The sequence below is a fragment of the Schistocerca gregaria genome, chromosome 3, assembly GCF_023897955.1.
Source record: "Schistocerca gregaria isolate iqSchGreg1 chromosome 3, iqSchGreg1.2, whole genome shotgun sequence".
Lineage (NCBI taxonomy): Eukaryota > Metazoa > Arthropoda > Insecta > Orthoptera > Acrididae > Schistocerca > Schistocerca gregaria.
The window spans coordinates 519,288,243-519,360,331 of NC_064922.1; positions in this window are offsets into that span (position 1 = coordinate 519,288,243).

The window sequence follows — 72,089 nt, forward strand, 5'->3', positions numbered from 1 at the left end:
TGGCAGCCGTACATCTTAGCATGGGGCATGCACAGGTGTACTAAATCATGTCATGGCTCCCATAGCAGAAGAGACAACCCGCAGCAGTGGAGTCTGCCCATAGCAGCAGAAGTGGCCAGCAGGCAGCGCAGTCACTTTTTTGATGATTGAAAGTGGCTTTAGGTCTTCACGCTCATACTTTTTGGCTTCAAGAGACTTACTGATCGAAAGATGCTAAGTTCCCAACATCTGATTCGGCACAAACGCACGTGCTGTGACTAACGGCGACCAAGACCAAAGGGTGGGACTTGAAATTCCATAGCTATATGAGCAGACAGCACATTGACATAGACTCCTCCTTCTATCTGGATATCAGTAGACTGAGCACTTCTGAGAACACCTGTGATCAACTGAGAATGAGGATATACAGTAGTTTGGGGGTTATTTATGCGAGTCTGCGTGCTAGTAAATCTCCAACAGCAGTACCCCCGCCCTGGAAATGGCAACAGGATGTAGTAGCCGAGTGATGCCATTGATTAAGAAGACTTCATTAATTTTGTTCTGCTCTTCTTGATTAGTCAGCTAAAGAAAGGGACCTAGCAGGATCTGTAATATTGCCCTACTTCGTTTCTAAGAAGCGCTGAATCAGTCTTCTTACTTCATAGTGCATGGTAATCACAATGACAGTGAGAGTAGGCACATCACTCTATCACTAACAACATTTTCAATCAGATTAATGTTCATATTTTATGTCATGTTCTCAGTGTTACACAGTACTACATTTGGTATGTATGGCTTGTGACTTGTTTACATGGGGAAATTGTGGGCAGAATATTTTACCTAGGCCAGGCAGCAGTCTGTCACAAAGGCGGTCAGTTAGTGTAAAGTGGGTGGAGGCTGCCATTTAAGAGAGATTGCTGTAAACCGAGCTGTTATGTAAATGGCGGGAAGGTCATAAACAGTTTAACAACTTTCTTTCAGAAACTGGAAATGGTCAGCCTGGAAGGGATAGATCTTTCCGTAAATGATGGTCTGTGGTCCGGTCTAGGTAGTTTTTTGCCAAAACATGACCGTGCTTACTGTGAGAAAGACGCCTACATATTCTAAATTCTTTTATTTCAGACAAGACACATTTGGAGTCGATGATTGGCTCCTTTCGGGATTTGCAAAGCAGACACTTGCTTCTCCAATGTGACAACAGTGGTGCTGCGTCTGGATTGGCTACCAGGCCAACAGAACAATCCAGAGGCGAGATAAATGAGTACACGATAGATCGATTGATTTTGTGTAATGTGGAGGTAGTTTCATTTTTACTAATTCGGCTCCCATACCAAGGCTGGGTGGAAATTTCTTGTTATTCTTAGCCTTCTTCATCTTCTGGTCCTTCCCTGGTAGAGAACTTATGGTATTCCCCTAGTGAATCAGACTTGTAGTCTGTATCTTGTGGTGGACTAAGAGCCAGTGGCAGTTTCCTGTACTGAAAGTGGAACTGCGTATCATCTCAGACATATCGTGCGTCACGGCGGTGAACGCACACTCCTGGAAATGGAAAAAAGAACACATTGACACCGGTTTGTCAGACCCACCATACTTGCTCCGGACACTGCGAGAGGGCTGTACAAGCAATGATCACACGCACGGCACAGCGGACACACCAGGAACCGCGGTGTTGGCCGTCGAATGGCGCTAGCTGCGCAGCATTTGTGCACCGCCACCGTCAGTGTCAGCCAGTTTGCCGTGGCATACGGAGCTCCATCGCAGTCTTTAACACCGGTAGCATGCCGCGACAGCGTGGATGTGAACCGTATGTGTAGTTGACGGAATTTGAGCGAGGGCGTATAGTGGGCATGCGGCAGGCCGGGTGGACGTACCGCCGAATTGCTCAACACGTGGGGCGTGAGGTCTCCACAGTACATCGATGTTGTCGCCAGTGGTCGGCGGAAGGTGCACGTGCCCGTCGACCTGGGACCGGACCGCAGCGACGCAAGGATGCACGCCAAGACCGAAGGATCCTACGCAGTGCCGTAGGGGAGCGCACCGCCACTTCCCAGCAAATTAGGGACACTGTTGCTCCTGGGGTATCGGCGAGGACCCATGAAGCTGGGGTACGGTCCCGCACACCGTTAGGCCGTCTTCCGCTCACGTCCCAACATCTTGCAGCCCGCCTCCAATGGTGTCGCGACAGGCGTGAATGGAGGGACGAATGGAGACGTGTCGTCTTCAGCGATGAGAGTCGCTTCTGCCTTGGTGCCAATGATGGTCGTATGCGTGTTTGGCGCCGTGCAGGTGAGCGCCACAATCAGGACTGCATACGAACGAGGCACACAGGGCCAACACCCGGCATCATGGTGTGGGGAGCGATCTCCTACACTGGCCGTACACCTCTGGTGATCGTCGAGGGGACACTGAACAGTGCACGGTACATCCAAACCGTCATCGAACCCATCGTTCTACCATTCCTAGACCGGCAAGGGAACTTACTGTTCCAACAGGACAATGCACGTCCGCATGTATCCCGTGCCACCCAACGTGCTCTAGAAGGTGTACGTCAACTACCCTGGCCAGCAAGATCTCCGGATCTGTCACCTATTGAGCATGTTTGGGACTGGATGAAGCGTCGTCTCACGCGGTCTGCACGTCCAGCACGAACGCTGGTCCAACTGAGGCGCCAGGTGGAAATGGCATGGCAAGCCGTTCCACAGGACTACATCCAGGATCTCTACGATCGTCTCCATGGGAGAATAGCAGCCTGCATTGCTGCGAAAGGTGGATATACACTGTACTAGTGCCGACATTGTGCATGCTCTGTTGCCTGTGTCTATGTGCCTGTGGTTCTGTCAGTGTGATCATGTGATGTATCTGACCCCAGGAATGTGTCAATAAAGTTTCGCCTTCCTGGGACAATGAATTCACGGTGTTCTTATTTCAATTTCCAGGAGTGTATTTGTCCTGAGTCAGCTGTCTAATGTTTGACAATTCCAGCACACTCCGTAGTGCCTGTGAGTCAAATTGATTAGGCAAGAACAGCAAATGGGTGCACTTTCTACTTAAATCTGCTGGAATTTCATATCTCTCATAGGGAAGTTTTCCCACATTCTGATAATCAGGATGCCAGACTGCATATCCGGCGGCTGTGGCCGGGCGGTTCTAGGCGCTTCAGTCCGGAATCGCGCTGCTGCTACGATCTGAGGTTCGAATCCTGCCTCGGGCATGGATGTGTGTGATGTCCATAGGATTGTTAGGTTTAAGTAGTTCTAAGTCTAGGGGACTGAAGAAATCAAATGTTAAGTCCCATAGTGCTCAGAGCCATTTGAACCAGACTGCATAGTTGGCAAATTATTGTGGACGCATCAGAACATTACTGCTGCCACAGCACACCAATCCTCGCCCACAGCGCATCGTTTTCTGCTGCTGCCCCAATCAGACTGAAGGAGTAAAACGCTTCTGGGCCACTGTAGGGTTGTTAAATGATATTCACAGCGCCCTATTCTCAAGTGAACCGTAGTTTGCGGCATACTTGGTCGTAGTTGATTTCACTTGAAAAGAGTGGGTTTTCATAGATGATTCATGTAAACAAAGTCAGATTGCATTGTATAAAGGGTAATGCAGGGGAGAATTTTTATAGCTACCACCCCAATGTAAGCTTTGCCAATCAAACACCATTTCTTTTCTGATTTGTGCTTATTAACTTTGTGTAAGATTTGTCAGCAAATTGTAGTTACCAAAGGATTAATAAAACTTGTCATTATTGTGTACTCTTAAACATGCCACTGTTCTCATTCATATTCCCTTAACTGTTTTATTGTGGTGGCGTATTGGTACATCAGCAACTTAATGTTCATTCTTATTTCATTAACTAATTTCATTATTAATTTGACCAAAAGTATAGGCAACAAAAGTTCCATGAATAAATTTATTAAATTAAAATTAAATGTGTAGCTCAAGATTTGAAGGCTATTGAAAAGATAATACTTTCCTTCATGTAAAAATAATTACATTTAGCATCACTCAGAGATTTGCTTATGGTTAAAGTAAGTGACAGCTTGGAACGGCACCTATCTCCCTAGGACGTCATTTTGCTGCACTGCCTCCAGACAGTTCGGTGTCCCAGAGAAGGCATTTGCTCAGCACACTTCCTTTCCATGACCTATCATGTGACAGGAGAAGGAATTTTAATTTTTTCCTGACTATGCCAAGTACATTATTCTCTGGTGCAACACATGTACCTTCAAATCCACAACACCCATATGTACTCACTGCCTCCAAAAGGATTAATTCATCCAGAAGGTGGTCAGGAAATGAAATGAAACTCCTCAGGTTGAGAGGGTATGAGATGTTAGTTCAGGCGCTATGAGCCGATTTATCTGTATGACGTTGCACCCCCTCTGGCCTGGGTGCATGCACTAAATCACTTCAGAAAGGTGTTACTGAGGCCATTGTATCCTTTCCCGAAGAAATTGGCCCAAAATTGCTGTAACTGGTAATTGATGTCTTGCACACTAGGATTTGGGGCAGAGTACATATCCAAATAATGTCACAAATCTTCAATGAGGGACCTCTCCGGCCACAGTTAATACCTCAACATCACGCTGACAGTTCATACAGATATTTGTCATTTATGGATGAGCATTGTTCAGTTGAATAATGAGACCACGATAGTGTCGCGTATGACGACACAGGATGTCCGTGATGTACCAGTGTTGTTATGACCAGATGAAACTACAATTGTCCATCCATAACTGTGTGTTCTTTGTTTGCTCTGGAATATGGCTCGTCCAACTACAATATATGACATGTTAGTTCATTTTATTACACGAATGACAAAAATATTTACTTAACTTGGTACAATCCTTTACCACAGAAGTGCCTGATAATTGTTTACTGAAGCATCATCTGATGCACTAGCTAAAAATCTTTTGTTTTAAAGTACAATTTTCAGCATTTACAAATATACATTTTCATCAGAGATTTGAATAACTCTTTAGCCCTGCTCACTTATATTGCCCGCCTCAACTAAGGGTATGAACTGGATAGAGCAGTTCCATACTCCGCTCTATATTGACCACTGTGATAGGGTGCTGCTCTGCTGAGAGAGAGGGCGTGTCTCCTTTTGCTTCTCCCGTTCGTCGTTGCAGATTGTAGATAGACATCGCTTATGTCTGTGTTATCGACGCGCTTTCCTGACAGTGGTGTGGCACCGCGATATTTGGACGATACCACAGTTGTGGCGTCTGAGTTCCCTGAGTCATTCCCGGCCTTGGCCTGTAGACATCACTTATGGCTCCGCACATCATGACGCTAGGCACAAAACATCACTGCCTCTCCAAAACATTAGAAGAATTGGACCTTCCCCTCCCCCCTTTCCTTGTTGCTCCCATACTCATCAACGATGGACATCCAGGGGACAGGGCAGAATCACGATACATCTTTCGGCACATTATGGCATTCCTCATCGGCAGTTCACACTCCTCGGTCATGACACCACTCCAAAAGTAGCCGTTTATGTTGTGGTGTTAACGGGAGAATAATCCTCTAATCTTGCTGCTGCTAGTCTCCAATATATGGTGCGTGAGAATCCGGATTGTTGCAGGGGTACTACTGCTTGTTTTCGAATCACAGACGCAGATGTGAGGGCTTTACGATGTGCTGGTGCCCAGTATGACGATGCTCCTCTGTGGTGAACACAAGTGGTCGATTGAAACCTTGAGCCGCGCCGGATTAGCCGAGCGGTCTCAGGCGCTGCAGTCATGGACTGTGCGGCTTGTCCCGGCGGAAGTTCGAATCCTCCCTCGAACATGGGTGTGTGTGTTTGTCCTTAGGATAATTTAGGTTAAGTAATGTGTAAGCTTAGGGACTGATGACCTTAGCAGTTACGTCCCATAATATTTCACACACATTTGAACGTTTTTGAAACCTTGACGACAAGTATCTCTGCCTTCACGTTCCCGTGCAGCCCAACATTAGGCCATTGTCACATCCAAATGGTCCATAAATCTAGATATTGCACGATTCTGCCATCTAGCCAAATGGAAACCCTCAGTGAGGCCCCTTTCAAACTCTGCCAGGTGCAGATGATATTGTCACATAGGAGTACGCGGCATCTCCGTGTCCTTCGTAGTGATTGCTCAACATCTGAAGCTGTTCATTACCCTTTAGAAGGTAACATAACTATACACTAACAGCACTACTGCTCTCTACCTGCCACAGATATTTGCAACTACAATCAGTTACTTATACATACTGCCGATTGTGTGTATGTATCTGAAATTACACTGACAGCGTACCATGTCTTTTGGGTGTCTGACTTCTTTTATCAGGTAGCATATATCAAAAGATTGTAATTTACTCACAGAGTACTAACGTGAATCCTGATTTCAGCACAGCAGTTTCTACAGTTATCTATGCATTTGTATCGATTTACTGATTAATTAAGATTAATTAAAACATCATCTCCTACTTGAAGCAATCTACCTCTACTGAAGTATTTCGACCACATCTATATGATATTTCATTTGCTTCAGAATATTTTGAAAGCGACTGTTCAAGAACAAGCTGAGTAATGCTCCCGTATCAGGCTTTGCGGGAATAGTTGATGGAAGTTATCCCCCTCAAAACCTACCATGTTACTGCGAGTAAGAGGTGGCTACTACAGCCAAAAAAAGTTAGAAAGATTACGGATAACTTCTGAAATGGATAACAAATGTATAACAAAAGTATGAAAAATATAAGTACACAGGTGGACATGAAAAGACACGATTCCTTTCAGCAGTTATATGCTGTAGCCTAAACTGTCAGTTAAGTTGCGTCAGAAACAACTTTATTATATCCAGAATTTCTGAGCGTTCTCAGCCGATCTTGGATTTACGAGAAGATTGGATAATTCAGTAGAATTATATCACATTATCTCATCTGAGCTAAATGGGACTAATATCCGGGAGATATGTCTTTCATTCCCTTTAACACAAACAAGACAAAACACGAAGGAATTATACGAATGCAACGGAAATCGATAGATGTGATGTGCCTGTTCAGACAAACAAACGATTACAATTTCAGAAAAACTGGATGATTTATTCGAAAGAAAGAGCTCTAAAATTGAGCAAGTCAATAAGGCGTTGGTCCACCTCTGCGCTTAAGCAAGTAGTTATTCGGCTTGGCATTGATTGAAGCACTTTTTTGATGTCCTCCTGAGTGATATATAGCCAAATTCTGTCAAATTGGAGGGTCAGATCCTGAAAATGCCGAGCTGGTAGGAGCGCCCTCCCCGTACTGCTCCAAACGTTCTCAATTGGGAAGAGATCCGACGACCTTGTTAGCCAAGGTGTGGTGTGGCAAACACGGCGACAAGCAGTAGAAATTCAAGCTGTATGCCGAGGGGATTATCTTGCTGAAATATAATCCCACGATGGCTTGCCATGAAGGGCAATAAACCGGCGTGTAGAATATCGTTGACGTACCACTGTGTTGAATTGGTGCCGCGGATGACGACCAAAGGAGTCTTGCTATGAAAGCAAATGGTACCCGTGAACATCACTCACAGCTATCACGTCATATGGGGGGTGACAGTCATGTTATTATCCAACCACTTTCTGAGGCGTCGCCGGACACGTAGATTTGTCTTCAGTAATGAGTGCTGCTTTGAACTGAGCACCGATGACTAGCGAAGACGTGTCTGGAGTCACCCTGGACAGTGCCGGAATAGGGCCTCTTTGGTTTTCATCTGCGGCACCCTTACGTCACAAAGGTACGTACACGATATTATACAACCCGCTTTGTTGCCTTCCATAGCAAGCCGTATAGGGATCACATTTCACACATTTCAGCGGCATAACGCCCGCCCTCGAGCACCGAGAGTTTCTACTGCTTGTATACGTGCTGGCCAAAAAAAAAAAAAAAACTAACCTAAGGACATCACACACATCCATGGCCGAGGCAGGATTCGAACGTGCGACCGTATCGGTCGCTCGGTTCAAGACTGTAGCGCCTAGAACCGCACGGCCACTTCGACCGGCGTGACTGCCAAACACTGTCTTGGCGAGGCCTATGAGATCGACACACCACACCTCAACTGAGAACGTTTGACCTTCATGGACACGGTCTTCCAACCAGCTCGCGATTTTGATCATCTAGCACGCCAGTTGGACAGAATTTGCCACGATCTCCCTCAGTGGGACATTCAACAACTCTATCAATCAACACCGAGCCCTAAAACTGCTTATAAAAGGGTAAACCAACGCGTTATGATGTACTCTGTTTTTGATGCTCTTTCTCGTCAATAAACCATACAGTTTTTCTCAAATTATAACCATTTGTTTGTCTGAATGTGTACTTGACATCTCCAGAATGAGATTTTCACCCTGCAGCGGAGTGTGCGTTGATATGAAACTTCCTGACAGATTAAAACTGTGTGCCGGACCGAGACTCGAACTCGGGGACTTTGCATTTCGCGGGCAAGTGCTCACTTGCCGCTAAAGGCAAAGGTATAGAGTTCGAGTCTCTGTCCGGCACACAGTTTTAATCTGTCAGGAAGTTTTACTTCACATCTACCGATTTCCGCTCCCTTCGGATACTTCCTTCGTGGTGAGTGGTTCTTTATTTTTTATTTTGTTTACTTTTCTTAGTGTGTATTAAGTCTCAAAACGGGACAACTATACTTGGTATGTGTAAACAGGATTTATAATTTAATTGATATTTTCCCATGTTTGTTGTTATACGAAATGTCTAGTTCGGGAGGGGGTCCCTGATTATCTGTGGCTCAGTGAGCGTCGGAAGTCACAGCTTAGAGAACTGACTGGCACCGTGCATCGCTCCAGTTCATGGGTGCCGTAACCCTCTATAAGTGTTCACTCTTGAAGTGACCGATAAGTTGTCCACATTTTACTGAACACGTTATGTACAATCGTCTTCACGACGACGTCTTAGATCGTGTCTACGGTCGCCATTTGCAAAGAAAACTTTTGCACACTCTTGGTTTAACATGCATGATTGCTCTTTGAACAATAGTTCCAACATGTTGGTATTCAGTAATCTGCATTACTAATTACCTGCCTGTATTGTGTCAACATGACGCAACAGGCGTTAATTGGAACTTGGAACGCAGTCCGCAGGTAAAGAAAAACTGATCTACTGTGCACCTATCAACGTCAACTCGTCTTCGTGCCGCTTAGAATCTCCTTTCCGCATAGTATCACAAATAAGAAATGCAGAATTCCTCTGCTATTTAGACTGTTTTGAAAGCTTCTGAATATCAGAATATATAGCAGTGATTTGAAGGTATTAGACTGTATCATCAATCATTCAGTGTTTTATTCATAAACTATAAGTAGTTCATGGCGATTGCTTATAGAACAGGTGATGCATTAATCGCTGCAAGTATTTACTAATCATCAATGACTTTACTTCGCCGTATTGCATTCAGGCGTTAGAATCGCCTTGACGGTGTGTTATCCAGTATCTGGAACTTAAAAACAAGCAATAGCGGTCTTGAGTGGCATGCTGATGTAATCACCGCGGCATCATTTAATCACGTTTTTAAAAATATGGTATAAACACCTTACGCAAAGGGCGCCGCTCTAAAAACTGTTTTGGTGCAGTTAAATCGTCACTATTTAGTGATTGATAACTGTCATTACTGAAGAATCACTCAATCGTAAATATGCGTCCCAGAAAGCTGTGTCGCAAGTTATTTAATTGATTGTTCAGAGGGAAAGTGACAATTGAATTTGTAACAATACACTCTTCAAGATACTGAACCAGATAATTTCATAAATAAACTGTGCGTTGCATGTTACATGTACAAGGTTGGTAACTAATTTCCTGAAGACTAAAATTTCATTGACTCATCACATAAATTTTCATAATATTTCAATCTAAATACGAATTGGAAATACTTTATATATTTATGACAACATAACATCTCGTTCGCTGTTTTTGAACCGTTTAATATCAGACGCATCAAATACGTTTGCAGTTGCGAATATTTGTAACTGATTCCAGTACGCACTTTTGAGTTCACGCTACATTCCTTCTGACAGGAAGATTGGGCTGCACGTTATAAACAGTGATATAATCAGGCTTTGTGCGGGATTATTTGATTTATCTGCTTCCATGGGGCCTGATGTGTTTGTAATTTGAATAAATCATTTTGAATGTGTCAGAGAAATTATATTATTGTGGACATTGTAGCTTGTTATAAAACCTCGGTCAAAGCAATCAAACGTTAGCAAAGGGTTATATCTGACTAACATTTCCTTAGTTAAAGACATCCTATGAAAGCATGAATAGTTTGTTGCACATTTGTTGCAAGCTTCTGCAGCACTAATGCTGCCGTGTGTCTCAGTAGAACCATGAGTTTCTTACGTCGACAAAAGAAGTCTCTCTCAATCTGGGACTTCATTCTGTTACTCCCATCTGTCTGAATTATGTATAGCGTTTGATTACGTTGTTTGATTGCGTTGTTTGATTACGCTGTTCAGAGTGTAACTTTGCTAAATTATGACCGAGCACGTCGATTGTTGTGACAACATCGAAAACGTGTTTTGTACACAGGGTGTCAGTTGTACCGTATAGTTCCGAGATAATACATGTATGTACAGCTAAGTGCACGCAACTTCACTTAGAATGTATGAATAAGAATAAGAAGGAGGAGGAGGAGAAAAAAGAGAAAGGAAAAATCTTTGACGTCAAAGGCCCTAGATCCTACAACCGAACTACGGGAATACAGAAGCGTAGTCAGAAGAATGTATGAATAAGAATAAGAAGGAGGAGGAGAAGAAAAAAGAGAAAGGAAAAATCTTTGACGTCAAAGGCCCTAGATCCTACAACCGAACTACGGGAATACAGAAGCGTAGTCAGTCAAATCCCAGACGTGTTGGTTCATGCACAAGGACATTAGCTAGAATTCACATTAAACTGAATGATTAAAAGTCACGACAACGTGCAACGCTACTAGCTATGGCAACAACAGTCTGTGGCGTAGGAGACACACAATTGCACGCTACTGGTCGCATGCAAAATGTTATTAACCTGTCCTCGAGATGAATCAATTGCTACGAAACCAGCTAAGGGTGAGATCATTAAGCTTCAGAGTGGCTCGCTTAATCGAAGGGGGTCGGTAATTCGCTGTTACTCAAGCGCACATCGAAGTAAGTCCATTCACTAGCACAGACATTAGCAATCATGAAAATAAATAAATAAGTATTTTGGACAAGTCAGGAAAACTGCTGGTGAATCCTGTTGATGCCGTGGGCAGATGGAGGGAATGTTTTGAAGAGTTGCTCAATGTAGGTGAAAATACGATCAGTAATGTTTCAGATTTCGATGTACAATGTGATAGGAATGATGATGGTAATAGGATCACATTTGAGGAAGTGGAGAAAATGGTCAATATATTGCAGTGCAATAAAGCGGATGGGGTGGATGAAATTAAGTGGGAACTCATCAAATACAGTGGAATGTCAGGCCTTAAATGGCTACACAGGATAATTGAAATAGCGTGGGAGTCAGGACAGGTTCCATCAGACTGGATTAAAGCAGTAATCACACCAATCTTTAAACATGGAAACAGAAAAGATTGTAACAACTACAGAGGTATCACTTTAATCAGATGTGGGTAAAATCTTCTCAGGTATTGTTGAAAGGGAAGTGCGAGTATTAGTTGAGGACAAACTGGATGAAAATCAGTGTGGGTTTAGGCCTCTTAGAGGTTTTCAGGACCAGATCTTTAGCTTACGACAAATAATGGAGAAGTGTTACGAGTGGAACAGGGAATTGTAACTATGCTTTATAGATCTAAAAAAGGCATATGACCGGGTTCCTAGGAGGAAATTATTGTCTGTTCTACAAGATTATGGAATAGGAGGCAAACTTTTGCAAGCAATTAAAGGTCTTTATATAGATAGTCAGGCAGCAGTTAGAGTTGACGGTAAATTGAGTTCATGGTTCAGAGTAGTTTCAGGGGTAAGACAAGGCTGCAACCTGTCTCCACTGTTGTTCATATTATTTATGGATCATATGTTGAAAACAATAAACTGGCTCGGTGAGATCAAGATATGTGAACACAAAATAAGCAGTCTCGCATATGCAGATGACTTAGTTGTGATGGCAGATTCGATTGAAAGTTTGCAAAGTAATATTTCAGAGCTAGATCAGAAATGTAAGGACTATGGTATGAAGATTAGCATCTCCAAAACGAAAGTAATGTCAGTGCAAAAGAGATATAAACGGATTGAGTGCCAAATAGGAGGAACAAAGTTAGAACAGGTGGACAGTTTCAAATACTTAGGATGCATATTCTCACAGGATGGAAACATAGTGAAAGAACTGGAAGCGAGGTGTAGTAAAGCTAATGCAGTTAGCGCTCTCTTCTGCAAGAAGGAAGTCAGTACCAAGACTAAGTTATCTGTGCACCGTTCAATCTTTCGACCAACTTTGTTGTATGGGAGCGAAAGCTGGGTGGATACTGGTTACCCTATCAGTAAGGTTGAGGTTACGGATATCAAAGTAGCTAGGATGATTGCAGGTACTAGTCGATGGGAACAATGGCAGGAGAGTGTCCACAATGAGAAAATCAAAGAAAAACTGGGAATGAACTGTATGGACGTAGCAGTCAGGGCGAACAGGCTGAGATGGTGGTGTCATGTTACACGCATGGGAGGAGCAAGGTTACCCAAGAGACTCATGGGTTCAACAGTAGAGGGTAGGAGGAGTCGGGGTAGACCAAGGAGAAGGTACCTGGTTTCGGTTAAGAATGACTTTGAAGTAATAGGCTTAACATCAGAAGAGGCATCAATGTCAGCACTGAATAGGGGATCATGGAGGAATTTTATAAGGGGGATTATGCTCCAGACTGAACGCTGAAAGGCATAATCAGTCGTAAATGATGATGATGATGATGAAGTAAACAATAACTGAATAATTAAAGCTGGAGTGTAAGCGGTATGAGAAAATCCTGTGTGATAATAATGTAGACTAGAATAGATGGTTTAAACTTTTTATCAAATTCTTATTCAAATAAGCACAAAAACAAATACGAATGGTGGCCTCACATCGATTGATAATTTAACGCAACCGTGATTCAATATAGCAAAGAATATATAGTTTCGTAGAGCAAACAGAGCATTCACACGCAGTGTAAGGGTGGAGTACGTTCTTGGAATCATGCAACAAAAATCACTAAACCCTACAGCCAAAGTCTCAAAATTCAACAGTGCACAGCCTCTTATTATTCGCAGCGAAATCCTATGTTCACTAACACTGTTATCGCGATCAAAACCATTCCATTTCACTAATGAAATTACCATTCCACTTGACTATTGAAATTACACAATACAGCAGATTACACTAAAGCGCCAAAGAAACTGGTATAGGCATGCATATTCAAATACAGAGATACGTAAACAGACAGAATACGGCGTTGCGTTCGGCAACGCCTATATAAGACAATAAGTGTCTGGTGCAGTTGTTAGATCGGTTACAGCTGCTACAATGGCAGGTTATCAAGGCTGAAATGAAGTCGAACGTGGTGTTATAGTCGGTGCACGACCAATGGGACCCAGGATCTCCGACGTAGCGATGAAGTGGGGATTTTCCCGTACGACCATTTCACGGGTGTACCGTGAATAGCAGGAATCCGGTAAATCATCGAACCTCTGACGTCGCTGCGGCCGGAAAAGATCCTTGAAACCTTTCCCCAAGTTGCTGTAGATTTCAATGCTGGGCCATCAACAAGTGTCACCATGCGAACAACTCAACGGAACATCATCGATGTGGGCTTTTCGAGCCGAGGTGCCAACTCGTGTACCCTTGGTGACTGGGCGACACAAAGCTTTACGCCTCGTCTGGTCCTGTCAGCACCGACATTGGACTGTTGACGACTGGAAATATGTTGCCTGGTCGGACGAGTCTCGTTTCAGGCTTTACTGAGCGGACGGATGTGTACGGGTATGGAAACAACCTCATGAGCGCATGGACCTTGCATGTCAGCAGGGTACTGTTGAAGCTGGTGGAGCCTTTGTAATGGTGTGGGGCGCGTGCAGTTGGAGTGAAGTGGAAGCTCTGATATGTCTAGATACGACTCTGACAGGTGACAAGTATATAAGCATCCTCTCTGACTACCTGCATCCATTCATGTTCACTGTCCATTCCGACGGACTTGGGCAATTACAGCAGCACAATGCGACACCCCACACGTCCTGAATGGCTGCAGAGTGGCTCTAGCAACACATCTCTCAGTTTAAACACTTCCTCTTGCTACCAAACTCGCCAGACATGAACATTATTGAGCACATCTGGGATGCCTTGCGACGTGCTGTTCAGAAGAAATCTCTACCTACTAGTACTCTTACGGATTTATTGACGGCCCTGCAAGATTCATGCTGATAATTCCCTCCAGCACCACTTCAGACATTAGTCAAGTCTCTGCCACGTCGCATTGAAGCAGTTCTGGGTGCTCGCTGGGCCGTACACGATATTAGGCAGGTGTACCAGTTTCTTTGGCTCTTCAGTGTAGCTATAGTCACAGCTGCCTACAATTATTTAAACAGCAAAAAATATCGTGCGGTTGTGAAATTTTCAATCGCGGAAACCTGTATTGATATTCTAACATTATTACTAAAATATTGTTAGTTCCGAAGTAACATACTGAAGTCCAAGGGATGCTCTAGCCGTACATACATTCAAACATCTTACCAAACCCAACACAATGGCCAAAGAGCTCAGGTTCTGTTTTCCCTGCTTTTTTCCAAACCTTGGTCACTTGTCTACATGTTAGTCAACATAGTGTTTTCCACTCTGACCACCACTCGTGAAAATTGGCCCTAATTTTATATTTACACGTTTCAAAACATACATTAAATACTCTTGCTTAATTTGCGATTTAGTACTAAAATATTCACGCAAAATTTATGAACAACTATTGACTTGATCCAAAGCCACAGTTATAGTCGTCAAAACAACGCCCTTTCACATCATGGCGATTTTACTTACATTAAAATGTCGAATTATTTCTAAATAAACACAGAAATTAATAGAATCATTGGCTGGGATTATCATGTTGGGGTTAATCAGTGGCGCTCATGTAATGAAATCATTGTTTAGGCTCCTTTCTTTATTCTAGAATGGGTTTATAATTATTTTCCCATTTTTTTTAACGGTAACAGGAACTTGTTCTCTTCTTTGGTGGTATCAAGACCTTTAAAACATTTTCTGCCTGCATTATTAGCTATACACTTTATAAACAACAATTTTAAGTGTTAATATCTTTGATAATAATAATTTTATAAGCATGATATAAAGTTTAATAATCTGGTCTCCCTACAGCGAATCCGAAGCTCTGTTTAGACCCTCTATAGCTTGTCTGTAAGAAGTTTAGGTATTTTCAGTGAATATATCAGGTTTTTATTTAATACACACAGTCACGAGGCCTTTTCAACTAGCTCACGTGGCACGCCACCTAAGTCCCTAAGCTACTGGGATTTCAAGCCACTGACTTGCAGCTACCTGTCGCCTAGCGCTTGGCCTGCGCTAGCTCTGGACCCTATCGCATGACCGCTCTACCCAGCGTCAAGAATGACTTATTGATCTCAGCCACTTCACACGAACTTGCCAACTACAAGCCGCCCAACCAAATACCTAACACTCTTAGAAAGTTAGGCACTTATAATGTCACAACGGGATGTTCCATTTGAAGATGTGTCATTTCTGCCACTCAAATGTTGTGTCAAGATGCAGTACATGGTGCAAGTATAAAAATATCTGAGTAACCTGTTACAAAAAAAATGGTTCTGAGCACTATGCCACTTAACTTCTGAGGTCATCAGTCGCCTAGAACTTAGAACTAATTAAACTTAACTAACCTAAGGACTTCACACACAGGATTCGAACCTGCGAACGTAGTGGTCGCTCGGCTCCAGATTGAAGCGCCTAGAAGCGCACGGCCACTAGGCGGCCTAACCTGTTACAAACTGAACATGGAGGCACCTTGCGAATTAACTAACTATAAATATGGGATGGTAATTGGTACAAGATACGTAGATCATAGATTATAAGACATTAATTAAGATTCCGATCTCTAAGGTCAACAATACATAGAAAGAAAATTCATATTGCAGAGTAATTTTTCCACATGTGTAACCTGCCAGACAGAATGCCCACAAGTTTTTGAGACCTGGATGTCATGAAATATATAAAGCATTGTCTATTTAGTCTTACAGTACGAAAAAATTCGTCATAGGCATATCTATGGACAGATTCACGCTTGTGGGGTGTACATTTGGATAAGCAATGAAATGATGTATCCACGAAGAACACCGTGATGCCTCTCTATGTGCGCTCCATGACTCTCTATATTATGTACCATACACGTTGTGACATTATTGGCTTGATGTGCCAAACGAACACATATGTCGCAGTTAAAGGGTGCCGAAAGAGTTGCATTGATACACTGTGTACCACCCTTTGGCGCATAAAAACGATCACAAAAGTGCCGAATGGCATCGTGCAATAGATTGCCCCATGCTTGTTGCACCTATTGTTGCAGTTCCACAATGGCTCTTCCAGGCGCTGGAGGACCAGTAAGTTCCAGCTACCATTTGTCCCATATGTCGTCGACAGGACAAGTCTGGCAGTCTCGCTATCCAGGGCAATTGTTGTACACAACGCAGAGCATATTGAGTCGCGGCTGCCGTATGTGAAAGTGCATTGTCCTGCTGGAAAAGCACATCACCTTCCTGTCGACGAAATGGCGGTGGCGCGGGGATTACAACCTTAGGCCTGGGATGCAACCGCTCTTTCATGACACCAGAGTAGCCATGTCTGGCGGTGTCGTGATATCGGTGGTAACCTAGCCAGAGGCATCCAAGCTCATAAACCTGCTGCAAATAGATTGTTGCCAATTGTCACCTACGACACAGCAGGTGCAACACGATTTCGTTCCTGAATTATGTTCAATTGGCCTCCAATTGTCGCAAAAAGCGTCGATCTTGAAGTGGTTCTATACTACTCAAAACTTCCAGTACCTGGTCTCCAGGTGTGGGAATGTTCCATGGACCACTTTTGAAAGCAGCAACACACCACGTGAAAAATTGGGCGCATGTGCACCAGCCTGTCGATACACCCATCCAGCTTGCCATAGGTCCACTGTACGATCCTGTTCAAATGATTGAAGCTATTTACCAGGAATACTTGTGGTGAACGGGGTTGATCTGCTATTCTGTTATTCTGTGCAACGGATAAATCTGAGATGTACCCTTTACCCTGTGGCTCCAGCAAGATGCAATTTCCACCCCTACACTACTACAGAAGTCAGACAGACGCTCCTAACGTTCTAAACAGAAATGCCTGATAAACTTTCAGCAATAAATATCCTCTGGAGTCGTCCGCTGTAAGGAAATGACACAAAAATTCACAAAATTTCTTACGTAACTAGTGGGATACTTGGGTGCTGGAATAGAGCTAGTTAGTGTAAGAAAAACATGAGACTAACGAAAATTGTCATTTATTTTGAAAAAATTCTGAGAAATCACAATGGCACTTTTAGTTATGAATTGAACAAGTTATATCCTGGTTCTTTTCGGAATGTGAAGTTACCTGTCAAGGATAGGATTTGCTAATGAAATTTCTCTACAAAGTTTATTATCCTTTAGAATGTTGCTAGGTACGGTTGAGGCTGTCGCGTGTGAAATGCAGTGACGTGTACTGTTGTGGAGGAAATATGGGGCTCGCAATAGCTGTAGCGCACAATACCGTAAGCTGCGATGACTGCTGCTTGCGCCACTCTCGTTCTATCTGGATTGACCTTCGTCAATCAAACTCTCCGTACGCCTTGATGAAGTCAAAGATTCCTATTCGCCCCTATTAGCGTGGTACACCGGTCAGATAACAAGTTCACCGCGATGCCACTCAAAAATTCGCTCGCAGGAGTTTAATTTTAACTCAGTCTGTTCACACCTCACAATAAGTATGTCGGCTAACACAATGAACAACGCTTAACCGCAAGGACTCAATATAGAGTCGCACTTTGATTCGCTCTCGACAGAGGTGCTCTGCCAGTGATGTACTGAGGAGAGACTTGTTCCTTGCTCCAAGAGCGACAACGGAATGGCGCCTCTCCACGCCAGACATGAAGGGGTATATTCGAGAAACATCGTTAATTTTACTTTATGGGCTAGGCGGATGACAGAGATAGCTAAAGCAGATAGAATAAAAGTTGAGGAAAGCGATAGAAAAGTCTAGGAAGACAGGTAACAAGCAGAAACACGCAGGACTGGTGCTGTAGCAGGTAGAACAAAAGCGTGGGTGAGAGATACAAAGGCCAAAGCAGACAGGAGATTAGCTGAGGCGTATACCATACAAGCCGAGAAAGACAGAAGACAATTTAGCCAAGAGATAGCAACGTTACATGGGAATTCGGTGGTCGTATTAAATTGCGAGACGAAAAATGGTTGTCTTTTTAAGATAATCGAAAGCTACGTTACCAAGCTGGTAAATGCTGATTCTAATCTCAAAGTGTGCTGGCTCTAGAGGAGCAAACAGATTTTGAGATCAGAGAACCGGTGCGATTCTCCGAAACTGAGGAATTTTTCTCATTTAAACAGAATCTTGAGAGCTTAAGAAAGAGACTGAGCGGCTGCAAGTGGCGGAGCCATTACGGCCCTGGCAAAGGTAAGGATAAGAAATAATGAGTGGTGTGTTTATGATAATTCTGCGTCTAGTGCGGTGTCTTCAGCAATGCAACATAGGGTCACTGTGAGGGAAATATGTCTTTCACCGAGGTCCCTGCCAGTCAGTAGGCAGGACTTTAATGATAAACAGTTCTTTTCGCAAAGAAAATTTCTCACTATAATGAAAGTGGAGAGCCATATACAGGGTGGTACAAAAAGGTACGGCCAAACTTTTAGCAAACATTCCTCACAAACAAATAAAGAAAAGATGTTATGTGGACATGTGTCCGGAAACGCTTAATTTCCATGTTAGAGCTCATTTTAGTTTCGTCAGTATGCACTGTACCTCTTCGATTCATACGGGATACTCTACCTGTGCTGCTAGAACATGTGCCTTTATAAGTACGACACAACATGTGGTTCATGCACGATGCAGCTCCTGCACATTTCAGTCGAAGTGTTCGTACGCTTCTCAACAACAGATTCGGTGACCGATGGATTGGTAGAGGTGGACCAATTCCATGGCCTCCACGGTCTCCTGACCTCAACCATCTTGACTTTCATTTATGGGGGCTTTTGAAAGCTCTTGTCTACGCAACCCGGATACCAAATGTAGAGATTCTTCGTGCTCGTATTGTGGACGGCTGTGGTACACTACCTCATTCTCCAGAGGTGCATCAGCGCATCAGGGATTTCATGCGACGGAAGGTAGATGCATGTATCCTCGCTAGCGGAGGACATTTTGAACATTTCCTGTAACAAAGTGTTTGAAGTCACGCTGGTACGTTCTGTTGCTGCGTTTCCATTCCATGATTAATGTGATTTGAAGAGAAGTAATAAAATGAGCTCTAACATGGAAAGTAAGCGTTTCCGGACACATGTCCACATAACATATTTTCTTGCTTTGTGTGTGAGGAATGTTTCCTGAAAGTTTGGCCGTACCTTTTTATAACACCCTGTATTAAGACATGGATAGGGCACTTTAAGGACAGTCTGCTGAGCTCCTGGTCAATCCAAACAAATGAATTTTATCCATATTGTATGCTGTCTAACTCCGTGACTGTTCCTCTATAGGGTGTAGAAAAATATCCGCTACCAGTCACAAAAAATGTTCTTTACTTGTCACACGACCGGTTTCGGGCTTGTGCCCATCCTCAGGTGTTTATACATTCATGTGCATATTTATACTGCTAGAGATCATTGTATAAATACAAAAAAATTATTTGCTGGTGACTCAACAGATACAAGTGGAACGATTGTAAGTGGCAAGGCAGCATTTGACGAAAATATATATGTACTTACACAAAGGTGAAGCATCGTTATTATAGTTACTCTGTGGTGACAGTTTTGCCACTTAGTTACACACTTATTATCGTTTTCAGGTCCATATTTCAGTTTTATAAAGTTTAGCTGCATATTTCATTATAACGATGTACACTTGTGAAATAAACTATGTTTACATACAAACTGTGGGCTGTGCTCAATGAACTTAGATGTAGCAGATGTAAAGATGTTGCTTATACAGAAACATGTAGGTTATGGTCAAAGAACTTAGTCACAGGATGTGCAAGGGTGTTGCACATATAGAAACTTATAAAGCTATTATAAACAGCGAAGTTTTTTGATATACATCATGAAATGTTTTGATTCACATTTTTGTCAGAGAACTTATATCTAGGAAGCACAATGACGTTACATATATGAAACTACTAAAAGGTATTACAAATTAAAAAATGACAGCTAGAATTGTGTTGAGCCACACTGCTGTCAGAGAACATAGATCTAGGAAGTAAAATGATGTTTTGTGTAACTAAGTGGCAAAACTGTCACCACAGCATAAGTATATTAATGATGCTTGATATGTATTTAAGTACAGATATATTTTTGTCAAATTCTGCCTTGCCACTTAAAATTGTGGCTCTGAGCACTATGGGACTTAACATCTTAGGTCATCAGTCCCCTAGAACTTAGAACTACTTAAACCTAACTAACCTAAGGACATCACACACATCCATGCCTGAGGCAGGATTCGAACCTGCGACCGTAGCAGTCGCGCGGTTCCGGACTGAGCACCTTAACCGCGAGACCACCGCGGCCGGCACTTAAAATTGTCCCACTTGTATCTGTTTAGTCACCAGCAAATAATTTTTTTTTATTTATACAGTGATCTCCTGCAGTATAAACATGTACATGAATCTATAAATACCTGAGGATGGGCGCAAACACGAAACCGGTCGTGTGACAAATAAATAACCTTTTATTGTGACTGGCAGCGGATATTTTTCTACTCCCTATAATGCAAACAAAGATAAAATATATGGGTAGTGTTGTGAGTGGAGACGGCATCACAAATGTCAGTGATCAAACACTGTACAACCTTTTCGGAATTCGAATCCGAGATCACGAAGTTGTACTGATCGGCTGCAAAACAAAACAGAGTACGATTAAATATCATAAAAGCCCCTTCGCTGGCAGAAACACACTCCCAATCTTGTTTACCGTATCTTGAGTAGAATTTAAAATGTTATCATCATCTCGACCATCAATGGATATTGATGAGTACATACGTAAGTCAATAGAATGAGCTCCGCAACAGAGCTAAATCCATATAGAAACTTATGATACACTGAGTGGATGAATGGTAATGTCGGACGAAACAGCAACAGCAGCCGGCCTCAAAATCAGAGGAATAATAGACGCAAGGCTTTATGAGGAGAGACCATGTTCAGCAAACGTACTGCAAGGATCACCGAGGTAATAGGAAAACGGTAGATTCTAAGTAACTGTAATAAGGAACCAGCTCCAGAATGTTCTCCAAAAGACTGAACAACTACTTAACCGGCATTTGAAGATGACTACTGAACTATTCTACTGCCAACAACATACATTACGAGAAATTAGGGCTAATACGGAGGCATAGAGATAGTCGTTTTTCCTCGTTTCATTTGCGAGTGGGACGGGAAAGGAAATGACTGATAGAGCTAGAGGGTACCCTCCGCCACACACGGTATGGTGGCTTGCGGAGTATCTATGTAGATGTAGATGCAGAACAGGAATTGGCTTAGTTTTAGTTTACGAGATGTAATTTGTGCTTTCATTGAAGTTATTTTGAAATGCTCCTTACCCATAAGTTTTTGTTACTGATTATTAGTAAGGCTTTCGTGTAATTTGTTTTGTGATCTGATTAGTGGGTATTATATTCTGTACATGTGCATGTGGCCTCTAGAGGCACGTAAAGAATAAACAGATGCGTAGGGCACCAGGTATTGACGCACCTCGCAAGATTATTTTTATTTTAAATATGTGTGTAGAGCCATGGTTGACTGTCGCAAAATAGCATAGTGCAGTAATTTCTTATTGTACAAGCCTAATGCCTTTCTCACAGAGTTTCAGACTGAAGTGTTGTCAACATCAGCGAGAATGATTGATGGATCCTGACAATATTATTGTTGTTTTGTTTCAGAGGCATTGGAAGACAGAGTACCAAAGTACACTAACATTCCTATAAACATTTTTTCTTGTAGTGCCTCTCCTCATTATTTTGTATCTTACGTCTTATCCACATGTTTTGTCACATAAGTCTTCTGGTGAGAGAGTGGGTTTCCTTGGGGGGGAACCAATTAGTTTCAACCCCTATTCGTAGAATTTTGAAGGGTGTAGTGGACAACAGTGCGTCGCAAGAGGTGACTTTGTGTGTGGCGTGAGGAAGACTAATGAATTTCTTGTTCTTCGTAGTCATAGGATGCACTTTATATTTCATTGTGAGTTTTTCGGTCTACCGACAGCTACCCTACTGTATTTGCAGAGTTGATTTTAGGATTACTCGGATGCCAGTTTTTGCCAACAATGGTATGAGATATCTCGACCATGTTTTCTTAGCTATCATGTAGCTCTCTAGGAATATTTTTCTTTCACTGGATTGAGAAGCTAGCAATTGTTGTTAATATGAATTTGCACCAGCTCTTGAACACACATCTCACTTTCATTATCAATGGACAGACTTACAGTTCAGCGCCACAATACTAATAAGTTGACAAAACATAAACTTGCGACAGAAACAAAGCTTATCTTTATAATACAATTACACACACCACAGACTCGCCACGGCTTTTCAATTCAGTTACAATTATAATACAATCAAACCACACCTTATCCTTGCCATACCTTTTCAATTCACATGCAACTATGTAAGTTCAGGTCTACCAATACGGGTACAACACAACCCCTCTGTGTCAAATCCTTGACACACATTCATGCCAGCACACATGCAGTAAGGGAAACACCCAAAGGCACAAATCACTCTTATTCCCCATTTCAGAGTCGTTGCAGCAGGCTCTCAGTTGCTCTACTTTCTAGAGGTACGGAGGAAACACTGTCAGCTGCCCCAGACAAATGATGTCCATGTGACAGAAGTCCACACCCCATACAGACGACTGCAGTCCTACTGCTTCGCTGCCTCCACTGACCTCTCTGACTCCACGGCACTGTACTGCTTCTCCATAGTCCGTCTCGTTTCGATGACATAAACCAACTGCTGATTCCACTGCAGCACCCTCAGCTAGCAACTGCGGTCAGCCCCTTCGGTCATCAACGCCAGTAAAAAAGACAAACACGGCCGACGAACCATGCCATGTCTGGCATCGAACCAAGGTCTGTCCGCCGTGGCGACCGTGGCCTCAATACTTGCTCAGGTACCTGCGGCCACTTCCGCTCCGTACTGCCGCTTGCTTGCAGCCAACTTCCTGCTGTCTGCCCAGGCTCCACTACTTGGCGACTAACTCTCAGAGACAGGACATAATCGGGACTCAGTGGCTGCTGTGGATGGCTTGCTACTGCACGCAAGATCTTGTCCTCTGGTGCTGACCGTGGGACCCCAGACCTGACCTCGGGTTGTTGCTGGTTTCAAGTCAAATCGCCGGACTCATAACCGCTGTGACGCACCGCTACAGTAAGGTTCGGCGAGACTTGAGCCCCTGAACCATACATTACAATTTCAGAGCACTAACTCTACTAACAGTTGTTAAACTATTACTGAACACAAACTATTTACACCTAATTTCAAAGGTCTTGTTTCTTTAGGATATATTCCAACCGCAGATCGTGTTGCCGTATTACTTGTCAATTTATTGATAGTAAATTACCTAGCACGGTTAACAGATTAAAAATTGGGCGAGCAGTAAATCAAAAATACAGATATTTACTCAAAATTCATATACACACATCAAAAAAAAGTTTTGCATCACCCCAGTTCCCAGAACTCCCGAATATAGACGTTGACTGTGGATATTGTATCACAGACAAAGTCCCTTTCACTTTTCAAGGATGCTCTAAACCCGCCCAAAGGCGTAAATAACCAAACATGAGGAGCGCCTATTAGACGGAGGGGGTGCGACAGCTGATCAGTTCCAGTCATTCCACAAGGAAGGAGATACATGGCTCATGTTCTCTGTAGTTCAACCATGCGTAGATGATCAATACCGTTGTTCGATCGCATCCGCATAGTTACTTTGTGCCAGGAAGGGTTCTCAACAAGGGAAGTGTCCAGGCGTCTCGAAGTGAACCAAAGTGTTGGTGTTCGGACATGGAGGAGATACACAGAGTCAGGAACTGTCGATGACATTCCTCGCTCAGGCCGCCCAAGGGCTACTAATGCAGTGTATGACCGCTACCTACGGATTATGGATTGGAGGAACCCTGACAACAACGCCACCATGTTGAATAATACTTTTCGTACAGCCACAGGACGTCGTGTTACGACTCAAACTATTTGCAGTAGGCTGCATGATGCGCAACGTCATTCCCAACGTCCATGACGAGGTCCATCTTTACAACCAGGACGCCATGCAGCGCGGTACAGATGGGCCCAACAACATGCCGAATGGACCGCTCAGGACTGGTATCACGTTCTCTTCACCGATGAATGCCGCATATGCCTTCAACCAAACAATCGTCGGAGACGTGTTTGGAGACAACCCAGTCACGGTGAATGCCTTAGACACACTGTCCAGCGAGTGCAGTAAGGTGGAGGTTCGCTACTGTTTTGGGGTGGCACTATGTGGGGTCGACGTACGCTGCTGGTGTTCATGGAAGATACAGTAACGGTTGTACGATACGTGAATGCCATCCTCCGACCGGTAGTGCAACCATATCGGCAGCATATTGGGAATGCATTAGTCTTCATGGACGACAGTTCACACTCCCGTAGTGCACATCTTGTGAATGACATCGCTCGACTAGAGTGGCCAGCATGTTCTCCAGACATGAACCCTATCGTACACGCCTGGGATAGACTGAAAAGGGCTGTTTATGAATGACGCGACCAACCTACCACTCTGAGGGATCTACGCCGAATCGCCGTTGAGGAGTGGGACAATCTGGACCAACAGTGCCGTGATGAACTTTTCGATAGTATGCCACGACGAATAGAGGCATGCGTTAATGCAAGAAGATGTACTACTGGATATTAGAGGTACCGGTGTGTACAATAATCTGGACCACCACCTCTGAAGATCTCGCTGTATGGTGGCACAACATGCAGTGTGTGGTTTTCATGAGCAATAAAAATGGCGGATATGATATTTATGTTGATCTCTATTCCAATTTTATGTTCAGGTTGAAATGGCTCTAAGCTCTATGGGACTCAACTGCTGTGGTCATTAGTCCCCTAGAACTTAGAACTACTTAAACCTAACTAATCTAAGGACATCATACACATCCATGCCCGAGGCAGGATTCGAACCTGCGACCGTAGCAGTTGCACCGTTCCGGACTGCACGCTTCTGTTCAGGTTCCGGAGCTCTCGGATCCAAGGTGATGCAAAACTTTTACTGATGTCTGTAGTGTCTTAGTCTACAAATGAAGGAGTGAACCCATACTATGTATCTTTAACTGCGTCATTTCTGAGACTAATCTCAACTCGAAACTGCTGCGGCATGTCCTCACAACAGGCAGCTGCCTAGAGCAAGTGATTATTATTCTCCGAACTCTGGCCCGCACTTGATGGGGCATGCACATATTTCATCTCAACACTCACATTGGATCGACAGTTGGGACAGTATCAACATACGAGACACACAAGCACGACGAAATTCATATTTAACAGTTGTTAAATTAGTGCAAGACAAATGTGATCTATGAAATTGTAACTCCAAACATTATTAACTTATCCCAGGCACTAATAAAAATGCAGTGGTTTAAGTTTAATACTGGTGTACTAAACTTAAAGACGAAAGTAGCTTTTGCATGAAGTGTCGATACTAAGTAACACAGCTGTATGAATACAATACAAAAGGAAGCTGAAAGAAATATTCAATGAGACGAACAGGAATGACAATTTTATTGAAAGACAATAGTTACACTGTATCCACCACGATACATGACGCTGCCCTCGTCATTACTGAAGGTGAGGCAGTGTTCTTTACAGAGTGTAGACAGCAATGCTCGCTCTGCCAGTGCTCCCATGCTGGCCACAAGACTGGTAAGCAGTTCTTGCAGTACGGCAAACCATTCCTCCAACATCGAGGTTGACGTCTGCTGGATAGTCGCTGGATCATGTGGATGTGCTGCAGTACGTATCCCCAACTCGTCCTACACATGCGAGATGGGATTTATGTCGGGGCATTGGGCAGGCCACTCCACTCGCTGAATATCGACTTGTCCCAAGAGGTCCTCAACCTACGCAGTTCGATGTGGTCGCGCATTGTCTTCCATAAAAATGAAGTCAGGCCCAATGTACCCCTGAAAAGACGCACAAGCGAAAGGAGTACATTATCACAATAACGCTGACCAGTCGGTGTACCGTGATAAAAGAATTAGAGTTCAGTACGCCCATGTAACAGTATAGCTCTCCGCACCATGCACTGGACCACTGAAACGACCTGGTTAAAAGACGTTGTACCTGACGCAGCAAGAGTAAAAACGAAGTGGGGGGGGAGGGGGAAAGAGCCGCGGGAGGACGAGGCTCCAAAGGGGGGGGGGGGGATGGACAGACGCGACAGGGAGTGGGGGAAAGGCAGAGGATGGGAACGCAAAAGGACTCGGGGAGGGTGGAGAACGGAGGCAGAGAGGGGTTAGGTGGGGAGAAAATAGGATGGAAGGGGAGGGGGGGAGTGGGAGCATGGGGAAAGGACAGAGGAAAGAAGGGAGAGATGAGGATCAGAGTTGACAAGAGGGATAAATGGAGGGAGAGAGGGCATCATCTGGGAGGAATACATCTACGTGACTGAAGATAGAAACACAGGGGAATTTCAACTAATGCATCGAAAATAAAGGTTTACCTGGGGCCAGTTGTGACGCTCGTTTGTTGCCCAGTAGAGGTGGCAAAAAATAACTGATAGAAATAAGCGGTTACTGTGAAGTAGCAGTTACTGTGATAACCGCCCATCTGCTACTAGTAAAATTATTATTTTAATAACTGCCAATAGCTCGTGCCGCCGTCTGCTTACCGAAGTGCGCACTACGTTTTCGCGTCATCTGAGATCTGACCACGAATTAACGAACAGTGCAGAGGAACGAGCTATGTGGAAGGTACCCTATAGCTCGTAGATAGAGCTGCGAGGCAGCGCGCCATCTGTTTATCGAAATGTGCACTATGCTTTAGTGCCATCTAACTACATAGGTTTACCATAAGGGATTAACCGTCAGTAGATGAGTATTTTCTGTGGAAGTTACACTATTCGTCCACAGTTTTTGTTTTCCGGGGTTTACGAGCTGCCATTGCGTTAACGTGGAAGTGAAGAACTGTGTCCATGCCTCCCATTGGTTGTAGCAGACGATGATATTTCCAGAGAGTGAAAGAAAGATTTTCGTATCGCTAATATCCTTTCACCATCAATTTTAATTCCACTCCTGAAACTTTATTTTATTCCCATCATTGCTTCTTCGATGAACATATTAAACAGTAGGGGCGAAAGCCTACATTCCTGTCTTACACCCTTTTTGAATCCGAGCACTTCGTTCTTGGTCGTCCATTCTCATTATTCCACAATTTTCTTTTCCATTCTTCTGTATATTATTCTTGTTAATAACTTGGATGCATGAGCTGTTCAGCTGATTGTGTGATAATTCTCGCACTTGTCAGCACTTTCAATCTTCGGAAATGTGTAGATGATATTTTTCCGAAAGTCAGATGGTACGTCGCAAAATTCATACATTCTACACTACAACGTGAATAGTCGTTTGATGCTACTGCCCCCAATGATTTTAGAAGTTCTGATAGAATGTTGTCTGTCCCTTCTGCCTTATTTGACCCAAAGTCCTCCAAAGCTCTTTAAAATTCCGGTTCTAATACTGGACCCACTACCTCTTCTAAATCGACTCCTGATCTTCTATCACATTAGACAAATCTTCCCCCTCATGCAGGCTTTCAATGTATTCTTTCCACCTATCCGCTCTCTCCTCTGCATTAAACAGTGGAATTTCCGTTACACACTTAATGTTACCACCCTTGGTTTTAATGTCACCGAAGGTTGTTCTGACTTTCCTGTATGCTGGGTCTGTCCTTCCTATAACCATTTCTTTTTCGATTTTTTCACATTCTTCATGCAGCCAATTCGTCTTTGTTTCCATGCATATCCTGTTTATTTTATTCCTCAGCGACTTGTATTTATGTATTAGCGAGTGTCCCTGAACATTTTTGTACTTCCTCCTTTCATCGATGTACTGAAGTATTTCTTCTGTTACCCATGTTTTCTTTGCAGTTACCTTCTTTCTACCTATGTTTTTCTTTTCAACACCTGGGATGGCTCTTTTTATAAATGTCCATTCCTCTTCCACTGCACTGTCTATTGAGCTATTCCTTATTGGTGTATCTGTAGCCTTCAAGAACTTCAAGCATATATCGTCATTCCTTAGCACTTCCGCATTCCACTTCTTTGCGCATTGTGTCTTCCTGACTAATGTCTTAAACATCAGCGTACTCTTCATCCCTACTGTATTGTTATCTGTGTCTATATCTGCTCCTGGGTACGCCTTAAAATCCAGTATCTGATTTCGGAATCTCTGCCTGACCATGATGTAATCTAACCGAAATCTTCCCATATCACCCGGCCGTTTCCAAGTATACCTCCTCCTCTTGTGATTCATGAACAAAGTACTCGCTATTACTAGCTGAAACTTATTACAGAACTCAATTAGTCTTTCTCCTCTCTCATTCCTTATCCCGAGCCCATAGTCCCCTGTAATCTTTTCTTCTACTCCTCCCCCTACAACTGCATTCCAGTGCCCTTTCAATATCCTCATATACTTTCTCTGTCTCTTCATCTTCAGCTTTAAACGTCGACTTGTATACGTGAACTATCGTTGTTGGTGTTGGTTGGCTGTTATTTCTGATAAGAACAACCCTATCGCTGAACTGTTCACAGTAACGCACTCTATACCCTACTTTCCTATTAATAACGAATCCTACTCCCGTTATACCATTTCCTGCTGTTGCCATGTTACCCTGTACTCAATGACCAGAAATCCTTGTCTTCTTTCCATTTCACTTCACTGATCCCTACTACATCTAGTTTCAGCCTCTGCATTTCTTCTTCACTAAAGCAGAACCGAATTATGTTCGTAGGATTCGCCGATCATTAACTGGTGTTGTGAGAGTCGTATTTCTCTCACTTCAAAGTAAGGTAAGAAAACAACCCAAAATACAATGTCGTGCAGAAAGCATTTGTTAATGGCTGTCTCGTATTTGCTTATGAGGAAGGCTGTCTGGTAAACAAGTAAGTACGAGCTAACCAGTGCTGGTATCTTACACAACCACAGTTCAAAGTACCCCCTCATCTAAAGACGCCACCATGAAGAATCTGCGCTGCGAAGGAGTTAGCTGATAATTAGCCCTTCATGATGGCGACAGTTCAAAGTACCCCCTCATCTAAAGCTGCCACGTTGAACGATCTTCGCTGCGAAGGAGTTAGCTGATACTAGCCCTTCATGGTGGCGATAACCAACATTTTGAAGAGCTTTACGAATTCATTCTAGGAGTTTACTAGATCTGGAATGGAAGAAAACAATTTACAAAATTCCATGCGTGTTTCAAATGTTTACCATGACCCAGGAAGTTAATCAAAACCCGGAAACGCCTTTAAGAACCAAGCTGAATTTATTGTACACAAAGGAATGACTAATGAGAAGAATTTGTGGCCCTAGCTGTAGATCCTAAAGTAGATGGTTCAAATGGCTCTGAGCACTATGGGACTTAACTTCTGGGGTCATCAGTCCCCTAGAACTTAGAACTACTTAAACCTAACTAACCTAAGGACATCACACATATCCATGCCCGAGACAGGATTCGAACCTGCGAGCGCAGCGGTCGCGCGGTTCCAGACTGTAACGCCTACAACCAACTGCTCGGCCACCCCGGCCGGCAAAGTAGTAAAACTTGAGACTTATGTACAACATAGTGCTTGATGTTCTATGCAATTATTGTTTGAAAATGCTCATCGACATAAATTTTATAAGGGTTTGAATTTTTAATATGCATCTGACAATAAAAAAACTTGGACTGATATTACAAAATGTGTCCCTAGGTGAATTACACCAAGCAAACCTTCTGAGTTTCAACGCTACTTGAAGGTAAATGAGGATGTCCTCTTCAGGCTCAGGTGATGTTCTAAAATTGCTCACGAGCTTTTATTCCAATGACTGACATTTAGATTGAGGAATACATGAATCTACTAAAGCAATGCTGGAGTTGAGACTGGTAACTGCAACGACCTAAGTAAATGTGGACCAATGCTTGTCGCCGGCCTCGGTGGCCGAGCGGTTCTAGGCGCTACAGTCTCGAACCGCTTGACCGCTACGGTCTCAGGTTCGAATCCTGCCAAGGGCATGGATGTGTGTGATGTCCTTAGGTGAGTTAGGTTTAAGTAGTTCTAAGTCCTAGGGGACTGATGACCTCAGAAGTTAAGCCCCATAGTGCTCAGAGCCATTTGAACCAACGCTTGCCACTGTAAATGATCGTCATTGTAAATCGTCAACATGAGACATGCAGAAAAATGCCATCATTCCCGTGTCCTGCGGCACAGGGCGAGGATCAACCTTCCACCAGCTCAAACTCTTAACCCCAAACGTCTTGTAAGACACACATCGGCTCGATGCGCACTTCTGTCGCACAACCCATTCTCTATATTCTAGCTGAACCGTACAGCCTGCCCTTTTCTTCCCACCAAATAAGATATGACCGACAATCACTGAATAAGAACACTCAGTCGGCCATTGGTGCGATTACTTGTTGTACAATAGTCTAACCAAGAAAGCGTTTGATCTTAAAGCGCCAATGAGTTTTCCATCTCACCCTTCTTTCTCAAAAAAGATACTGTTTCTGCTCCATCTTCATGATACCGCAAACATTTTTACCAATCGCATGTGTTGGTGCCCTGCAACTAACTTCGCATCGCACGTCCTCTGAAAGTAGAAAATTGTTTCTGAGGATAGACTCTCATTTTTCTGCAAGTTGTGCTACTTTAGGAAAACGTAAGATTGTTATAAGCTGTAGGAACTCTTCGGAACACGGGAAAGTGCCAGCCTTCCTCTGATAAAGTTCCTCCCTGGTCTCTGCTCTGTTATAGTTCTGGGGGTGGCTCATAAACGCACAATAGCTCCGACGCCCTGGCGTTCTCCTGACCGGGTGACTTGCATGGAGCCAACACCTAAGAAGGCAGATGCCAGAAGCGGCTTTTTTCGTTACTTCACACTCTGCTGTGCCCGTCTCAGAACCAGTATTCTCCCCTAATTTCACACGCTCTCGAAAGTAAAAAAGAAAAGAAGATGTGCACCATGTTTAATGTATTTGAGGTTCGAAATTACACTCCTGGAAATTGAAATAAGAACACCGTGAATTCATTGTCCCAGGAAGGGGAAACTTTATTGACACATTCCTGGGGTCAGATACATCACATGATCACACTGACAGAACCACAGGCACATAGACACAGGCAACAGAGCATGCACAATGTCGGCACTAGTACAGTGTATATCCACCTTTCTCAGCAATGCAGGCTGCTATTCTCCCATGGAGACGATCGTAGAGATGCTGGATGTAGTCCTGTGGAACGGCTTGCCATGCCATTTTCACCTGGCGCCTCAGTTGGACCAGCGTTCGTGCTGGACGTGCAGACCGCGTGAGACGACGCTTCATCCAGTCCCAAACATGCTCAATGGGGGACAGATCCGGAGATCTTGCTGGCCAGGGTAGTTGACTTACACCTTCTAGAGCACGTTGGGTGGCACGGGATACATGCGGACGTGCATTGTCCTGTTGGAACAGCAAGTTCCCTTGCCGGTCTAGGAATGGTAGAACGATGGGTTCGATGACGATTTAGATGAACCGTGCACTATTCAGTGTCCCCTCGACGATCACCAGAGGTGTACGGCCAGTGTAGGAGATCGCTCCCCACACCATGATGCCGGGTGTTGGCCCTGTGTGCCTCGGTCGTATGCAGTACTGATTGTGGCGCTCACCTGCACGGCGCCAAACACGCATACGACCATCATTGGCACCAAGGCAGAGGCGACTCTCATCGCTGAAGACGACACGTCTCCATTCGTCCCTCCATTCACGCCTGTCACGACACCACTGGAGGCGGGCTGCACGATGTTGGGGCGTGAGCGGAAGACGGCCTAACGGTATGCGGGACCGTAGCCCAGCTTCATGGAGACGGTTGCGAATGGTCCTCGCCGATACCCCAGGAGCAACAGTGTCCCTAATTTGCTGGGAAGTGGCGGTGCGGTCCCCTACGGCACTGCGTAGGATCCTACGGTCTTGGCGTGCATCCGTGCGTCGCTGCGATCCGGTCCCAGGTCGACGGGCACGTGCACCTTCCGCCGACCACTGGCGACAACATCGATGTACTGTGGAGACCTCACGCCCCACGTGTTGAGCAATTCGGCGGTACGTCCACCCAGCCTCCCGCATGCTCACTATACGCCCCCGCTCAAAGTCCGTCAACTGCACATACGGTTCACGTCCACGCTGTAGCGGCATGCTACCAGTGTTAAAGACTGCGATGGAGCTCCGTATGCCACGGCAAACTGGCTGACACTGACGGCGGCGGTGCACAAATGCTGCGCAGCTAGGGCCATTCGACGCCAACACCGCGGTTCCTGGTGTGTCCGCTGTGCCGTGCGTGTGATCATTGCTTGCACAGCCCTCTCGCAGTGTCCGGAGCAAGTATGGTGGGTCTGACACACCGGTGTCAATGTGTTCTTTTTTCCATTTCCAGGAGTGTAGTTAGAAGTCAGTATGTACAGTCACTGCAGTGAAAGACGCTTGTATAAACGTTATTATCATACTCTGCCCTCTTAGTATCCACCAATTGTTATATTAAATGAAAAGGACATGACAGATGACTTGATGCTTTTCATGTTTTCTTGCTAGGTTTAATATTTATTGATGACCCTATACTCCATTTAAATGGAGAAGTGAAACGTCACAACATAAACATATGGCAAACATGGAAGCTACATATTGTAATCGTGCATGAGGTGGACTCTCCAAAGCTTGACGTATTTAGCGACATTTCCGAGGATAAGTTCCTATTTGCGGGAAAGGCGCGTGTAGGAGTCAAATATCTTGATATGTAGGATATCTGACTTTTTGAACTGAAGAATAACCGCTCCAGTAGCTAAAACTTTTTTTCTTGTTTTATGACTCGACCTTGTTTTGCCATAGCACATATTTCAGATTCTATTAGATTTTGTCTGTGTAGCTACACTTCCATCAACTTTGGGTAAACTGGGATTCCGCATGATAACATCTGTGAACGTAGTAACTTCAGACATGCTCGCAGAAAGTTGGGACGATCTTGACTCTCGGCTGGATGTTTGTTGCGTCTTTGGTAGAAAGTCTTTCCTGAAGTTATTTGGATAGTGGGCTTGTATGGAAGTGAAAAGTGGATGGTCAACAGTTCGCACAAGAATAGAATAGAAGCTTTTGAAATGTGGTGTAATAGGAGTTACTGAACAGAAATGGAGAGAAAAGTAATGACTTTATCTGGAATATACAAAATCTATTTGAAACATTCTATATTTTAAATACAATATACAGTTTCATGTACATCATTTAGGTGACAAATTTATTCTTGTAGTTGCTATTACAGACTTAAGTCCAAAGACTGGTTTGACGCAGTTATACATGCTACTCTATCTTGTTCAACTCTTCATCTCTGAAAAACTACTGCGTACAACATTCGTTTGAACCCGCCTATTGTATTCATCTCTTGGTCTCTCTGTACAATTTTTACCCCTAACACTTCAGTACTAAACTGGTGATCCCTTGACGTCTCAGAATGTCTCCTCTCAACCGATTCCTTGTTTTAGTCAGGCTATGCCAAACATTCCTTTTTTCCCCGATTATGTTCAGTACTTCCTCATTAGTCTTATCAACTACCCATTTAATCTTCATCATTCTTCTGTAGGACCGAATTTCAAAAGCTTCTATTCCTTCTTGTCTGAACTGTTTCTCCTTCAAAAAATACTTCCTACCACTAAAATCTCTATTCGATGTTAAGAAATTTCTCTTCTTTGGAAGTGCTTTCCTTACCACTGCCAACGTACATTTCATAACCTTTCTACTTCAGTCACCATCAGTACTTTTATTGCCTAGACAGTAAATCTCATCTGCTGCTTCTACTATAAGTGAATTGTTTCTTATTCTAATTCTCTCAGCATCACCTGATTTAAATCGACCTCATCCTATTACGATTGTTCTGCTTTTGTTGATGTTTCTGTTTCAAGACATTGTCCATTCCGTTCAATTGCTCTTCCAAGCCCTATGTTTTCTTTGATATAATTACAGTGTCATCGTCAAACCTCAAAGTTTTTGTTTCTTCGCTCTCAACTTTAATTACTTCTCCTACGTTTTTTGACACCCTTTACTGCTTGCTCAGTGTACAGGTTGAATAACGTCTTGGACAGGCTACACCCTGTCTCACTCCATTTCAACCACTGTTTTCCTTTCAAGCCATTCCACTCTTTATAACTGCCGTCTCGTTTCTACACAAGTTGTAAATAGCCCTTCACTCCCTATATTTTAGCCATGCTACCTTCAGAACTTTGAAGAGTGTATTCCACACAACATTTTCAATATCTTTCTCTAAACTATAAATGCAGTAAACTTAGGTTTGCCTTTCTTTAATCTAATCTTCTAAAATTAGTCGCAGCGTCGGTACTACCTCGCATGTTCTAGTATTTCTCGGAATCCAAACCGATCTTCCATGAAGCCTCCTTCTACCAGTTTTTTAATTATTCTGTAAATAATTCGTGTTAGTCTTTCGCAACTATCATTTATTAAACTGATAGTTCGGTGATGTTCACACTTACCTTTTTCTGAAATTGTAAATATTACATTCTTCCTTAAGTCTAAGGGTATTTCGCCAGTCTCATACATCTGGTGAATAGTTTCATCACTGGCTCTCCCAAACATATCGGTAGTTCTGACGGAATGTCATCTGCTCCATGAGCCTTGTTTCGACTTAGATATTTCAGTGCCCTTGCAGTACCACATCTTCCATCTCATTTTCATGTAAGTCCTCCTCCCTTTTCTTCCACCTTTGAGCTTCCCCTTCGTTCATTAGTTCTGGTATTCCATCTCAGCTCTTGATATTCATACAGCTTGTTCTATTTTCTCCAAAACGTCTCTTTAATTTTCTTTCAGGAAGAATCTGTCTTTCAACCAACTATAAGTGCTTCTATATCCTTACATTTGTTCTGTAGCCCTTCCTACTTAGCCATTTTCCATTTCCTCTCTGTCTGATTTCTTAAACGTTTGTGTTCCCTTTCACTTTATTCTTTTCTGCATTTTTATACTTTCTCCTTTCTTCAGTTCTTCAGTTAACATCAATATCTCATGTAATATCCAAGGAATACTACTAAGGCTTGTGTTTTTATCTATTTGATCCTTTACTGCCTTCACTATTTCATCTCTAAAAGTTATCCATTCATCTTCTACAGTATTCAATCGTTGCCTTATGCGCCATCTGAGGCACCCAACAACCTATGGTTCTTTCAACTTATCCAGGTCCCATCTCCTTAATTTCTTACCTTTTTCAGTTTCTTCGGTTGTAATATACAGTTCATAACCAATAACTTGTGGTCAGAGTCCACACCTGCCTCTCGAAACGTCTTACATTTTAAAATCTGTTCCTGAAATCACCCTCTTACTATTATATAATCAATATAAAACCTTCCAGTCTCTCTAGGTCTCTTCCACGTGTACAATTTTTTTCATGATACTTAATACAAATGTTGGTGATGATTAAATTATGCTCAGCGAAAAAGTCTACCAAGCTGTTCCCTCTTTCATTCCTTTCCCTCAGTCCATATTTACGTAATATTTCTCCTTGTCCTTCTGTCCCCACAATCGAATTCCAGTCAACCATCGTAATTAAGTTTTCCTCTCCCTTAACTGTCTGAATAATTCCTTTTATCTCATCATACATTTTTTTCAATTCCTTCATCATCTGCGGAGGTATTTCTCTTATATCATTTGTGCTACTGCCATGGGCATTGGCCTTGTGTCTATTTTTGCTACAATAATCTGTTTACTTTGCTATTCATAGTAGCTTACTCGCATTCCTATTATCTTTTTCATAATTAAACATACTCTTGTATTACCTCTATTTGAAGTCCTGTTCCTTCTGCCACAGAATTTCACTAATTCCCACTATATCTACCTTGAACCTATCAATTTCCGTATCAAATTTTCTAACCTACTCGTTCGATTAAGGGATCTAACATTTCACGTTCCGATCCTTAGAATACCAGTTTTGTTTTTCATGATCACGACTTCCTGCTGAGTAGCCCCGCGAGAGATCCGAATGGGGGACTCTTTTACATCCGGAATATTTTACCCAAAAGGGTACCATCGTCGTTTAACCATACAGTAGAGTTGCATGTCAGCGGGAACAATTACTTCAGTAGCAGCTTTCAGCCGTGCGCAGTACGAGCACAGCAAGGCCGTTTTGGTTAGTGTTACAAGGCCAGCTCAGTCAGACAGCCAGACTGTTGCCCCTGCAACTACTGAAAAGGACGCTGCCCCTCTTCAGGAACCACACGTTTCTCTGGCCTCTCAACAGATACCCCTCCGTTGTGGTTGCACCAGCAATATGGATTATATATATCACTGAGGAATGCAAGCCACTCCACCACTGAAAAGTCCTTGTTCAAGGGTAGAGAGAATTTGTTCTTATCTATGTGATAAACATAATTTATTCTCATATACATGATAAACATAACTGAAGTATCACCTGAGCAACAATGGCTGTAAATATGAAAACTAAAATATACTAGGGTCACTCCAAAAGAATTGCACACTATTTTTGTAAAAATTGCATGTGTGAAAGTTTTACAGTGTGTAGATATATCCTTCCCGCTTGTTTTCAAACTTAGTTCAACCCGTTCTCGTGAGTGGCGCCGTCACAGCATGTCTTCAAGATGACTGCTACACTTGACGTTCGTCAGAAGCAACGTGTTGTCATAGAATTCCTGTGCTGTGAAAACGAGACAGTGGGAACCATCCACAAGAGGTTGAAAAAGATGTATGGAGATGCTTTTGTCGATCGCAGCACAGTTAGTCGGTAGGCAAGCAGGTTACGTGATGGAAGCTGGCACGGAAATATTGAGGATTGTCCTCGCAGCGGCAGGCCTTGTACTGCACACACTCCACACAATGTGCAGAGAGTTAACGAATTGGTGACTGCTGACAGACGCATCACAATGAACGAATTATCACCCTACGTTGGGATATGGGAAGAAAGTGTTTGCAACATACTGAAAGTGTTGGCGTTAAAAAAGGTTTGTGCCAGGTGGGCTCCCAGGACGTTGACAGTGGCTCACAAAGAAACAAGAAAAACGGTATGCAGCGAACTTTTGGAACAGTACGAGAATGGTGGAGATGAATTTCTTGGAAGAATTGTGACAGCTGGTGAAACATGGCTCCATCATTTTTCATCAGAGAGGAAGATACAATCAATGGAGTGTTATCATGCAAATTCACCCAAGAAAAAAAAAATTCAAAACCACACCTCCTGCTGGAAAAGTTATGGCTATGGTGTTTTTCGATTCCGAAGGGCTGTTGCTTGTGAACATCATCCCAAGTGGAGCCACCATAAATTCTGAATTATATGTGACAACACTGAAGAAACTTCAAGCTCGACTGAGTCGTCTTCGACCACATCGGAAAAAGCAGGATGTTTTGCTGTTGCACGACAATGCACAATCACAAAACTCGGATGGACAACACTGAAACACCCGCCTTACAGTCCTGACCTGGCTCCATGTGACTATCATCTCTTTGGGAAACTGAAAGACTCTCTCCGTGGAACAACGTTAGAAGATGATGACTCCTTTGTGCACGCCGCCAAACAGTGGCTCCAACTGGTTGGTCCAGAATTTTGCCGTGCAGGTATACAGTTGCTGGTTCCAAGATGGCGTAAGGCAGTTGAGAGGGATGGAAATTATGTGGAGAAATGAAAATAGTGTTCCTAAAGGATGTGTCTACACAGTGTAAAACTTTCAAACATGTAGAATGAAAGATGGATTTAAAAAAAATAGTGTGCATTTCTTTTGGAGTGACCTCGTATTAGACTTATCAGTAGTTTACAAATTTTTGCATGTGTCACCTTCCACGTAATACGTTAGCACCACGGTTGGGAGCAACTGCATGATTTCCATAAAAGAATAACATGTGAAAGTAAAGTTCCATTTCAGTGCTACATGACTATGCAACCTTTATTAATGTCAGCTATAGTTCCTGTTTTTCAGACTTTGTATCTCCGAAGAATAGCCATATACCCACATACCTTAGAGCGAGCGAGCACATGTCAGATAATTCGCAACATAAACCGGACGTGTCTACAGGCAATGAACATGATGCGACTTTGTACGCCATGGGTTTTTACGCTCAATAAAAGTGCTGTCCGTTACTTGGTAAATTGAACTTGTGACCGTTGTTGGTGGAAGCTGACGCAGTAAGCTCAAGTATAGCGGCGCCACGTAGGACGGTGGGGCGAGACTGGAGTAGGAGTAGAGCCGAGTGGAATGCTGAGCACGTTTCAGAGTTGAGAACGGATGGATGAATCCGTTCCACGTTTCCTCCGCGCTCAGCGTACGCCCTGTTCGCAACTTCCGTTTCTTGCGGTTCTGCTGTCAGCATCAGGCAGAAAATGTAAAACCGATACCATGAGACAGATTTAAAAGTTCTGAGAGGGCGGAAACAAAAGTTCAGACTCCATCGTCGCAGTTTAACAGAGCGCCGAGGGAAGAGATGAGGGACAGATGCTTTGATCGATGGATAGTAGCGAATGATACGCAGTGAGTATGACAGAGCATTACACGTCATTGTAGCCACGTGTTGCTGCTTTCTCGCATGTAAACTGGCCAATAACAGCGTAGCGATCGATGCAGTCCACTTCAGGTAGCTCCCTCGCAAATTTTTCTTAATTATTTTAAAGAATTTTTTAGCTTTTGCTTGCATAGCATTTGCTCGCACATGTTCAGGTTTAGACTGGGTGAACATTAATAAAACTGACAAACTGCAGGGACGGATTCCTGACTGAGAATGGAGGAAAACAGATCCTATTAACATGTGTCCGGAAATGCATCTTTGCCACGGCAAACTGCGCTGACGGATTGGAGTTCTGACCACGTGCCGTGTGTTTCTTGTGTGTTGCAGGTTGTGACAGGAAGCGTACTGTAAGCAGCAGAATGGTCCAGTATTCATGTCGAGAACAAACCGAGATGGTGTTTGCGTACGGTCAAGCAGATGGAAACGTTCTAGAGCCAGCACGGCTATAGCAAAACAAGTACCCTCAGAGACACTAATCAAATAACATATCAAGCCGTTTTTCGGTGTTTGTTCGATCATGGGGTCTTTCAGACAGACGAACGTGCAGGGAGCTCAAATGTTGTGTGACGTGGTTGGTGTCAGTGAGGAAACTTATTTTGGTAAAGCTGTGCTGCCATTAGGCCGTTTACGTCTGCTAAACCATACACAAATACCATCTCGACGTGTTCCTGATATGAATACCGCACCATTCTGCTGCTTACAGTACGCTCTGTCAGTATCGCAACTTGCAACACACTAGGAACACACGGTACGTGGTCGGAACAACAGTCATTTGTCAGCGCCATCTACCGTGGCTACGGTGCATTTCCGGACAAACCTTCGCAGGACCTTTTTTCCTCCATTTCCAGCCAGGAATCCGTCCGTGCAGTTGGTCGGTTTTATTAATGTTCACCTTGCACGTATATTTGTGATACAGAACCGGGGTCTTGATCTTTTAGAAAAGGTATTTGTTTCATCGGACCCCATCTTTTCTCTTCTTCGACCAACATTTGGTTAAAAAACACCGAACGTTGTTTTATTGCTGAATTCTGAGGGACGTTTTGGTGTGTTTCACCCACTCTATGAAGTCAGTCACCTGCTCATTCTTCAGATCGAATCTCCTCTGCTTCAGTGCGAATGCTGGTCTGATGCACCCTGGTCTATCCTGTGCAGTCTTCTTCATATTTAACTACTGCAAACTAAATCCATTTGAACCTTTCCTGTATTCAAGACTTTTTCTCCCTCTACAATTTGTACCAAAGTCCTTGATGACTCACGACATTTGTTGTCAACCCGTTGCTTTTTTGACACGATTTGTGCCATAAATTTTCCTTTTTCCCCAAATTAGAATCAGTACCTTTTCATTAGTTATTCTAGCTCCCTATCTAATATTCAACATTCTTCTGGAGCATCACATTTCAAAGGCTTCTCTTCTCTTCCTGCCTGTACTTGTTAATGTGCAAGTAACCCTTCCGTACAAGGTTCCATTCTAGGCGAACACCTTCAGAAAAGGCTTTGTAACATTTAAAATGCATCCAAGGATAACATATTACTCTTCTTCGGAAACGTTTCCCTTGCTATTCGCAGTCTGCGTTTTATATTCTCTCTGCTTCCGCCATCATCATTCCTTTCACCATTAGACCCAGAAGAAGGCCGCTGCAATCGTGGCCGAAACGTTGGTTTTTCTCCAGCAGCAGTAGTTTTTACATTATGACGCCGTCCCATACCCAGAAAACTTTTATGTCGACTGACTCTGGCCGCGTAAGTCTACGCAAATTATATCATCATTGATGTTACTGCACGAATAGCAAAACACATCTGCAACTTTTACCGTCTCTTTTCCCAATTCCCTCAGCATCTCCTGATTTAATTCGACCACATTTTGTTATCTTTGTTGCTCTTTTGTTGATGCTCATCTTATAACCTCTTTTCAAGGCAATATCCATTCCTTTCAACTACTCTTTCAAGACCTTTGACTCCGATAGTCCTCTAAGTTTTAATTTGTTCTACTTGCACTTTAATTCCCTTTTCAGAAATTTCACCTAGCTGTAACAGAAGGAATTTCTCCTATCACAGAAGTTATTATCTGAAGAAACATAGAACCGCAATCACAAAGCACTCACTCCATGTGCCACGAGGGAATCGGTAATATATCACTCTCAAAGCATACAATATTTTACTTGGTCTTAGGTTCAGCCATAATTATTGTGATCTAGTAAAACAGACAGCTGTTACACAGTATCTAATAGGTTACATTATAGTTTTATAATAATTTATTACGTCACGATCACTTAAAATATGGATTATACATTTTACCAGTTTGGGCACGAAAGTATCTTCTTCAGATGTGATTATTGCACTACAAACCATCATCAAAATATTTTGAAAATCATTAATTGTAAAATGCGTCAATGAATGTAGTCATATGGATAGTTCATGTTGAATAACCATTTAGAATTAAATCGACACAGCATTCTGGCTAATGTTGATTGTCTTTACGATTAGGTATTTTTACGCAATGAAGTTGTGCATTATTCTCGATTGTAAAGGTTGCGCTCCCAGAAATGAGTATATGACGTCACACTTTCCACAAGGATAGCTTCCGTTCTGGCAGCCAGCTGTCTCTCAGTCGTTCGTGCAGGCCGCTTTTACTTTGCTCAACACCGGGTCGCGCTACTGTCACACCAGTAAGATACTACCATCTTATACACTCCACTTAATAATTTACGTAGTGTCGCAATTAATCAAGTTATCAGTGACAGGTTTCTATTGCCAATCCGGCTCTTTTAATAATTTTTGCTTCCTCTCGCTATAAAACATTTTTTCTTCTTTCTTCTTAGTTGCAGGCAAATTTTTAAACATTGTTCTGCAACCACAGGTTCCACTTACCAACAATTTGTCCCGAATGAATGGAGCACGTCTTTGTTACCTTTCACTCTCCATGGTATTAATAGTATTCACTGGATAGTAAATTTTGTCTAGAATGGAAGCATATGCGCATGGTATTTTAACGTTGTGAGTATATTTTAGACATATCTTTATTAATTTTAATAACCACAAAGTGTGGTGACACTCTACTTTGCCATTTCCATGTAGGATGCAGTTGATGACGCGGCTTTAGGCCAAGAAACCGATTTTGTTTCATTAACGAATAGTTTTAAGAACTGAAACTTTCTGCCAGATTGAAACTGTGTGCCGGGCCGAGACTCGAACTCGGGACCTTTGCCTTTCGCGGGTGAGTGCTCTACCATCTGAGCTTCTAAAGCACGACTCACGCTCCGTTCTCACAGCTTTACTTCTGCCAGTACCTCGTCTCCTACCTTCCAAAATTTACAGAAGCTCTCCTGAGGAACCTTGCAGAACTAGCACTCCTCAAAGAAAGAATATTGCGGAGACATGGCTTAGCCACAGCCTAGGGGAAGGCAAAGATCTCGATTTCGAGTCTCAGTCCGTCACACAGTTTTAATCTGCCAGGAAGTTTCATATCAGCGCACACTCCGCTGCAGAGTGAAAATCTCATTCTGGAATTTTAAGAGCTGTTAGCGGCATTGTTGTTAACATCATCCCTTCCATCTGCTGCGGATGCCCAGAATATGAAACAGTTTGTGATATTCCGTTAGGTCACACGTATTCAACAACTTAATTAAATCTCTTTAGAGTCAGCAGAATAGCAACAGTTTCAAAGTGCAGAACAAATACCAGCGCTCAGCTGTGTCAGTTTTTCTGTGACGTGTTGGACGGTTTTTCGTGGCTACACAAGGCAGGGCCGGGTTGATGTGTAAAAGGGCGACACTGCGGCCTGTTTTTAAGCAGCGTCTAGCCGTCGAAATATTGACTTTCCAGTAACTAAAAATCGTATTATGTGTCACATTTAATACCTTTGAAAGCAAAGACAGTTAATATAATAGCTACCAATTGCTATTTTGGAAATTGATTCCCTGTTACGAAAACATTGAAAGTTTCGATTACACACTAGAACGCATTTTATCTCAGCACAGCTTCATATTACACCCTACATAAAATTTTGAAGTTAAAAATATTACACTCCGTTCTGACAAACTTTGACTTACCTCTTTCTTCACCCATAAGATATAACTAAGAATGCAGAATAAAATATAAAGTTTTACATATAGAGCTCTTTTGTGTTACACACAGTGCCACTTACCGTTCTTAAAGGTAAAAGAACATTCCACCATCATTCACACCAACTTCAAACTGGCTTAGCTCCGTCTCTCGTACAACGGTTACAATGAGTCTATATTATACCTGTAGTCCAACAAATATACCAGCGAAAACAAAATGAAATATCTATTTCACTGTTTTGGTATCATGCGTGTGCAAACAGGCGAACATAGTGACTAACACATCAAATATCCCCAGAAGGACGAGGTACTTTCCATTGATTGTATACAGTTTCCTAACCAATTTCGACAAACATCGTCAGCGGGGTGACACTTTTTGTTTCACATCTTTACTGAATGTAGATATTTCTGAGCGTGTTCTCGAGTAATCCTTCCTCTTATCCTTTTGGATTTTTCACCTCTTCCTTATCATTGCTACAGTATGATCCATGTGTGCACCTAAAACGCCTGGTTCGTTAATCTTTTTCTAGTTATGAAGTACGTCTATTAGAGAACTACACGCACACCTCCTTCTCTTTGAGCCCGACATCGACAAATCCCAGTTTCCCTTCATTTCCTTACTTCCTGTATGACTTTTGGAGACTAATTTTGCTATACGTTACTTGACGCGTATTGAAGACATCAGATGATTTTCTCTGCTGCCATGTGTTTACATTCCCGTCTCTCTCTTTCCCATTTTTCTTTTTTTTTCAATTTCCAGAATGAGACTTTCACTCTGCAGCGGAGTGTGCGCTGATATGAAACTTCCTGGCAGATTAAAACTGTGTGCCGGACCGAGACTCGAACTCGGGACCTTTGCCTTTCCCGTGAAAGTGCTCTACCATCTGAGCTACCCAAGCACGACTTACGACCCGTCCTCACAGCTTTACTTTTGCCAGTACCTCGTCTGTAGTTGCCTACCATATATTGCAGGTCGTATTTAACCATGAAGCCTCTTAATGCACATAAAATATAGGTGACAACAGTTATGTGAATTACAACGTACAAGTCCATCGGCAGCCATTTTGTTATACTTAACTAAACATTTATTTTCAAAAATAGAGAGAAAAAAATGGTCCAAGTGCGAGTACAATTTGCGCTCTGAGCGTTCCATGCAAACTTAATTATATGTTTAAATACAGGTAGTTCATCTACAGGTTGTTAGACTGACCTTCCGAGTATAAAAACATGTCACATAAATGGCCTTATATTGTTATGAAATTGCTTACATTTTTTACAAAGTCGAGGGACTGTAGACGTCAGTATTTGACGTAAATTTAACATTGATATCTCCCCCCATTTCTGATAAAAAGAAACCTGAAAATACGGTAGTATCTTTTGAATGCATTGACTTAGAAGCAAACATTTTTTACACCGCCATTGGGGCCATAGATCTTAGTATTTGACATAAATTTAAACTTGATGCCTATAACCTTTCCTGAGAGAAACGTGTCTTAACAGACGGACAACAAAGTGATCCCATAAGAGTCTCGTTTACTCACTGAGGTACGGAATAATACCAAGAAAAAAAATGAACCACTAATATTACCATTATGACTACATTTTTATTTTTAACTGCCTCCGTTCGGCGTCTGGTGCTTGCCTCATGTTACCCAGCACAAAAACTGTCAGCAGACTTCCATTTGGCACTATCTCACATAGCCTAGCGATCCTCTGAAATACTCCTTGCTGTATTCCACTGTTCTGCGACATTTCTCAGGGCAAGGTTTTTTAAGCTGACACTTGACATTTCGTGCACACTGAATTCAGACGGGTAACTCATTTCGTTGAGTCAGATCTGGTTTTGTTGCTGTTTCACTTTTTAAAATGTCCACCTCCGGTAGCTGAGTGGTCGCTGGCACGATAGCTCAGCGTCCTAGGTCAGAGGGTAAGCTACCCTCTGTAATAAAAAAGACTGAGTGAAACGATCAAGAATGAACGTGACCGGGTGCCATCGGAGGTCCGCCCTGAACAAATTCAGCGAACAATACAGAACAAAATGAGATCTAGAAAAAAAAAATCCCTGGAGCTCGGTTTCGATTCCCGGCAGGATCGGAAATTTTCTCCGCTCAGGGACTGGTTGTTGTGTTGTCCTAATCATCACCACCTCATCCCCATCGACGAGCAAGTCGCCGAAGTGGCGACAAATCAAAATACTTGCACCCAGCGAACGGTCTACCTGACGGGAGGCTATAGTCATACGACATTTATTTTTACTTTTTAAAATATGACATTTAAAAGTTTTTAAGACCATATTGAAGCTGACTACGGTTTGAAAACATTATTATATTTGCATGCAGTCTAAATTATGTATATGGAATCATACATTAACATTATTTCGGGAAGAAAGGTTCTTTTCAAGGCCATCCGTATGTATTTTGCATCTGGAATGTCTCTCTTGAGGCACCAACAACAGTTCGCAAGAATGTCTGCATCCCAGCGAACTCTCTTCCACTACTCTAACATCCATGTCAAAAAGCTAGCTCTGCAAATCGCTATAATCGCCACAATTGTCAGGTAAGTAATCTAAATATGAGATGAAAAAGTACATCTTTATTGACATACCAACACCAAGAACCTAGGAGTTCTGCAGAAATTCCTCAATAGAATTTTCGTACTCTGGGCTCCTACAATTGCCAAGACAGTTTTTTATTATTGATTTGAATACTAATCAGCCATTCCTCACTGTCTCCTCCACTTTCTCATAGAATTGAGGATCTTTCATAAACTCCCTTCTCTGAGGCCTGTCAAAAATATCTGCATTATGCTTGGCTTCAATGACGGATGGAAATTTCTATTTTAAGAAAGTAAAAGCGCTACATAATTTATCCACTGTCTTTATAAATGATCTCATCAACACAAGTTTAATGTGCAGCGGTGGAAGTAGAAATTTCTGAGGATCCACGAGAGCATATGACTAAACGTGGTGCGAACCTTGTGTCAAGGTAGGTTTTGCTTCTTACATACGTTGTATGTAGTGTTTCTTATATGCCCGACTGTCCATTAACCATAGAAAATATGGATATCTGGTACAACCACACTGCAAAACCCAACGGTACTGTGACAACCTGTAACAAATAATATCAATATGTATCTGTGTATGGTATGGAGTCATACAAAATTAAGCTTTAGGTATACGAGTACAGTGTATTAAGCTCAAAAATAAATCCTTAAGTCTCTGCATATCTTCCATTTGTGATGTTTATATTTCAGAGCAGTTCACAAACCTTCAATCATTTGCGCTGAATCAACCACTAGAACAGGAGCAATCACGTTACGAATGTGGAGTAGTACAGCATTCAGACTTCTACTTGATGAATCCGAGAAAGTCGCCATTCAATAGAGATATATATTACAGCCCAAGTTTCAATGATACCACTAATATCATGATAGTAAACCAGAGCAGCATAAATCTCATGTCAAATCATACAGTTCATCTTTGGTAGGGGTTTTGGTGGGGATCACTCTGATATGTATCACCAATATCCCGGATATACTTTTCATCAGGCGAGAAAAGTCACTTTGGTTATCAGGTACTGTTGACATCGAAATTCCTGATCCATGAGGCAGTAGTCTTGTAGCTAGTTTTCACTGTCTTTTGGTTTATGCCGGAAAGTAAAATCAGATATTTCATTAAATTAAATTATTTAAGATACTTACTACAGTTTATTTAAAAGAAACTAGTAAAGAAACATATTCTGTTCATGAGAATAAAAGTCATTACCTTATCCTGTAAATTTTTCATGCACAAAGAACAGTCGATAGTTTGATCTCTTTTCTCCCTCCAGATCTTAGGAACACCAATACCGGTACACTTCTGCTGCTTTTTGCTCCAGTGCTGCAGACTTTCAAGAAACGTTTTGTAACATACGTGCAGTACGAAGGGTTTGTTCTCATCACCAGTTTTAACTCCGAATTATGCACGATACATTTTTTTCATAAAAGGAGTAATTTTTTACTTTCAGTGTAGCATGATGACTTTACCACATAAGTAACGAAATCGGTCAGACTGATTGTTACACTTTCGATTTATTTTGTAACAATGTTGCTCTCACTCAGAAGGCCTGCAGGTTGTTACACTCTGGAAGCAATGTCAGCTCAACCCCCACCTCCCTCTTGAACCGAGTTGCCACCTGTGTTTCTGCATACAATGTTGTTAGCTATGGCTGTACCTACACCGTCATTTTCAAGGCCTTCAACGAAACACAGATAATTAGAATTATCTTCTATCCGTGTTAACTACATTTATCTGAATATAATATCTTTCATTTAGTAATATGATATGGAATTAATTCTGCTTACTGACACTAAACTTAAAAATTTCAAACGACTGAATGGTTATCTACCTAGTAGACTACTACCTAAACATTAAGGCGGCGAAGAAACGTGTCCTGATTGAGCAAAGTGGGCTACTTTTTCTTTTTTTTTAATTCGGCTTGCACTAAATATAAAGATTAGGTAAAAAAACCGTTTCCTCGAAAAAAAAGGCTCGAAACACATACCTGAGTTCTACGTAGGACTCAGACGAGTTTAATTTGTCGAAATTCATTCTTTCGCACGCATGTCTCAGAATCTACTATGGAGCTGAGGATTGCTTAATATTACGCATCCGTGCAATCTACGGACATTCAACATTTTTTGAATGTTATTTTGGTGATCCTGTACAACAGACACCACTCTTTCAAACAAACATCTTGGCGCACTGTACTTCCTGTCCTCTTTTAGGAAAATCCTCAGAAACATGTTCGGCTTCTCCTCGGTGAGCGAAGTACCTCTAATTTTATAATTGGATTTCCAGTCTTGTATACTAAGAAAAGAAATTCTTTCCAGTTTTCTTGTTGACTGTCCTGTAACGATAATCGACAGATCTAGCCTGTGGGCTGTTTCGATATGAACTCAAAAGAGTGGTACAATGACTTTGGCTGTGTAACTAAACAACTACAGGATGACCGTCCGATAGCAAATGCTGTCAGTCATGCGGTATGTGGGTGCTTTGAGAATTTGCCGAAGCTGAATAAAAGTTTGAGCATGTGTGTGATACTCTGTTCTACCAACTCACATACCTGGGAAGTATGTCGCTCGGCTTTGATGGGAGACGACCTCGGAAATATGTCTGCTGCTTGTGTCTAGGGAATTCGCTGGAAAAATGGAATTACTGAGCCGTAGTCACCGGCGCTTGTTGAACTTATTTGGTGGACACCTTCAAAAATGCGTAGACTCTAGGAACCGTTACGCGGAGCTGTCCACTGTGCCGTAGAATTGTTTAAAGTATATTTGTTACATTGGTTTAGATCTGAGTTTTCTCCGATATCATGTAAAGAGTTTACCGTTGCAAGCTTGACAAACTTACTTTGCTAAAATTGATAATGCCACAGTTATTCACAGCGAGTTGTCTAGTTCCCGTCTATTAGTTTTAAGACCTGTTGGTAATTTATGAATATTATTTGTGCATATTATGTATATTTGCTACTCACGATTTATCTAAGTTTAATTTTACTAATGCTGTTTTAATTCAAACACTGTGGTTATTGTCGATTCCATTTTATTGATACATTCATTTATAGAACTAGTCAGAGTTATCACAAATTGAAACCGAGTTACATACATTGGTGCATTCTCTCTTGGCTGAGATTTACATTGTACTGAATTCCATGTTTGGCTGTTTGTTTCTAATTTCTAGTTCTTTAAACAGACAAACTCTGCCTATTTATGAGAGTTCAAATCTTCCTCTGATTCATGTAAAAGTCATCTTTCACATTGCTTTCATTGTTGCTCATTGCCTGTTGTGATCTAGTATCTTTACTGATGTTAATTGATGCTGTAATCGAATGTTTATTCGTGCTTCATGTATTATTCTGGATACTTCATTAACTGAAATGATTTTGTGTCTGTTCTAGTAGCATCTAAATTCATATAGTGCTTTATTGAATTTATTTTAAGACAGAACCACCTGAATGAGGTGAAACTCTTTGCAAGGCCACGATTTGAAATCTTATATCACTACTCATCAGATTTTAAAACTGAATGTTCATTGGCGCTTTCTGGATTTTTGTACAAATTAAATTAATTTGAGTTTGTCAAATTTCACTTATAAAAAATTAATATTAACAGTTTGCACAACTCGCTAAATAAAATTAATTTGTCTTTTCTTGGTGACGTCTAATGTTTTTTTTTCTGGCCTGGCACCTAACAACTTCCAGTTCCTCGCTTGTTAACGTTTTCAGGACCATCATTCAATAAATATGTAACAAAATGGTTTTCTTTGTCAAGTAAGCTGCTTTGAGAAATTTTGAATTATTGTTTGTTATCACCTTTAAATTTCATCATTACTATCAAAAAACAAGCAATTGTGGAAATGACTAGATACAGGAAGAGAAGAGATTACACTCTGCCCTTTATTAAATGATGCCGCATTTTGGTAAGACGTCACACTTCACTTCTCTGTTCTTTCTATTGATTTCAGTCATAAACGCCATACACTCCTGTCACCTAATAACATTATTTGCACGACTGTGTTTCTTTCATTCACCTATGACCCAATGTATCTATTTGTTAACTGCCACTAACTGTTCTGCACGACCAGCCTCTCTATCCTTCCTAGGCAAAGCTAATCTGCTGTGTATAATACCTGGCCCACTTAGTCTTTTATGTCTTAGAGAGTATGAGATGTTATTTCAATATTTATGAAATCAAGTCACATTAACAAATAACTTGGCAGCATGAGTTCAATAATAAGTGCGAGGTACACACTCTCTGGGCTGTATGTATGCACTGATTCGGTTGGGAAGGATCTCATAAAATCACTGATATATTTGTGGATGTTATAAAGCCTTTGCATCCTCTCCTGAGGTACGTTGGCCCACAACTGTAACTGGTCCTTAATATCCTGGATGCTGGCACTGGGACAGAGTTAATGCCAGGGCTGATCTCATACGTCTTCTATCGAGGACTGGTTTGTGAATAATGCTGGCCACAGGAGTCCGTCAACAGCACGGATAAGTTCATAGACATTCGTACCTTGTGTGGACAAGCATTGTCGTATTGGAAAATGGCACCATGATATGGTCACATGAGAGATAATGCCTGAAGAGTCAGGATGTTCATGTTCATTGTGCCATCAGAGTTCCCTCAGTTGTTACCTCTTGTGACTGGAGTCATACCTAATGCCTCCCCAAACAGCTCACCCCCCCTCCACACCACAAGTCGATTAACACCACTGCGCCTCTTCAAAACATTGGCAGAAGGTACCTTTCCACAGGTCGCCGTCAATCTCGCCGACTATGGTCATTTGATGTATTCCAGAATCAATCCTCAATCAAGAGTTCCTGTATTCTGGTCACAGAACCATTAAATACGCAACCGTTTTTGTTGTGGTGTCACTCTACGCATGTGACAGTAATACCCAAGTCTGGCTGCTGCTAGTCTCTGACCAATAGTGCGTGATGACACGATGCTGTATGGAGTCCAGTATTTGTTCTCGGATGGCAGAGCGGACGTGAAGTGATAATGATGTGCCTGATGCACACTATGACGAACCACCCTTTCACGTTGTCACAAGGTATCGACTGGAACCTTGACGAAGAGTATGCCTGCCCTCGCGTTTCTTTGCGCTCTAACACTGGGCGACTGTTACATCGAAAATCCACACAAATCACACTGGACGACTGAACCACCGGTTAAGTCCAGACCCACAATTGGACCCCTTTCAAGCACTGTCAGGTGTTGACAATGCAGTCTCTCACAAATTCATGTAGTTTACTTGTTCTTCACCATAATCACAAACCCTGTGACAGTATTCATGTACCCATATACGCTACCAGGCCTGGTAACGTACACTAAATATCAACAGCACAATTCCTTCTGTCACACCTGTCAGAGATAATTGCAACTCTAAACGTTAGTCACAAAGTATTGCAACGCTGATCATTTGCATACCTGCCGATGGTGTGTGCATGTAGGAAGTTATATTGAAAGTCAACAAAGTCTTCTGGGACTTTTTTCAGGTAATGTATTTATTTGTTTTTCGTGAAGAAGCTTATCGCCTCCATTGCATAAAAAGGGGCGCAGGTCTGATGACAACTACTGCCCAGTTTCATTTCTGACAGCATTATCCAGAATTCTCTACTCTCTGAATAGTCAAACATCATCCACTGGGATTTTTTGTGATCTCTCAAGGGCTTTTGACTGTGTGGATCATGGAAGTTTTAATATTGTGGTTTGAGTGGGACAGTGCATATACAGTACTATCTGCACTGCTAGGTTTAACTTTCTGCATTTTTCCACTTAAATACGAATCCAGAAATTTTATATTAACAGTACAGATAGCGTGCAAAAATCAGCAAGTACTCTAATTTGGGAAATTTCAAGAATGTACCCCACAGGGTTCAGTCCTGGGTCCCTTATTGTTCTTAATATATATTAATGACTTGTCACTTTATATTCATGAACATACAAAGCTAATTCTTTTTGCTGCTGACACAATATATTAATCACACCCAATAAACAAGAATTAACTGATGATATGGTATAAATGTGTTTCAGAAAATTATTAAGTGGTTTTCTGCAAATGGACTCTCATTAAAGTAAAAAACAAAAACAGTGTTCCAGTTCTGTACAGTAAATGGCGCAACACCATTGAAAAATATAGACTTTGACTAGGAGTCTATTGTTAAAACAGAATATTCAAAATCTCTGGGTATATGTACTGATAAGAAACTGAATTGGGAGAAACACACTGTCGATCTGCTGAAACGCTAGAATTCAGTTACTTATTCTGTTAGGGTTATGGTGATAAGCATATCAGCAAATCAGCCTACTACGCCTATTTTCGTTCACTGGTCTCATATGGCACGATATATTGGGGTAACTCATCATTAAGAGAAAAAGTATACATTGCACGAAAGAGTGTAATCAGAATAACAGGTGGAGTCAACGCAAGATCACCTTTCAGACATTTATTAAAGAAACAGGGGATATTCGCAGTACCTTCACAATACATATATTCACTTTTGAAATTAATTATTAATAACTCATTCCAATTTAAAAATAGTAGCTAAAATGCTAGAAGAAAAGATTATCTTCACTATGTTGGGTTACACCTGACTCTGGCACAGGAAAGGGTGAATTACACTGCCACAAAGATCTCTGGCCATTTACCAAATAGCATGAAAAGGCTGACAGATAGCCAACCAGCATTTAAAAACAAATTTAAAAATTCTGAATGTCAACTCCTTCTATTCAATAGATGAACTTTTAGCTATGAGATAATAATTGTGATAATAATAAGAATATCGTGTGAAGAAATATTATGTTAAACTGACATGCTCCACCTCATTACGAAATGTCGTATTCATGATCTACAGAACAAGTATTAATGTAGTGTAATATAGGTTTTCACAAGACTTTCAGGATAAGTTCTGTGAGGACAATTGCACTAGATTCATTTAGCCAGTGAAGCAACGAGAGTAAGTTAGAGTTTCAGTGGTGTTAGGAGATCCTTAAAAATAACAAGAAAAATTAAAAAGCCGCACTACTGTGCAGTGGTGCTCAACTTGGGTTTACTCTATTCTAATCCTGATGATGGAAAAAATTTTCATCACTAGTATCTGGTCGGCAAGCGTAGAAAAGATGGTTTCATAAGATTCCCTCAGACATTACGCCAACATCCTGTGTTACATACAGTATCTCTCCGCAGTGTTGGTAGTGAATCTACTGTATTTATATTTTCTTGATCTTGGTTTTGTTTACTATACTTACGGTTTCGTTCTTTATACATTACGGTAGCAACACCTACGTGTGCAATCGATTCTAAATGCGCAAACATATCTAACATCCTCTCCTGTGTAATCTGCACGGCTATACTTTCATGTGTGATTTCAGGCACGGCAGTTAATTTTTCCTCGCCTTCCGACCTGAATTCAGTCCCACTACTTGAATCATTGTTGATATCAGGATAGAGTGTGTTCCAGATGGATAATTATGACTTTGATTAAGTAGGTAGAAATGTATTTTTTGCGTTATAATATACAGACAGAATATAGTTTTGTTTGTTTTTCTTGTTCAAAAAAAATGGCTATGAGCACTATGGGACTTAAATTCTGATGTCATCAGTCCCCTAGAACCTGATGATGACAAGATAAAACTCAAAGCACTTGCAATTGACATTCTAACAACAATGATTCAAATGTTTGCGGACGAACCTTGCTTTCACCAGAGAAGCAAATAATGAGGACATGCTACGCCGGACATGGGAGGGAGTGCAATATCGTTTAGATATCGTGCTTGGTATATACAGCGCACACATTGAAGTCTTAAATGGCTGCTAAAACTTTAGATATTTGTGAATATTATGTCGCCAGTCGCACCTTTCTGCATATCCTAGTTTCGGAAATACGCATGATCAATGTTGTTAGGATCGTTTTGGAACTCCCTGTATGTTCCATGCTACAAAAAGTTAAAATAATCGTGTTAACCAAAGTTACGCCCTTCTTTAATTTGAATACATTTCAGGTGGATTTAGGCGCTAGTGACGCACAACAATGACAAACTTCCAGAAAAATTCTGGTACTGCTATGTTCACGAATGGAACATATACGTTACTTACAGAATTAAAATTGCCTATGTTTGCCAAGTTCACTGAAATGAAAGTTCTTCACCTACGTAGCAGTACTTAATTTGGTACATCAAAGTTCAAGATAAGAATAAAAAATTTATGACTTGCGTTCAATATCCAGCTTAGGCCACTTTTGGTTTTCAATTTTTCCATTTAGATCTAGTTCCTCCTTCTCTCGTTCGAATCAGTATAGTTCATGTAACGAAATGTATGAATACTAGAGGCGTTCTATTTTGTGTTCCACCTTTTTAACTTTCTAAGAACCTCTATACAACAGTATAGTCTACTTTAAGCGGTAAACACGTGCCCCATCGATTTCGTAAGTTCTGTAATCCCTCCTCGAACAACCAATTTGGAGTCTGTCGCACCCAATGCAGGACGTCTGCGAAGTGATGTCGGTGCAGAGTTTTCTTCATAAATCCGAATAGGTGGCAATCAGAAGGTCCAAGTCAGGTGAATATGCTGCATGTCGTGGAACCCGGAGCTGCATGTCAGCTGTGGCAGACTTGGCTGTCCGACTCCTATGGAGACGAGTGTGGTCGTGTTGCAACAGTACTCTTCGCCCAATTTTCCTCGCCGTTTCTTTCGAATTACACGGAGCAATCTCACAGTACATGCACGCTGCTGTTGATGGTGGCATCTGGTTCAAGCCTGTCAATGAGGGGTCCATCCTTGTCCTGACAAACTGTGGGCATGTGTTTCCCACTGAATGCAGTGTAGGGAACTAACTGCGGCGAACGACTACCTTAATGCTTCCACTACATTGATTAGGTTTTGGTCTTCATCTTATGGAGGTGGAACCGAAACTGTTCGCCAGTGACGAGTTTGGGCGTGAAACCTTCTAGAATACGTCTGTGACGTTGAAGGGGATCACTGCATTCGTCCTTGTGCTGTTCTGTTTGAGCAGCATCCAGGAATTTGGGAACCACCTGCAGGACACCTTGCCAAGCTTAAAGTGTTTGTACACCAAGCGTTGCAGAGTGTTTCTGTTAAGTCCTTTAGCCGCGTTCAGTTCCATGAAAGTGATGCACTTATTCCTGTGGACATGATTTTCCACTTTCGGAATGTTGTCTGGTGTTGCCACAATCATTTCTCTTCCACAACTTTTCTTCGCCCGTCGATGTGTGGTCACTTTTCCAGCCACCCAGTAAGTTGTACGTGGGTGTTCGTGGCGGTGTACACTTTAAACACACTGCCACCAACCACGTGTGGATATCCGTCGTGTTCACGCCCTCTCTCCGCAGAAACCACGTCGTCCAGCGCTGTCATTGATGATGACAGTCCATGTTCTCCGTTCACATAATGACAGCAGTTGGAAAAATGGGATGTACAGTGAAAAGATTACATTTCTAGTCATTGTCATGCAACCTACTTCTAAACAAAGTACAAAGTTTTTCAAATATCGTGATATTTTAAAAAATGAAGTCAAAAATGCATCGAAATAAAAATTCATTTTGTATTTTCACCTATATGCACTCCCATTTAAGTGCGAAATATTATATTAGGGATATGTCAACCTCCATTGTCTCAGCTGGTAGTTACTCGTTGATGACCCTTTCACAGACATCTCTGTTGACGTTGTTGAATTTCTTCCTTAAGTTGAAGAAATGTTTGTGATTTGCTGTCGTAGACCTTGCACTTCACATTACCCCATAAAAAGAAGTGGCAAGTAAGGTCACAAGATCTGGGAGGACATTCCAAGTCGCTACGAAGTGAAATCAGACTGATAGAATTTTTCATGGAGTAGGGTTACGGTTTCACGGGATGTATGACACGTAGTCCCGTCCTACTGAAACTACATATTGGATGTTTCCACTTCATTCAGACCAGGCCAGAAGTTGTTTCTGAGCATTTCAAACTGAAGCTCACCGTTTAATGTTACAGCATTACCGTCGAAATCATCAAAGACGAAGGGGCCGATCGTGCGACCTGCCCATGAACCACACCAAACTCTCGTTCACATTGGGTTCATGTTAACAAGTGTACACATGAAAACGTGCCTCGTCACTGACGATTATACTTATTCTAAAATTTTTTACATCGAATGATCTAAGGATTTAAGATAATGCGTCAACTGATTCTCGTATAGGTGCATGTGAAGATGCTTTTTCAGAATTCTTTGCAAGGAGTCTATCTAAATTCCTGTTTGTTGAGAACGACGTTGAAGTGGCATGTGAGGGCTCACTGTCACGTTATCCAGCACCAGTGCAACGCTTTCCTCCGTACAGACCGTACGGTTTCGTCCTGCGATTTTATGGTCGCGTCCTACCCAGTTTCCTCGAATTTCTTTATCAACCGCATAACGATGCTGTAGGAGCATCTACGAATACTTTTTGCATAGCGCTCGTCGATTCTGTAATGGGTTTTCACAGTGATAACACGATCCTGCTTCCAGAACGGCTCCATGGCAACTGAGATCCTGAAACACACAAGCAACAGCTGATCAAGTAATCGGACTGACAATCGATAATAAAAGTAATAATTAATGTGGTGCAAACTTTAAAACGAAATTTTATCAGTCAATTTAAAGCCGGATAATAAAGGAAAGAACCTGTATACACCAACACCTACATCTACACAGATACTCCGCAAGTCATGGTACGGTGCGGTGCGCGGCGGAGGGTACCCTGTATCGCTACTAGTCATTTCATTTCCTGTTCCAATCAAAAATAGAGCGAGGGAAAAACAGCTGTCCATACGCCTCCGTACGAGCCCTAATTTCTCCTACCTTCGTGATCCTTACTCGCAACGTATGTTGACGGCAGAAGAATCCTTTGCCAGTCAGCTTCAAATGCCGGTTCTCTACATTTTCTCAATAGTATATCTCGAAAAGAACGTCGCCTACCCTCCTAGGATTCCCATTTGACTTCCCGAAGCATCTTCGTAACACTTACATGTTGTTCGAACCTACCGGTAACAAATCTAGCAGCCGCCTCTGAATTACTTATATGTCTTCCTTCACTCCGACCTGGTGCGAATCCCAAACACTGAAGCAGTACTCAAGACTAGGGCGCATTAGCGTCCTACAAGCAGTCCCCTTCACAAATGAATCAATCTCTCATAAAATTCTCCCAATAAAGCGAATCGACCATTTGCCTTCCCTACCACAGTTCTCACAAGCTCGTTCCATTTCAAATCGCTGGACATTACAGTTTGTTCTTCCTACCCACAGGCATTAACTTACATTTATCTACATTTGGGGCTAGCTGTCATTCATCACACCAAAAGAAATTTTGTCCAAGTCGTCTTGTATCTTCTACTGTCACTCAATTTCGACATCTTACCGCAAAGCACAGCATCATCAGCAAACAACCGCAGATAGCTGTTCACCCTGTGCGTCAGATCATTTATGTATATAGTGAACAATGGCGATCCTATCACATTTCCCAGGAGCGCTCTTAATGATACCCTTGTCTCTCATGAGCACTCGCAGTCGAGAACAACATACTGCGTTCTATTACTTAAGAAGTCTTCGAGCCACTCGCGTATCTCTAAACTTACTACATACGCTCGTACATTCGTTAACATCGCGCAATGGGGAGCGGTGTCCTATTCCGGAAATCTAGAAATATTGAATCTACCTGTTGCCTTCCATCCATGGTTCACAGTATATCATGAGAGAAAAGGGCAAACTGAGTTTAGCAAGAGCTATGCTTTCAAAAAACATGCTGATTCTCGAGATAATTTTTTATATTCGAACTGAGAACATGTTGAAGGATTCTGCAGCTAACCGAAGTTACTGATATTAGTCTGTAACTTTGTGGGTCCGTTATTTCACACATCTTATGTGTTGGAGTCACCTGAGCTTTTTTACGGATGCTTGGGTCTTTGTGTTGGGCGATAGATTCAAGATAAATGCTGGCGAGGTAAGAGGCCACTGTCGTAGAGTACTCTTTGTAAAACCGAATTGGGGTTCCATCCGGAAATGGCGATTTATTTCCTTCCAAAACTTTCAGCTGTTTCTCTGCGCCAGGAATCCTTATTACTATGTCGTCCCCACGGGAGACTGTACGATGGTGAAATGACGGTACGTTTGTACGACTCTCCTGTATGAACAATTTCTTGAACATGAAATTTAAATCTACGGCTTTCATTTTGCTATCTTCAACTGCCATATCAGAATGTACAACAAGGGACTGAATGGAAGTCTTAGATCCGCTTAGCTATTTTACATATGACCAGAATTTTCTCGGATTCTCTGACAGATCTTTTGCAAGGATATGACGATAGTAGTTGTACGCTTCGTGCATTGATCTTTTCACAGCAGCACGTTCGTATGCAGTCATTTGTGCGTTCCCTTTGGAACCGAGAGTGCAACAGCCCCTCCCTCCTCAGCATCCTCCAAATTTCGTTAATAACCCTTGGTGGGTCTTTCCCACCTTTTATTCACCTTTTAGGCGTACAACTGTCCAGTCACCATTTACAATCTGCTTAAACTTTGCCCGTGATTCCTCTGCATCCATCTTACTGGAACTAAGTGATGTCAATTCACTGTCTAAGTGAGATGCTAACTACGGCTTATCTGCTCTGTCTAGCAGAAATACTCTCCTAGCCTTCTTGACTGATTTATTAACACTCATAATCATAGTTCCTATAACGACACCACGATCAATAATCCCACTTGTCGTTTTGTCGGTAGTTTACATAGTTTCTTGTTCGTCGGTCATGTGGTGGAGAATTTCTTCCTGAATTGTAACTGCGCGCTGGACCGTTGCGTCTAAAGTTATTCTGTCTCCCTTGATAATAATTGTTTTTGTTCCCATATTGTCTGTTTATATGGCTATCTCTGTCATATTCATTACTACGGAAATGCGATCTTTCTCTGTTAAGTATTACTCTCCCAGTGGTTGTCATACGAGTGGTGTCTGTTTTGTTCACGATTTCCGTTGTAAGAATAGCCTTGTCGCGTCCAGTCATTATTTCTTTCATCGCGGAATTCCCAATTTAATTAAGCTAATGCGGATGAGTTCTGAGGGGCTGTATGGGTTTGAAAGATACTGATTCTTATGTGACATGTCTTCGAAATATTTGACAAGATTGGAGATTGTTCGAAACGTTTCATCATTATGATGCTATGTTTTACTCGGTCTTGTGTAACTTAAAACCAATATGCTGAGAGGAAGGCATGATAAAATTGTCCTTCACTGTGACAATCGTGAATGACCGATAGCATTCTTACAGCTGGTTCATTCTCCAAGTAGCCACACATAAATTCTAATCTGTGATCTAATGACCAGTTGGGAGGAAAACAATGAGAGAATTGCTGGAGCCATGCTCGTGGATGAATGTCGTTGCCAGAATTCTTAAATGTTTTGAATTTACGTGTAGTAATGAACAGCTTATAGTCAAAATCATAATCTCGGCGAGTCGCACATCGCTCTTTGTTACGTCGTTTCGGCGGTGCCATCTCAAAATTCAATGCGCCTTGCCAATTTCTTCCATAATTTCCGAAGTGTCCTGTGCTATTATTTTGTGGTTGTTCCGTATTTCTATGTCCCTCTTCCCGTACTGGAGCGCGAGTGTCCTCTGAAATACGTAATTCTTGTATTACCTGTGTCAGCTGATCTTGTACTTCCCGGATTTCTCTTTGGTGTTGCGTATTAATTTGATTCTGATTTTGTTTGAATTTCTTAATTTGTTCATACTCTTCTGTATCAGTGATGGCTACAGGTCTTGTGTCATTCAGATCATCATCTACCTTTGAAGATAAATTAGTGAACTGATCCGAAAGTTCGGCTACTTTCTCCGATAGTGAGCACATTTCCTCAGTGTGTTTTTCTGAACCAAGTTTCAGAGTGTCCATTTGTGTTGAAATCGAATCTACTGTGTCCTTTAAGTTTTCCTGAGTTCTTGCAAGTTGCGTAACCGAATCGGTGGATGCAACTGAGTAGATTTTAGCTTGCAAGGTGTCGTGATTTTCACGAACAATTGTTTGCCGTTCTTTTATGGCTGCTTCGTGATTCTGTAATGCAATTTCATGCCTCAAAAAAATAGGTTGAAAATGCTCACAAATTTGTGTTTTTACGTCATTACAGATTTTTTGACATTTAGATTCAATGTTATGTAACTCAGTAGTAAAATCTTCATGTGTTTGTTCAAGTGTGGTGTCTAACTTCCGAAGATTTTGTTCCATTGTGTCTAACTGTTGCTGTGTTTGTCTCTAATCTTGTTCCATTGTGTCTAACTTTTGAAGATTTTGTTGTGTTTGTCTCTGATTTTGTTCCAAAGTGTCTAACTTTTGAAGATTTTGTTCCATTGTGTCTAACTTTTGAAGATTTTGTCCCATTTGTTTCTGATTTTGTTCAAGTGTTGTGTCCAACTTTTGTAGCGTTTGTCCCATTTGTTGCATTAACTGTAATAACAGTGCACTGGTGTCTGAAACATGTTCCTCAGTGCTACTCGGCAGTGCATTTGAACCGGCAATATTCACATTTTGAAAAGCAGAAAATGTGTCTTGATTTATTTGAGAAAACGGTGAGGACGCAAAATCTGAATCTACAGTATTTGCAAGATTGTGTCCTGTCATTTCGGAATCCTGAGGCGAGCTGCTGCCGACCGATCGATCGATAATGCCTCCCTGTTCACTAATAGTTTCACTGCCTACACCGTTATTTGCAGCCCGCTCCATTTCCCTATGCACTATTACCAAATTACTACTTTGAACATTAGTTAATTCATTACATGGTGGCGCTAACACACTGCTTTCGTCTTCACTGTTATTTCTCAGTTTACTTTGGAGCCTAGTATTACGTTCTTCACACGCCATTTTTCTCACATTATTTCACACGACAACACAGAAAAACACAATTTGAAGAGCAAAAATAAGAGAACACATTAACATAGCACTGAAAATAATATCTAGTTCATTGCAAGCGCAGCTGCGAAATACTTGGTGCAAATCTACATGCATGCCACAACTGTTTTACTGTACAACAATGAAAAACTACAACTACAGAGGAAATTCTCTCTACAATTACGCGCTAGCAATAAACAAAGGCTACACTAACTACACAAACTACAAGAAAAAATCAGAAGATTCCAGTGAGGTATCCTCGGCTAAGGGTCGACATATGAAACGTCCTCTTTGAACAATTATACAAGACTGTGCTAAATCTGACACACAATATTTTTTTAGCGCAACGCAATCTGACTTTCAGTAATCCCTACAAGAGAATGGCCCTGACTAACATTAACTTATACGTTTCACAAATCACTTACCTCACAAAAATCTTCGTTACTCGAACTACTGCAATACAGCGAGCGCCACTACTGCCAGCTAACTAAAAGATTCAAACTACGGAAGGCACTAACTACTGATAGGCACAGTTAGCAAATGAAAGATTTTAATAGAGAACAAACAATGTATTTACCTTAGTAGTCATAATATATATAGCAGTTCATGACATCCAGTCTTACAAATTTGAAAACTCCGCCATCTCTCTCCCCACATCCACCACTGCTGGCGGCTCACCTCCAACTGCGCAACGCTACGCGCCGCTAACAGCCAACTGCCCAACGCTACAATGGCGAGTGTTACAACAATGCCAACCAGCCACTGACTGCACACAGCACAGCCAGTGATTTTCATACGGAGCGCTACGTGGAGTTACCAATAAGAAAACCTAAACAGCCTACTTACAACTATACTGACGTTGTCGATATGGTCCGGCCTATTTCTAGCAACAAAGTATAAGTGGACTACGTTCTCGCAACTGTAATGATTCGTCAAATGGCACACCATGAACAATGGGAATAAACAGAGGGTAGATCAATAGGGAATACCCCTCGTATTTGACATGCAAAATTCAAATAACAAAAACATATTCTGTTCATTCGATATTAACCCCAAGTCCTTGCAAACTGGTCGTATTTCTTTGAAAAATTAATTAATTATCATTCAATTCTTTATTCTTTACTTTTTCTTATTTATTTCGTGTTTTTAGGTTTCCCATTGTAGGATCATTTTGCTGTCCGCCTGTCTTTCCGACTGTTAAGATCCCTTTCTCTTAGGACGGGTAGACGTATCCAATTTATTTGACATGCTAAGGCACATAGTCCCCTGGCGGTGAAAAAAGTGTAAGCTTCTATGTCAATGCAATAAACGATACGGCTATTTATATCACGTACTCGCTCATCAAAACCTATGGGATAATTCCCATTGACGTAAAATTATGAAATTTGACAGGAAGCAAGGTTCCGCTGCAAAATTAAAGGAAAAATTAGAAAATTGTTCATTTGTCTTTATATCACACCCAAATCCTTTTTTTTTCTTTTTTATCCTACAATCTCTGGGTTCGTCAGGTAAGAATCCTTGTTCACAGTTACGGTTGAACGTTTCAGTGTGATATTTATGTCATATACTAAGGTCTGCGGTTCCTAGGCGTTGTTAACTTAAAGCTTGCAAGTCACTGAAATCAATAGATACGGTCATTTATGTAACGTATTTTGGTATCAAGCCGCTATCGGTATCAATAACAGGCAAACATCGTCAAAATTCCCAATTCCCGGAGTGGATGAAGTATTTATATACATAATTACGTTTATAAGGAACTAATTAAGTTTATAAGGTATCCACGGTGCCTGAGTCCTGCTCGTACATCTCCGGGTATTTTTTTATACTTGCTTATGTTCCACGTAATGTTGTGCTGTCACGTACAGCACAGCCTGCTATTTGGAGCACGGAGTCATTGCATATTATACACTCAGGCTCATAAAAGACAGAACACCTTCAACGGCTAGAGATAGGACGTCCATAGTCACAGGACATCTACATTATTATGCTGTTCAGAAACGATTAGCATTTGAACTACGTCGGCCCGCAGGTGTGAGGTCAACGTCAACACCACGGGGTAACACCACTCGCCGGTAAAATGCACTTGTGGTCCTCGTTGTCGCTATAAACCGAAGGTAATGGATCAGTGTGACCTGAGCAGACGTGCAGGATTACTCGCAAACGTATGTGCGAACAGTGAGTTTGAAAGAGGACGCAAAATTCGGCATAAGAGAATGTGATGCATCCATGTGCGAAATTGCTGCTCGTGTGGGACGAATTGTTTCGGCAGTGCAACCGGTGTACGCAGAATGCTTCACGGAACGCTGTAGAACACGAGATGGACACGTCACACCCCCAAGACCAACCCCCCCCCCCCCCCCCCATCCCCCTCCCAAGAAGATCGACACCTCATCCGAATGGGATTGCAGTACAGATTTGCATGTTCCTCAGCTCTGGCGCAACAGTGAAACAGTGTAACAGATCGTACACTATCAGGGGTAACAGTCCGTTGCCGTATATTACGGCGTCGGTTACGTAAGCCTCGTCCATTTCTCCTCCTACTTATGACGAATGTGCACAGAGATGCTAGACGGCATTTGGTATATGGAACGACATCTCTGGCGTAAAATAGTGTTTCGGATGAATCCAGGTTCTGTTTGTTTGAAAATGATGGCCTTATTTTGGTGTTCCACAGATAAAGGGAGTGGCATCACAGTGATTGCATTCGCAAAGGACAATACAGCACCAAGTCAAGGCCTTGTGGTTTGGGATGCTATTGGGTACAACCACAAATCACGGTTTGGGTTCGTATAAGGACACTGTGACCAGTGTCATCTACGTGAATGACATCCTCCGACCTGTAACCATATCCTTTCTCCACAACACCCCAGACGCGATTTTTAAGTAAGACAATGCATGACAACATGTTGCTCCACGAAAACTTGCCTTCTTTGTGTCATAGGATTCAATCTTTTACCTTGGCCCTCCAGATCACCAGACTTGTTGTCAATCGAAAATGTGTGGGATACGATGAATCGACGATACAGGACTGTGATGCAATGCTAACCACCAAAGATGAACTTTGGAACCAGGTGAATGCGACATGGATGGCTATACCACAGGACGCCATTCGCGCATTATACGGCTTCGATGCCATGACGTATGGAATAAGTTATTAGAGCCCATGAAGGACCCTGTGCCTACTAGGCAACAGGACACATGCTGAACCGAGGTGACTAAAATGTTAATTATTTCTGCAGAACATACTAATGTACGTGTCCTGTGAAAATGAACGTTCTTTCTCTACTCGTTCAAGGTGTTCTGCTTTTTCCAAACATAAGTGTAAAAGTATATGTACACTCTTAGACATAAAAACTAACCGCCGGCCGGCCGCCACAGAAACTTAAGTCCGAGTCGTTCACTTAAGGTGCCCAATAAAACTGACCGCCCCTGACAACTCCGGCCATCTGCACAATCTGGCAACACTGTGAGATGGGAAAGTGTTAGGAGGAAGTGTTGTCTGCTTCCGAATTTGTATAGATGGAGTGAGCCCGTGATCTGGTGGTAATCGTCGTGCATTCTAAATTTAGAGTCGCATGTTCGCGTCCAACAGTTTTCACTTTTTTTTTGCCACATTTCGTTCAAAAGTTATGAGTCTGATTGAACATCGAAGACAATTCGCTTAACATTCTACCCAACCGCAATAACAAGGATTCGAGAAACAATGGTTTAATGACATTGTTAAAACAAGTAGGATTCAACGGGCGTAGAATTTGTAAACAACTGTTGCATTGTCAGATTGTTGTAGATATCGCGAAAGAAAATTCAGCAGCTGATTAATTTCTCTTTGTTGATTACTGTTGCGTTTAGTAAACTAATGGAAAATGAAATAAAATATTCACTTTACTAATACAAATTAAATTTAGCTTACTACAGAAACATCACGACGGCAATCTATCTTAATAAAGCATTATGTGTCTGTAAGACGGTTGAGCCTATTTTAACACGAATTAGTAGAATATTACCGACTTTTGACTTCGAAACGATCTGTATTTACTTCATTTCCTGTATCATTCGCAAGTATTATGAAAATGTGGCATTTCATAGATAAAATTATGTATTCACAACAACAAAAAGTATTTCGGTAGAAAACAAAAGTGGCATTATGAAATTGGCAGTACCGTAAGGTTCTCGCTCTGACACTTAGGGTTACTGTAAGTAGCAAGCCGAATTTTGCTCGAGCGTTATCTTACGATTCCATTATTGAGTTTGTATCTGTCTGCTTGTAACTCAGCTACAAAAGAATTAAAAATCTGGCTTTCACCTAGTCTCTAAAGGTGAACGAATGCAGCCTGCACCTGGTAGCCAAGCATGTTACCTCGGAACTGGCTTTTTATAAAGTGGGAAGACATCCTTTTGTAGTTGAATTGTTGGAAAAATGTCAGTCAGACGTGTGCCGTTGGTCTAAGCGTTTCGGTATGTTGAATTTGTACCAATAATTTTTCTACAGGTTTTTTTCTGTTCCAAATAGAGAGTTGAAGCCTCCCATTAGTATTTTCATGACATCTTGGTGAATTTTGCTCATAGTATTTTCGAGTGTGTACCAGAATTTTTCGACATTTTTGGTGTTTTTCTTATTTTCGATGTTGGTGGGGCCATGTGCATTGATGAGTGTATATTTTTTACTGGGGCTCTGAATGAGCATAGTCATAAGTCGATTGAAACTTCCTGGCAGATTAAAACTGTGTGCCCGACCTAGACTCGAACTCGGGACCTTTGCCTTTCGCGGGCAAGTGCTCTACCAACTGAGCTACCGAAGCACGACTCACGTCCGGTACTCACAGCTTTACTTCTGCCAGTACCTCGTCTCCTACCTTCCAAACCTTACAGAAGCTCTTCTGCGAGACTTGCAGAACTAGCACTCCTGAAAGAAAGGATATTGCGGAGACATGGCTTAGCCACAGCCTGGGGGATGTTTCCAGAATGAGATTTTCACTCTGCAGCGGAGTGTGCGCTGATATGAAACTTCCTGGCAGATTAAAACTGTGTGCCCGACCGAGACTCGAACTCGGGACCTTTGCCTTTCGCGGGCAACTGCTCTCTAACTGAGCTACCGAAGCACGACTCACGTCCGGTACTCACAGCTTTACTTCTGCCAGTACCTCGTCTCCTACCTTCCAAACTTTACAGAAGCTCTTCTGCGAGACTTGCAGAACTAGCACTCCTGAAAGAAAGGATATTGCGGACACATGGCTGAGCCACAGCCTGGGGGATGTTTCCAGAATGAGATTTTCACTCTGCAGCGGAGTGTGCGCTGATATGAAACTTCCTGGCAGATTAAAACTGTGTGCCCGACCGAGACTCGATGGCAAGTGCAGAGTGAAAATCTCATTCTGGAAACATCCCCCAGGCTGTGGCTAAGCCACGTCTCCGCAATATCCTTTCTTTCAGGAGTGCTAGTTCTGCAAGTCTCGCAGAAGAGCTTCTGTAAAGTTTGGAAGGTAGGAGAAGATGTACTGGCAGAAGTAAAGCTGTGAGTACCGGACCTGAGTCGTGCTTCGGTAGCTCAGTTGGTAGAGCACTTGCCCGCGAAAGGCAAAGGTCCCGAGTTCGAGTCTCGGTCGGGCACACAGTTTTAATCTGCCAGGAAGTTTCATATCAGCGCACACTCCGCTGCAGAGTGAAAATCTCATTTTGGCATAAGTCGATTGTTGATGGGTGTGATTTCTTTGACAGAGTTGATGATAGGTCTGTGTTCGAGAATAGCAATGCCGAAGATTGGTACGCCTTTCGCTACCTTTTGTTGTATTTTGAAGATGCAATGGTTTCCGTAATGCAAGGTTTCACTGTCAGTTAGTCGTGATTCGTGAAGAGCAATGATGAGAATGTTTTGTCGGCCGATTTCTTTTGTGAGATTATTTACTTTTCGTGTTTGGATCAATGTACCGATGTTTAGTTTTCAAATGCATGTTTTCTGCTTGTAGGGACACGTACCAGAGATCTTCGATATTCTTTGCCGTGCTAACCTGGCCTCCAGAGAATCCGAAATTCCAACTGCTGCCTGTCGACAGTTTGCACAGTTCATGTTTGATGGTGCTTCATTGGTTTGGCCTGGGTAATTCCAGGATCTGACAGGACCAGAGGGTGTTGAAGTCTTTGGAAGCAAACATTTTCAGCCGAGCTCATTGAGCTAACAGACCGTGACCGGAGTAGCGGCGATTTTCACTCAGATGTGCGTGGATTTTCAGTTCAACGGATTGAGTAGTCGTTGAGGATTGTGTTAGTATTTGGTTCACTCCAAGCATTTGATTTCCTCGGTACCACCCATATGGGAGAGGGTTTCCCCTATCGGCCCCACAGCATTATTATTATTATTATTATTATTGCTATTATGTCATCAGCAAATCTGATATGGTGCATCTTCCCAACCCTGAAATAGATGTGCATTGTTCGACTCAGTATTTCCATCACATAAATATGGGTTATAATTACGTTACATTGCTCCTAGTTGACATATTTCTCACTTTTTCGTGGGCAGTTGCTAGGTGTTACTCCATCACAGGAATTTATGTGCGCAACATTGTCGTAATAGAGACGTTCAAATTATCCGATTTCTGTAATTTCATTTCGATACCGGATCGTTCTAATCGGATTCAGCCAGTCGGGCTTAATGTGGATATCCGAATACGACTCTCATCGTTTGATAGACTGAGTAAACCAGATTCTTAATCGGACGGTTGAATCTAGATCACTTTCTTATGACAGTGCCTGAATTCTTAAACACTGAGAAAAATAATAATACAATGTGCTTATTACTAATATTTTATTTAAATATAAATATATGAACGTACGAGATAACAATTTATTTACAGGAGCAGAGCCCCATCCATCATAGCAGAGCAGTGCAATAATGGTTTCAGGGCCAAGAAAGGAGAAAGCTGTAGCCGTTTGTTCCACGATCACTCAGCATCAACCAGATAGAGAATATGTGGGCAGAGGTAACAAGGTCATTGCCATGTGGACCTACAAATGCAACCGACCTTTGGACGAATATAGAAAACCTAAGGTGGGAAGTAAACCATCACGCTACACTGTCGACGATTTAATGAAAACAATGCCCCTACGCCTTCGAGAAATCTTATGTAATGGTCGTGGGTGGGTTGGTTACTAAAAGTATACTCGTCCACCAAACCCATGTGGACAATTATCTGAAAGTCGGTCATGCTTTGCTTTGTCGCAACTCTATAGATACAAGTCCATTTACTTTCAGTCTCCTCCTTACAATTCTTGCAATGCAAGGTAATTGAAAAATCTCATCCACTGAGGAATTGAATGGTGCATGTGTTGTTCAACACTCAGTAGTTGTCACCCTCACTGGAATCAATGAATGTTTGTGTGTGTGTGTGTGTTTTCGTGTTCACACACAATCTGAATCAATACCATTAACATTAGAGAGACAACCAACAATAAATATTGCATCAAATATGGCTGTAAAGTGTTTTAATGTGATGGGAAGTTACAAACTGAATTTTTACCTAACCCACGACCTGCATATTACGTTACGTTAAGTAAGATGTATTAACTCCATAGTATCGTTAGCAGAGACAGTGCGCTCTTGTTGTCGAGTCTCGCGTCAAGTGCAGCGATTAGCAGTGCCCAATGCCTCCGCGATTTGTTTATGTTGGCTGAGTGTGGACACTGCAGCAGACGCTTCGCCATAAACAGAAAGAAATCACCTTGGCTCTGACTGCAGTGAGCGGATATCACTGCCTCCGTATTCTTATAGTAACCAACGTGAGACTCTACTCACAGGTGCCATGGGGCAATTGCAACGGATATCATGTCATTAGTCATCAGAATATTAACCAGTGATGAAATGTCCACTCTATTTGAATCCCAAGAAAATAGGAACCTTCTCACAAAGGAATGTGAGGTGATATCAAAATTTATCCAACATACAAAAATTAGCTGCAGGGCTTTCATGTATGCATCAGTAGTACACAAGGAAATATTGTCTTGGAAGCGTACATTTCATTTCCTCTTCTCATATTAAAGCCCTTGGTTTTGTATGAAGTGAAAACTAAAGTTTCTGAGAAGCATATCAGTCATTTCCTCTTCTCATATCATAACTTTTATTTTAGTATGAAGTAAAAAAAAAAAACAGTTTAAGTTTGTGAAGCATGATATGACACAAGATTCTTATCGTAGGCGCTATCGGCAACTCAGAAAGCAGGGAGCTGTCTATTCTTTTGTCCAACAGCCTGTCTCATTTCATGCATTACTCCCGCTGAGAGATTCTTATTTAAGGAATTGTAGGCATCAAGTTCTTCAGCAGTACAAGCCTTATGTTATTGTGCTAATTACGGTATGGGAAAAATGCAACAAAGACGATTTCCCCTAAAGCAGTGGGGATATTTGCAAATGCCTGTATTCAGCAATGACTGCCAGCTGCCATAACACTTCACAGAATCCAGGCGGCAGGCAACACAACTGTGCGTGCACTTCAGATTACATTCAGTAAGATGTCAGGAGATGGATGGAAACGTCAAATTAACGTCGCTTTCTGCGTCGTATTCAATCCAGGATAAGATGTTATTAAAATATTTGAGCGTTCTAGCAATTACACTTTTATAATTCTCATATGAGTAATCCGATAGGCAAAAGAACCCGTTAGTGTGAAATTATCGGGAACTGCATTAATATCAAACTGCAAGAACTTGAGTCAATATGTGGACTCTTCTCTTCGTTGGGTGACCTATTACTGTTCTTTAGGATTCTCTCCGTCCTAGGCGTAATGCAAATGGAACTTCAGATTCGCTTTCCGCTATTCTTGACAAACATCAGCAACTTGTAATCACTGCGAATTACAACTGCGTGATGATGTGGCTCAGGTTGTCAGTAGTTGTGGTGGTGTTATGCTGTCAACCTGTTTACAGTAACGTTAATGGGGCACACATAATTTAGCGCTGACTACCTACTTAAGTAAAGATAGTGTTGTGGCGTCGTCGCTTCTCTTTACTTGGCCTCAGCTTGAGTAATCCGAGTTAACGAACATAGTACTCCATTCGCGGGTTGCTAATGATACAGTATGGCTATAGAGAGCGGCCTGAGCTAGCCAGGCGAGCGCATCGCTGACGTTGCGCGCTACGCTAATTCGGCCGTTGAGAGCTCGTGAAGAGGTTTCTGTACTGTGGGAGCCGCGCAGAGCAAATTGTCGTGCGTTGTTTTGACAACGCGTGCAGATTGTCGTGTTCCGCGCCTCACAGCATGGGAAAGAAGGGTGCGCAGAGGAAACCTGCCGCTACGAAGGGTCCTTCGGTTGCGCAACTCACTGAGTCTGCCGACCATGCAAGGAACTCCCGAGAAGACGAGTCGCGGCCTGTCCCCCCTTTATACATCAAGTGTAAAGGTGGGTGGACAGCGCTGTTCGACACCATGACGAACTGCGCTCGGAACGAAGTGGTCTACGAGTCTGTCGATACAGACTCGCTGATCTGCGTTCGAGCTGCAAACGTGGCCGACCACAGGGCGATCAAGGTCGCAGTGGCCGACCACATCGTCGACGCGCCGCCGGCGCGTGAGAAGGCACCTTCCGCAGGAAGAATGAAGACGACCAAGGCACTCCTCAGGGGGCTACCTTGGTGCTGTGACGAGGCAGCGGTCCGGGAAGGGCTGCTGCGTGCCGGGTTTCATGGTGTAACCGCAAGGCTGCACAACCGGTCCAACAAGAAGAGGGCGCCGCTCTATGCCGTGACCGTGCATACGGTCGACGGCGGGAGCGACATCTTCGACTTGCGGAAGCTGCTGGGCTTCCCGGTGACGTCAGACGCTCTCCCGACCGCCATGGACCCCCAGCCCCAGTGCTTGAGGTGCCAGGGCGAGGGCCATGTTGCGAAGTATTGCCGCAACGCGGTGCGGTGCGTCAAGTGCTCAGGGGAGCACGACAGCCGCGCCTGCAACAGCGGCAGCAAAGTTCTGCCGACCTGTGTCCGGTGTGGCGGCCCGCACGTCGCCAGTTGGCGCGGTTGTGCGGCTTTCGCACGCCGCAGCCTTGCCGGGGGCGGCGAGGCGGCCGCGGCCGCACCGACGCAGCGGAAGAAGCGAAGACGACGTCGGAAACGGCGTAGGGCGCAGAACAGCCCGGCGCAGCAGAGGGACGGCGCAGCAGATACGTGACCTTGAACTCGGCACCGCCGTGAAGGAGGCCACTGCAGCCCTCAGAGCCGTCATTGCGGCAGAGAGGGCTGCCTTCGCAGCCGCCGTGGCTGCAGAGAAAGAAGAGGCCTTGATGCAGCTGCGAGCAGTCTTCGCCCGAGGCCCCGGCGCAGTAGTACCTGCGAACACTCCTGCGACCTCGCAGAAGGACGTCCGCGCGCCTGAGCCAGCGGTTGTCCCAGCACTACCGCAGGTGAAAGGTGCCAAGAAGAAAACCGCCGCCCCAGCTGAGCCGGTGGCAACGCCGACCGCTACGGGAGCGGGTCCCGCAAGGGATCGAGAAGCCAAAAGGCCAGCCTTCATCGCCGAGTTGCGAGCGAACGGCAACACTTCCTCGGACGCTGAACAGACGCAGCTCTTCGAACAAGCGGAGCTCTTTGAAGCTACATTGCGAAAGGGCTGCGGCGTGCAGTAGAGGAGGACGCTGAACGGTAGCCTCGCTGCCGTTCTGCACCAGCCTGATGAAGCTGCACTAAGTCTCCGACGACAAGGCGCAGCAGAGGGCCTAACAGCAACGCATGCGTTGCCGCGCCGAACTCTTATGTTACAGGGAGGAAGCCACTGCAGCCGGCCTAGGAGACTACAAGTGAGCCCAGCCGCAGCAGCCGGACTGACCCAGCTAATGGACACGCAGCACATAGGTAACGATGCACGATACCTCACGCTAACCGACCTCACCTTGCATGCTCTATCGCAGCTAGCAAGCCGCTACTGCCCTTACTACCCGTCCTACTGTCGCAGAGGTTTTTTTCCCTTGGCGCTGGCCTTGGCACTTTTTTCCCTCTGCCCTTACAACCGCTACCCTTCGATCGCTTTCGACCACTTCTATCTCCTGATGGACCATGTAAATGAGTAATCTTACCCAGACGCATGGACAACATCACAGTCTGCATCCTGTGACGCCTGATTCAAAACTAACATGCTTACGGAGGTGACAGTAGAACTTTTGGTTTGGTCACCACGTTGGTGCGGGCGTGGAGGGGCCCCATCCCTATTAAAAAAAAAAAAAAAAAAAAAAAAAAAGAGAGAGAGAGAGAGAGAGAGAGAGAGATCATCGTGCGGGTATTACACTAATTCTGCAATGAATTGCTTAACAAATATTAGCCTCAGCGAGGCAGCTGGAATGACTCATTACATAGGTACAGTATGTTGCACTTGGTTAAGGGATCAGTTCGCTGCAATCCTGCTTCTACTGTTCGTAAATACTTGTCTACTTCATAAATGGTTCAAATGGCTCTGAGCACTATGGGACTTAAATTCTGAGGTCCTCAGTTCACTAGAACTTAGAACTACTTAAACCTAACTAACCTAATGACATCAGACACACCCATGCCCGAGACAGGATTCGAACCTGCGACAGTAGCGGTCGCGCGGTTCCAGACTGTAGCGCCTAGAACCGCTCGGCCAGCACGGCCGG